The sequence below is a fragment of the Balaenoptera borealis genome (genome assembly GCF_965194805.1).
Source record: "Balaenoptera borealis genome assembly, chromosome: 15".
Taxonomy (NCBI): domain Eukaryota; kingdom Metazoa; phylum Chordata; class Mammalia; order Artiodactyla; family Balaenopteridae; genus Balaenoptera; species Balaenoptera borealis.
In genome coordinates, this window is record NC_138871.1 from 64,093,808 (window position 1) to 64,165,896 (window position 72,089).

The 72,089-nt window shown below is 36.7% G+C and overlaps 1 long non-coding RNA gene across 1 annotated transcript; it reads right to left on the minus strand.

Annotated features, from left to right (window-relative positions):
- Window positions 1–14,789: 14,789 nt before the first annotated feature.
- Window positions 14,790–26,496, minus strand: LOC309611883. The gene is made up of 2 exons (XR_014234812.1): window positions 17,015–26,496; window positions 14,790–16,631 (listed from the first exon to the last, which is right to left on the minus strand). It is a non-coding gene; the product is annotated as an uncharacterized lncRNA (long non-coding RNA).
- Between the last annotated feature and the right edge of the window lie 45,593 nt (window positions 26,497–72,089).

The window sequence follows — 72,089 nt, forward strand, 5'->3', positions numbered from 1 at the left end:
ATCTCAAAGGGAAACTATACTCATCCAATCACTCTGGTACTGCATGACAAGGCACTGAATAGAAAAGTCAGTAAAAGTATCCGAGCACAGAGAGGCAAGCTGTAGTCAATATCAGACTTGCAAGGGAGATGTCAGATAAAATATCATTTAGATTTACCAAAATTTACTTCCTAATATTTGGTGTTTAGACTGCATGGAATTCAGAGCATACAGCCAATCTTATTTTTACCCCTTTTTCCTTCATCCTCTCCTTAACTTTCTATATTCAGTATAATAAGCTATTTATATATATTCATTTCAAGAAAAGTTTGCCAGTCTGAGTTTTCATTGGCCATTTCATAACATTTAACCAAATTTTTATTTGTTAAAAAAATAATTATCCCTAAATTCATACATTAATATCTAGTCAGCTTAAACAAAGCAATTTTATAGGGAAAGAAAGAACAACCAGAAATTATTTATTGATTTTGCTGTTGACTATTTCTAGCTACAGTTCTTACCTCAAAATTATAATGTTTCCCAATATCTATCCATAAAAGATAGACTAGTAGAGCCCTACTGTATGTAGAAGGCAATGCTACCTGAACCAGAGAGCACAGTCTTTCAGTCATGATAAGATGGTGAAAGGCCATGGCCTTTGGAATCAGATGGGACTTTACACTGAGGCTCTGCTGAGTTCACATAAGCAAGCCCCTTTATCACTCAGAAAATAGGCGTGGTGTTGCCTCTGATTGACATGAAGCATGGCTCTGGAGACATGGTTAATACAAATAACTTAGAATAATTCTTTTTATCAACACATGTGCATTCTTTTCTCTCACTCATTTCCCTCTCAATATAGGAAGTCACTTGTGTAGAGGTTAGATTTTCCTGCCCCCCAAATTTCAATGTTACCTCATATCTTCAATGTGTAAGTCCTAGATTGAATTCAAGTAAAGATATAGGTCTTTTAATTCCTTTAGATAGTCCCACATTCATGCAAAAATAATTTTTGAAAGCATAATATTGTGGATATACAAACATGAAAAAATATTTACAGTAGCTCCTCCTAGGGAGTTTAAAATCTTATGAGGCCACAAGCCAAAAACATACAGAACAGTTAAGAAAGTAAGATAAAATGAATCCATTTTGAAGGAACAATTAAGGAGGAATCAGAATGAGCTGAAGTCAGGTGCTAAGAGAAGCTTCCTATGGAAGGTGAATCTTGAGCATAAAAGAGAAAATGTGTCTCCCTCACTAGAGCAATTCTTTGCATAGCTATTTTGCATTTCCTGTTTCTATAAATTGTGGAGTAGAAATGGTGAATTTTACCCATCCCTGTGACTTCTGGATACAAAGGAAAATTTTTGTGTCATACTACATGAGCTAACCCAATACCTCCAATTGCTCCTCACGAAACAATAAACATCAAAGCAGAAATTAAATGTGGATGTTATAAAGCATACTTTAAGAAAGAAGAAATATCAGGAATATTTAATGGGAATAATTAGAAAGGAAATGTTAGATATGGCTTAACAACAACAACAAAGCTGAGGAAAACATAAGAAAGGGACAATAGCCAGAAAAGCATACCAAATGTGTTCTTAAAAATTGAGCCAGGGCTTCCCTGGTGGCGCAGTGGTTGAGAGTCTGCCTGCCAATGCAGGGGACACGGGTTCGAGCCCTGGTCTGGGAAGATCCCACATGCCGCGGAGCAACTAGGCCCGTGAGCCACAGCTACTGAGCCTGTGCGTCTGGAGCCTGTGCTCCACAACAAGAGAGGCCGAGACAGTGAGAGGCCCGCGCACCGCGATGAAGAGTGGCCCCCGCTTGCCGCAACTAGAGAAAGCCCTCGCACAGAAACGAAGACCCAACACAGCCATAAATAATAAATAAATAAATTTTTAAAAAAATTGAGCCATAAGTAATGAGATGACATATAACAGATGTCAAAGGAAAAAGTGCAAAAACAATATAGCATGACTATTTTAAACAAACTTTGAAGTCTCTGGAGAATTTAACAAGTAAGAAAGCATTTCTTGAAATTCTCATTTGTGAATCTACATTCTGAAAACCTAGAGGTGTTCCATGGAAAAAAGTTACAGTGGTCCTGTAGGTTTGAGGATGTGTGCTTTCTTTACTGTAGCCCTTCTCAAAACAAAACCTTTAGTTAGTTAATATGCACTGTTGTAAATATTCAAAGGTAAGGGGGAGTATAAAAAATTTCCAAGGTTATTTGGCCACGGAATTCTCCCTTACACTCAAAGAAAAGATTAAGAAATATCTTGAGAAACAGCAGTATTCTTCGGAACATAGTTTGGGAAATACACCACTTCACACATGAGTAGTCAAAGCCTATCAATACAGCAAATTTATATTGACTGTCTAAACTAGTGGAAAAGGGTTCTTCATTTGCTAATTGTCAATTACATAACTGAATATTTCTATGTCCAGATAAATGTGGACAGATAAGTGCTTTAAATATGCTTTCTTTGCAAAAAGAATGTAGTTGAACTTCTCCTTAGCCCCTGTCCAGTTTTCCAGGTTCCAGGTAACCTGGTGTATTCAGTAACACTGCAACAGGCACACTTTGCATAAGTACCCCAACGATGTGATTGTAGTCACTATATTAAACTGACATATTGGCAGGGCTTAGGGGATGAACAGCAAAGGCAGAATTATAGAATTTGAGAGATAGAAATCACTTTGGAGATCTTCTAGTCGAACTCTTTTACAAGTGAATGGATGGAGTACAAGTGGTAAAAAGATTTTTCCAGGGTCTCATAGTCAATTGGTAGAAATCATTTCTCCCAGGCCTGTCTAGTCCATGCCTTGAGCAACAGAAAATTAAAACAATTCTTTATGGGAAAAAAGAAGGAAAAAATACTATATCTGTTTGAATTTGTTTTTAAACTGGTCTTTAATAGCCTTAAAGAGGAAAAATGACTGATTGTAATTAATTCTATTTTTTCTCACTTGCTTCCCTCAAAACCATCCCAACATCTAGCAAGTGTCTTTATACCCAATGGGTTCTTATTAAATGTCTCAATTAAATGGCTGTGAACATCTGAATTCAGAGACTACCAAAGAAATGAAGTGGTTGTTTCCTTTATAAAGTGATTCTTCCCGTAACAAAAGGCTCACACTCAAGCCCTTTTGTCTTTACCTGGTGTGCTGCAAAAAAGCAGAAGCCCTGTGCTGAGAGCTAATCCTTGGAGCCACCACCGACCGGGCTAGCATTTCTTCTCGCAAATGCATTGTTAGGGAGGGGGAAAGTTTCCTCTCTGCCCCTCTTGAGATTTTGTGAGTTGACACAAGAGAGATTAAGAGCAGAAAAAGACACAAATTTAATTTGTGCACAGGGTGGTCTCATAAAAAAGGACCTAAGAAGTGGCCAAAGCAGGGGGCTTTTATACTTTTTAGACAAACAATAAATTTGAGAGGAATTGACAGGACAAAGAAACTATGTTTGGGTGCTTAATTAGTAAGGAATTTAAGTAAAGTTTGAGTTTGAGTAGTAAATTAGTAAAGGAGTAACAAGGTTTACGCAGAGGCTTCTCAGCCCTGAACTCCCTGCCTCTGGTGAGAACGACGTCTTTTTACCTCCTGGTACAAGGAGGGCATCTTTCACATGGGAGATTTATTTCCTGTTTTCAGGGAGACACAGAGGAGGGTCAAACTGCCCTCCTTGCGTTGGCCATTTCTTAAGTAAGCTTAATTCAAAATAATCAAAGTGAGAAAATGTTTACTGATCCTAAGTAATCTCTGGATTTCCAGGAGCTCTCTTAAAAAATAAGTTAGAAGGGGAGCAGATTTTCAGCATATACAATGAGTACATGAGCTTGACAGATAAGTTTTGGTATTTGTTTTTTTTCTTAAGCTGCTAAATTTAGTGTTATAAAACTAACTTCAACGTTTGAAAGTTGAAGATTGGATATATGTCATGTCAACATTGTTCAACACAACTTTTTGAGTTAAAACTGAAAATGCCTTTTTCCACTTGGATACATTTTTTAAAATGGATTTTCTGTTCAAATGTTCTGGAAATAGTCATCCGTATATTGAAATATCTGCCATAACCTTACATCAAGAAGACAAAAAGCCCAAGTAAATTACAAGACAATGAAAATGGAAATCTGGTTATTAAAATTTAGCATGTTTTGAGTATAATGTGATTACATCAACTCTTTCAATGCCATAGTTAATAGAAAATTGGCCTCAACAAAACTGGAAACTCCTTGCAATTTAGCAAACATTTATTGAACAACTTTTCTGTGTATATTCTGTGTGTATTATTCTGCTGAAACTATGGTGTAATATTGCATGGGATATTTCCTGTCCCCAAGAAGCATTTTTATATAGCACATATACATGTAACATGAAGTGATATAAAAGTGATACACACATGAATGAATAAAACGAAATACAAATCATGAAAGAATCACATGGATAATACAAATTGTTACGGGGTAAAGATTCTTAAAAGAGGTTTAATTAGAGATGTGCCTGGAAAAGTGGATAGAATTTCAATTGATGGAGTGAATGAAGCAGCAAGAACTAGAGTCAAGAATATTCCAGTAAGAAAAGGAGAACAATAAAAATTGTATTTACATGCAAAAATCAATTAATATAATGCACTATAGTAATAAAGGACAAAATTACATTATCATTTGAAGAGATGTAGAGAAAGCATTTGAAAAAACCTAAAACCTTTATGATAAAAGCACTCAACAAAATAGGAATGAAGGGAACTTCCTCAATCTCATAAAAGGCATCTACAAAAACCTACAGCCAACATTGTACTTAATGGTGAAAGATTGAATACTTTCCCCCTAAGATCAGACATAAGAAAATGAGGTCTACTCTTGCCACTTCTATTCAATATTGCACTTGAGGTTCCAGCTATGGCAATTAGGTTCCAGCTAGGGCAATTAGATACGAGGTATCTAGATTGGAAAGGAAAAGGTAAAACTATTTCTATTTGTAAATGACATGATCTTGTATATAGGAAATCCCAAGAAATCTTCCAAAAAAACATTAGAACTAATAAACAAATTAAGCATGGTTGCAAGAGACAAGATCAATATACAAAAATCAGTTATATTTCTATACACCAGCAATGAAAATAATTCCATTCACAATAGCATCAAAAAGAATAAAGTACTTAGGAATAGATTTTTAAAAAGAAGGGCAAGAGTTGTACATTGAAAATTATAAAAACATCATTGAAAGAAATTTAAGAAGATAAAAATAAATAGAAAGATACCTTATGATCATGAGTATTATAGTCATGTTATTAAATTGAGTTGTTGTTATTAAAACTCCCCATATCAATCAATCCACAGACTCAACACAACTCCTATCAAAACCCCAGCTGTTTTTTTTTGGTTTTTGTTTTTGCAGAAATTGTCAAACTAATCCTAAAATTCATAAGAAAATGCAAAGGACTCAGAATAGCCAAAATAAAACAATCTCAAAAAAGAACTGAGTGAGTGCACTCAACATCGCCTGATTTCAAAACTTATTGCTAGGCACAGTAACCAACGCAGTATATTACTGACATAAGGATAGGTTAGAATCCATGGAATAGAACTGAGAGTCCAGAAATAAACTCTAAATTTATGATCAATTGATTTTCAACAAAGGGACCAAGATAATTCAATGGGGGAAAGAACAGTCTTCTCAAAAAATGGTTCTGGGACAACTGAGTATCCACATGCAATAAAATAATAATAATAATAATAATAATAATAATAATAATTTGGACCCCTTCTTTGAATGATATACAGAAATTAAATCAAAATATATCAGATTTAAGTGTAAGAACTAAAACTATAAAATTCTTACCAAAAAAGCACAGGAGTAAATGAGTTAGGCAATGATTTCTTTGCACAAGCAATCAAAGAGCAGATTGATATACTGTACTTCATCAGAAATAAAAACATTTGTGGTTCACACAGACCGGGAGAAAATATTTTCAGATCATATATATGACAAATGATTTGTATCTAGAATTTACAAAGAACTCTTAAAACTCAACAATAAAAGGATAAATAACCCAATTAAAAAATGACCAAAGGATTTGAATGGACATGTCTTGAAAGAAGATATATGAATGTCTAATAAGCAGATTAAAAGATGCTGAACATTATTAGTCACTAGGGAATGTGATTGAAGCCCTCAATGTGATACCACTTCATATTTGCAAGAATGTCTATAGTGAAAAAGAAAAGCAATAACAAGTACTAGTAAACAAGAATTGAAACTGCAATCCTTATACATCACTAGTGGAAATGAAAAGATGTCACAGCCACTTTAGAGAATAGTTTGGCTGTTCCTCAAAATGTTAAATACAGAATTACTATATGACCTAGCAGTCCACTCCTAGGTAGATACCCAAGAGAACTGAAAATATATATACATACAAAAACTTGTAAATGAATGTTCACAGGAGTGTTATTCATAATAGCCAAAAGTGGAAACAATCCAAATGCTGATAAATTGATGAATGGATAAACAGAATATAGTAAATCTATACAAGGGAATATAATTGGGCCACAGAAAAGAATCAAATGCTGATACATGGCACAACATGGATAAACCTTAATCATTATAATAGTAATGAAATTAGTAAAAGAAACTAGTCCCAAAGATCACATACTGTATGATATGACCTATATGAAATGTCCAGGATAGGCAAATCCATAGAAACAGAATGTAAATTAGTGTTGGCCTACGACTGGGGAGTAGGGAAGGAAGAGATGGAGAGTGATTACTAAAAGGTGCAAAGCTTCTTTTATGAGTGTGAGAAAATGTTCTAAAATTAGAATATAGTGATGGTTGCACAATTCTGTAAATATATAATATTAAAATCTTTTAAATTATACACTTTAAATGGGTGAACTTTATAGTATGTAACTTATATCTCAAGTAGGGTTAAAGAAAAGTAGAGGTTAAATTTATACCTCATTTTCACCAGTTACTAGTGTGTGACTTTGAGCCACTATCTCCCTGATCTACAAGTTCCTCATGTGACAAATTGGGATAGAAATACCTACATTACAGAACTATTAAGAACATTTAAATAAAAACATAAAATGTTTGTAAAAACTTTAAAAAAACAAAGGTAGTAAAGCAGGGCACTTTCCTCTCTGTAATTCACTATAATTCACTGGAAGATAGATGACATTAAAGACACAATTCTACAACAATTTATTGATACCCTGTTATGTGCTAGACACTCGGACAATGCTGTAAAAGCAGACGGTAAGCAAAAAAGACATAGTTCCTTCCCTCATAGGGTTTACAAGTTAATGGAATATACAGAGATTTTTCAAATAATGGTAAAAATATAAAATCTCATATTATTAATGCTTCAAAGGAGAAGAACAAGAACATATGGAAAGGGGGCTTCCCTGGTGGCACAGTGGTTAAGAATCTACCTGCCAATGCAGGGGACATGGGTTCGATCCCTGGTCTGGGAAGATCTCACATGCCGCAGAGCAACTAGCCTATGTGCCACAACTACTGAGCCTGCACTCTACAGCCCGCAAGCCACAACTACTGAGCCCACATGCCACAACTACTGAAGCCCACACACCACAACTACTGAAGCCTGCTCACCTAGAGCCTGTGCTCTGCAACAAGAGAAGCCACCACAATGAGAAGCCCACGCACCGCAACGAAGAGTAGCCCCTGCTCGCCGCAACTAGAGAATGCCCGTGCACAGCAACAAAGACCCAATGCAGCCAAAAATTAAAAATAAATAAATAAAATAAATTTATATAAAAAAAAGAACATATGGAAGTATTTGCTGACTGAAATAAAAATGCACAATGTGAGAGCTGTGAGTTTCAGCTTTATTTGGGGACTTATTGAGGACTATAGCCAGGGATACAGCCTCTCAGATAGCTCTGAGGAACTGCTCCAAAGAGGAAGTGGGGAAAAGCCAATATGTGATTTTGGTTAGGAGACACCGGCAGTCAAGGATACATCTCAGTAAAAGGTTACTGCTAGGCATGAGGATCAGGTATCTCAGTTAATAATTTTAGTGCTTCTTTATGTATGGGAAGAATCAAGAATCTGGGTTTATTAAAATTTTTCCTGAAATATAACTCTCAAACTATCTAAGGGCCTGTTATGCCTGTTTTCCCAGAGCACAGAGAGTCTCAATCCTCATCTTCACCCTGAACTCCTTTCAGGGTGCACTGTAGGTCAGCAACTGTAGTAGTTAATGACTCAGTCCAGATGGGCTGATATAACTTCATTTGTGTCCTTAGCTTGCAGTAAGTGCTGCAAATTAATTGCATGGGTCTTAAAGTCTGAGTCTTAGCAGGCTGAGTCTAGTTTCATGAATTCATCTAGTTTAATATAATATTTCTAAAAGGTAAATGTTATCCTTCCTATTTCATACTAAGGAAGCCAAGGACCAGAAAAGTTAAACTCTTTGTCTAGGTTACTCAACTACTGGCAAAACAAGTTTTAACTGCAGTTCTCTAGAATTCCAGAGGCTGTCTTCTTTTCATTATGTCAAACTGTTAGTCACACAGAAAACTGTGAAACTTAGACACCTGCATACCTGCATGTGTATGTATGTTTGTGTGACTCCCCTAAAGAATAAACCTAAGAGATAAGAAAACTAGTTAATTGTTTATTTTTTGATGTATGAAGAGACGAGGTACAAAGAGGTTGAAGCAACATTGATTGATATTTTATTATAACACTCCCAACAGAAGAAAGAGTTGGATTTAAAAATTTTATCACATATATTGAAAGACTTAATTCTAAATTTGTGTAAGTAAAATCTCTGTACAGTAATATACCATTACAGATGTAAGAAAAGTAAACTGAATAAAAAGATTTGGCTGGAGATGTGCAGTCCAAGAATACAAAACATCACTGCAAAACCCAATGAATAAATTTCACTTGTAAGAAAATGAGTGTACGAATAGTCTTTGTTCTAAATTTGTAATTATGCCAAGCCATACATTTTTCTTAAATGCTCTTCAGATTTGTTTAAATTTTAAAATGTGCTCTTCTAAGAATTGCTTCAGGGAGAAATAGCTAATAAAGGCATTAAAAAGAGATTCCTCATGACATTGCAATTTATATTGCATGTGTAACAAAGTCAGCTATAAAATTTTAAGATGCCACCTGAAAATCTCAAAACTGTATGCCTCATACCAGCTACTGAGAGACCAAATATTTGTTTTCCAGGCAAAGACAGACAAAATCGTCCTTAGATGATATCATGCCAATAAATGACTAAGCCCTGACTCCCCAAAGGTAGATTTCAGGCAATAACAGTAGGAGTATATTGGCTTATCTCCCTTATTTTGAAATTTCAGTTGGGAACAATAATTTATAATGTAGTGAGAACTGCAAACACTTAGAGGTTTTTAAAGTAATGTCAACACCTTAAATTACATTCAGGAACAAGGTAGTGGCCAATGCAATCTGTCCTGCTATGTACTGCGTGATGCAATTATTCATGTAAACTGAAGAACAGGAAACAACATGGACAACTCTTCTAAAGAAGTGTAAGGTAAGTGCAGTGAGACAACTGAGTTCAATCATCCTCAAACACCTAGAGAAATGTAACTTTTCAAAATTAGTAGTCAGTAAGGCATTAATTGAAAAATAGTGCAATTATTTAATTAATCAACATTTTAGGCTATAATATGCCTACATATTTGTTTCTGTAGCAAATTTAAATATTTTTGGAAGACTGTAGGACATACATTATAAATGAACTAGCTATAGAACGTTTCTATTCCTCCATTTACCTGGTAATCTCTTCCTTATATAAGATAAAGATATAGTCCTGATAAAGCAAATACTGATCTGAAGTCTTTATAAATTTTTTCCCCAGTGGCTATTCAATTGGCAGATATCATCCAATAAATTTCATAAAGAGGCTGTTATATATGGTTCCACTAGTTTAGAGTTCAAAGCAATGTCACTCAATATTGACACCTTAAAAGACTACAATTCTGACCTTGTACTACACAGTTTTTCAATAAACTCAGCTATTTCCCTCCACTCCCAATATGCCCTCTTTCCTGAGTATATAGTTCTGACTTGAATTATTCTTATCAGTGCAAGAGGAAATCAAGAATGCCGTTTCATTACAGAAATGCTCAGGAAACTAGCAATAGTGGGAAACTTCCTGTATCTAATAAAGTATTTCAAAAAAACACACTTTTAACCCACATACTTAATAGTAAAAGACTGATTATATTTATTTTAAAATTGGGAACAAAAGGAAATCCATTCTCACCACTCTGATTCAATATTGTGCTAGAAGAATTAGCCAGTGAAATAAGAGAATAAAAAGAAATAAAAGACATACAGATTGGAAAACGTGAGATGAAAACTGTCCTTATTCAGAGATGTCATGCTTGCCTATGTAAAAAATTCCAAGGAATTTTGAAAAACTATCCTAGAACTAATAACTGAGTTTACCATGTTTGCATATATATACATATATATATACACACACACACACACACACACATACACATATTTATGCACCAAAATAGAGTGAAACAGGTATAATTCTAACAAAACATGTGCAGGATCTATTTGGTAAAAACTATAAAACACTAATAGAAGAAATTGGAGACCTAAATAAGGGAAAAGACATACGTGTGCCCTGAATTGGAAGACACAATATAGTTAACATGTTAATTCTCCCCAAGTTGATCTATAGAGTTAATGTAATTCTAAAAAAGAAATCTCTGGAGTTATTTTTATACATTTAGTCAATCTGATTCTAAAGTTTATATGAACAAGCAATGGAAGTAAAACAAAAATAATACTGAAAAAATAAAATTGAGAGACCCATACTACCTGTTCTTAACATTCATTATAAAGCTTCAGTAGTCAAGATAGTGGCACTGGAGAAGAAAGAGGAACATAGATCAATGGAACAGAATAGAGAGTTCAGAAACTGACCCACACAAATATGATTCATTGATATTTGATGAAGATTCCAAGGTAATTCAATACAGAAAGGGTGGTTTTTTCAATAAATGATGTTGGAATAACTGGACATCCATATACCAAAAAAGAAAACCCTCAACCTAAACTTCACACTTCATAGGAAAATTAACTCAAAATAGGTCATTGCACTACAAATAAAGGTAAAACTTTAGAAAAAAAATCATAGGAGAAAAATCTGACCTAAGCTTTGGCAAAAAGTTCTTACATATAACAAAAACCAAAACCAAAACCATTATCTATAAAAGAAAAAGTTGTAAAATTAGACTTCATCAAAATAAAGAGAAATGAATGTTTGCTGTGTGAAAGTTTCTGAGAATTAAAAGACAAGCTACAGAGTGGGAAAAATATTTGCAAATCACATATTCATAAAGGACTTTTTATAGAATTTATAAAAAATTCTCATAACTCAACAGTAACGAAGAAAAAACAATTAAAATAAACAAAAGATTTCAACAGATACTTTACCAAAAAAAGATACACAGATGGCAAATAAGCATATTAAAAGATGCTCAGTACTGTTAGCCATTAGAAGCATGCATATTAAAACTACAATGAGACTACCCTTCATACCTATTTAGAATGGGAGAAAAAAAAATTTGACAATTTCAAGTGCTGACACCAATGCAAGACAACTGGAACTCACACACTTCCGATAGAAATGCAAAATGGTGCATTTCTTATAAGGATATATATCTTAATATATAAATTTTATAATAAATTTATACCTATTATATGATATATAATTATATGTATAAAATATATGTTATGATATAATCATATAATATATAATTAATATATATTTTGTTTAAAGTTAAAGACACTTACTTATATGACCCAGCAATTTTACTCCTAAATATTTGCCCTAGAAAATGGAAACTTATGTTTACATAAAACCTCTGTACAAATGTGTTTATAGCAGCATTATTCATAACAACCCCCAACCAGAAAATAACATAAATGACCTTTAACAGATGACTGAATAAACAAAATGCAGCATATCCATACAATGGAATAATACCCAGAAATAAAAAGGAAAGGAATATTGACACACAATAACGTTGATGAATCTCACAAGCATTAAGCTGAGTGAAAGAAGCCAGTCTCAAAAGATTACAAACTGTGATTCTATTTACTCAACTTTCTAGAAAGGCAAAACTATAGGAATGGAGAAAAGATCAGTGAAAATCACAGGTTAGGGATGGGGAAATATTTGACCACAGGGGGAAGCTTGAATAAGTTTTTGGCAAGACGGAACTCTTCAGGATTCTGACTGTAGAGTTGGGGCTCAGGGCAGACAACCCCAAAATATGTCACAATGGCATATTGATTATTTTGAATTGAAGTTACTTGAGAAGCAGCCAATGTAAGAAGGAAACCCTGACCCTTCTCTGTCCCCCTGAAAGCAGGAAATAAACCGACCATATGAAATGTGCATCTGGAGGTAGAAGGATATCCTTACCACCAGAGATAGAGAATTCAGGGCCAAGAAGTCTTATAAACAAAACACTGTTACTTCTTTAATTTAGTACCCCAAGCCCAAACTCTGTCTAGAGTCTTGATTAATTAAGAACCCCAAATCTAAGTTTCTTTGTCAATTCCTCACAAATTTGTTTCTTTGTCTAAAGTATAAAAGCTGCCTGTTTTGGCCACTTTTTAGGTCCCACTTCTGTGAGACCTCCACGTGCTTGAATGAAAATTTGTTTCTTTTCTCCAGTTAATATGTGTTGGGTCAATTTTTTTATTAGTCTAGCCGCAAGAACTCAAGTAGCGTAGAGGGGAAAATTTCTCCATCCCCAACAGTGGTAAAAATTTACCTGAGTCTATTCTTAATCTTATAGTTTGTTTTTTATTTAATCTTTACTGGAATATAACTGCTTTACAATGCTGTGTTAGTTTCTGTTGTACATCAAAGTGAATCAGCCATATGCATACATATATCCCCATATCCCCTCCCTCTTGAGCCTCTGGCACATATATATAGTTCTTTATAGCAATAAAAATAATTATGAAGAATATTGATGAAAATAATAAAGAACTTGTTAAAAAAAACACAGAGAAATATTGTATCAACATACACTTGCATTTTAAAAAGCCAAGAAAAGATTTCTTTGTTTCAGCCTTTTGTGTTCACCAAATGTTTTCTTTAAGACCACTTTTTAATGGTTTCAAGAAAAAGAAAAAAAAGAAAAATGCTCATTCAGTGCTTCATGGCAGATGCTCAGGATTCTGGTGGTCAAGGAAAGAAGAAATTTAGCCTCAAAGTTGTGTTGCCCTATAGTGAAAAAATCCTTGCTCTGGCCATCATAGCTTAATGCCCTCTAAGTCCTCTGATAACTTACTTAGACAACATTGCCATTGTTGAATGCAGAGCTGAGATTTTATGTGCTGGAGTCCTAGCATCCCTGGGTCCAAGGCATTATCAGCATCCCTTGGTTGAGACACCCCCTCTAGTCACTGACACTCCTGACACTGTTACTATTGCAATCACTGCTCAGAACAAAGTGGTTCCTCAAGGTCAAGTATAGAGGCTCCTACCCTCAGAGACAAGTTAACTCAAGGCAGGTACACATTAATCAGCCATACTTTCAATGGCTGAACTCCTGGATTCACTTAGACAAGCTAATTCTACCATGAAGGCTAGGGAAGGATGGCAACTAACCTCAGACACATCAGCGAATTAAAACAAATGGTTTCTTTCCTCTGCCAGCCTTCATGCAGAGTTCAAGCTCTATGATAAGTTCTGTCTCCAGGTCTCCCTCCTTTTTTGGACGTCTGGTCATGGCCAAAGTTATGTGAACATGTATGTAAGTAGGTTAAAAAGCTTTGCCCAAACCCTCCCAACAACAACCAAAAAATATGTACAGGTAAATATGTCAGTTGCAGGCTGGCTGACTAAATGCCACATTACTAAAACTTGAATGCAAGCTTTGGATCTGTCAAACCACAGTTATATCAGTAGTATGGATCTAGTAATTGGAAAGAAACTTCAATATCGTTATATTTAACTGTCATATAGAATATTCCAGAAAGAGGGTCTTCAATGTTCTGCTTAAATAGTTACTTTATTGGAGGGTTCATTGTGAGTCAGCTTTAGTTGTTAGCAAGCATTTAACATAATTTATTTTTTAGGCCTAAACACCAGAATTTGTATTTATCTGTATATATTTGTGTTGGTTTTGCCATATCCTTCTAGCTTACTGACATATGAAATCTTGATTCCATCATAGATAATATTAATAAACCATTGAATTTTGTTACATTGCATTAGAATAACCTTTTAATTAAAATCAGTTAGAGCAATCACTGGGATAGGAGTCTAGACTGGGATGTTCTCTCTCCAAAATCCATATTCCCATTATGCTTCAGTCTCAGGTCCAGGTGTCCTCCTATCCAACAGGAAGCAAAGGATAGTAAGAAGGAGAGATCTGGGTCAAAAATTAGTTCACTGTGTCATTGTGGATAAGTCTTAGCTTAGAGGTTCAATGCCCTCATCTCTAAAATAATACGATGAGCTAAGCATTCTTAGCTGAAGAGTGGAAACCTTCTTGTTGAGTGAGAAAGATGTGGAGTCACAGCTTGTGGGTAGGTGGGGTGGGGAGATTTACACACAGCCTGAACTAACTCTGCTTCATCCATGCATCAGCCTGTGCCAACCTGCTCCAGGTGCTAGAGGGAGCCCAGTGAGTGTGTGCTAGCTCTCTGAGATTTAGCAGCCCCGAATGTTGTCAACATTGGGCTGGTTAGTCTCTAAGCCTTAAATACCTACAATATCATAAATGGAGAGGTTTTATAAATAAAAACTGATGTTCTTTTTTTTTTCAAATGACAATTCAAGAGGGCACCAAAATATGTATTTGTTTCCTAAGGTTTAAAACAACAGAAATTTATTTTCTCACAGTTCTGAAGTTCAGAAGTTCAAAATCAAGGTGTCAAGGTGTAATCAGGGTCAAGTTACCACTGAAGGCTCTAGATGAGAATACTTCCTGGTCTCTTCCAGCTTCTGGTGGCCCCAGTTGTTAACTGGTTTTTAAAATTATTTCTGAGCTTCAGGCTCAGACATGGTAACTCATAGCTACACCATCATTTTGGCTAAATCTGAGTAATTTATATAAAGAGTGGTGTCTGGTACCTATGAAGATTCAACGTGTCTTTAACAAGTGAGAAAAAAATTTTATTTTTCCCATTATATTCTTGCATTCAAAGGAATAAAATAAGTAATAATTAGGAATAAAACATCTAGAATTTAACTTTCAAGATGCAAGTTAAACAAAGAAATGCCAGGCAATGTTCAAGATGAAATTTTAATGTTGACATCAACTGACTCATGATGAACAGTATAAACAGTAAATGAGTAATTGCATGCTATGCTAAATATATTGTTATGAAAGCTCTCTCTATTACATTTTCTGAATAGTTTCATTCATAATGATGAACCAATTATATTTTAGCATCTAATGATCAGAACTAAATGAGCTACCTTCAAAGGCCACAGCTTTCTTATTTCAATATGTATCTTTGATCTTGTAATAATGTTTTCTTCTACAAGTAAGAAGGAATCTAAGTATGTTGCCAGGCACTAAAGGAATATTAAACTTGTTCTCTTTGCAAATGAGCATTGGTAAGTTTTTTGGATAATTTTCATGTAATATTATTTTCCATTCATTTTGTCCAGATATTTGTATGCCAAGGTTTCTCTTTCTCATAAGTACACAGTATCAATAGCACAATATGCTATTGATGTTACAGAAAAGCTAAGTCCTTTATTAATGAGAAGAATAAATATTGCCTGTTAAAAGTTTGTGGAATTTCAATTATTAAAAATAGATGCCAATCTCATTTAAAATTAAGAACTGAGTATGCAGATCAATGCTATTTTCTTTAGCTCCATTTTTATCTTGAATAAAGGAAGGGCTAGTACAAACTATTTTTGCTACATGGGGCTGTTATCCCACCTGGTTTAGTGAGCAAAAGATGTAAACAAATAATGTGCAAAATGCCAGCTTCTAGAATAAAGGTAGGAGCAGAGGCATGGATACTCTGGTGTAGTGGGTGCCGTGTAGTCCCGCATCCGTATCTCCCCAGCCGCTCTTTAAAGATGTCAGTACTCATCCCCCAGCTGATGAAGTACGAGTTATCCACAGCTCTTAGCACAGTCCCTCTCTAGGACTGACCCTGGGCTTCACCTCATGTCACACCTCTTCCTGGGGCAATCTGCATACAGTGACTTTCCAACATTGAGATATAAAGGCCAAGTCCCCTTGCCTGAATTCAGGACAACTCTGAAGAGTGATGCTAGCTATGGCCTCCCCATAAAATTTTGAGGCCTTTTTTGTGACTGCATGACTGTTCAGCTTCTCTCTCTGGGTATCCCTGCTTCCTTCCCACTCTCCTACTCACACAGATCACACAGATATTGATTCTAAGAACATTTAACCAATAAACTTTCTGCAGGTAAATCTCTGTCTTACAGTCTGCTTTCTGGGGAAACTGACCTGTTATACCTAGTCCAGAGAGGTCAAGGAAGACTTGTTATAATTCGAGATATCTCTCAATATTAACAGGAGTTTGTCTACTGGAAAGGAAGAAACAGAGTGCATTTCATGTAAAAGGAACAATGCAAGAAAAAGCAGAGATAAGAAAGAATATGCCTGGGCTTCCCTGGTGGCGCAGTGGTTAAGAATCCGCCTGCCAATGCAGGGGACACGGGTTCAAGCCCTGGTCCGGGAAGATCCCACATGCCGCGGAGCAACTAAGCCCATGCACCACAACTCCTGAGACTGCGCTCTAGAGCCCACGAGCCAAAACTACTGAGCCCGCGTGCCACAACTACTGAAGCTCGTGTGCCTAGAGCCCGTGCTCCACAACGAGAGAAGCCACCGCAATGAGAAGCCCGCACACCGCAATGAAGAGTAGCCCCCTCTCGCCACAACTAGAAAAAGCCCGCACGCAGCAACGGAGACCCAATACAGCCAAAAATATATAAATAAAAATAAATAAATTTATTAAAAAAAAAAAAAAAGAAAGAATATGCCTTATTCACCTAAGTCATGCAATTTTGTTAGAATACCAGAGAGGTGATTTACGGCACAGCTGGGGAAGGTAGGGCCCAAATTATAAGCGGTCTTGGTTGCCTATCTGAGGAATTTGGATTTTTCTCCATAGGTAATAGGCAATCATTTTGCAGACTGTATGTGCAAGATGACACATAAGACTTGTTTCACAAGGAAAACCGGCAGTACCATAGAAGGTAGATTAGAAGGGAGTCAAGAGACAAAAGCGGGAGAGAAACAAAATGGAAGGCAGTTATAATTTTGGAAGCAAAGATTTTCAAGGGTTAAACTGAAGCAGAGATGGTGAATAGAGAAGGAACATGGGCAATGCAATGGAGGTGGAAACAACTTTATCAGGTAATTGTATGTCAGAACGAAAGATGGAGGAGAGATAGAGATTCCTTGCTTGGGTCCATGAAGGCAGCTGTGGTTGTAAGTGGTAGGCAGAACAGGTGGACAGGGTATGGTTGAGATTGTGACACTGGGGGAGAAAGAAGATTAAGAGCCTGCTGAATGCCCTGCTGAAGCTATCTTCTTTGGTGGCTGACACTCTGTATTGCACAAAAACAAATGGTATTCCCCTCCAAACAGTGACTTGGAAGCTGTTAGCATATCACAAGTAGTATTAAGTTTTATAACAGGGAGAAAAAGGCTTACCTCGCAACAGTAACTTCATACAGGAATCAATACGACATGACCTGAGATAAGGTCAAAAGTTAGCCGGACCATTTACCAGAGAAAAACAACATGCAGTCCCCGAGTGAAGCAGCAATAGGCACCACTGAAAATGCTCTGTAGCAGGATGATGGAGAAGTTATGACTGGCTTATTTTCTCTGACAGCAGGGATCCTGGAAGCAGTTATCTGCTACAATAGTTTTCTTTTGTGGGACACCAGAGCAGACTACATGCTGTAATTGTGTAGGCGCACGTCTTGACAATGGAGCCGACAAGGCTGTCAGACTTGACTAGACAGTGTGGGTGTTAACCCTGGCTGGCTTCCCGCTAGTAACAAGAAGTCACGCTGGCTGTCCGTGAAGCTCATTTTAAGTACTCCATATCAATGAAGATCATACACACTGGTAGAAAATACTGAATGTTTTAATTGAATGTTCTGTATACCTAATAATCTTCTCATGTGATTGAATCACAGAGAAATAAAATAATTATTCAAAGGAAAAATTTGCATTTCGAAAGCCTGTGACTCATCTATATCAGATCATACAGAGTACATGTTAAAAATGCAAAATTCAAGGTTCCAATTTACTTACTGAATTAGAATCTAAAGTAGGGTTTATCAGGTTGGCCCTATTTACTTTCGGGGCTGGAAAATTCCTTGTTGTGGGGATTGCCCTGTGTTTTATAGGATGTTTAGCAGCATCCATAGTGTCCACCCACCGGATTCCAGGAGTGTGTCTACACACACACACACACACACACACACACACACACACACACTGTTAGAACAATCAAAAATGTCTCAAGACACTTCCAAATGTTCCCTTTGTGGCAAAATTACCCCTGGTGGAGAACCACTGACCTATAGGTATGGGCCTGAAAATCTGCTTTTCTCCTTCATATTTGAAGAAGTGTGGAATTGCATGACCTAGATCATTAGCAGAGTCACAATCCTAGCACCATGGAGGACTTTCTTTAGTCTTTTCCTATTTTCTGTCTAATAAATTAATGTGTGGGCGGAGAGACAAAGGGAGGAAAGTATGTGTGTGGTGGGGGGGGGGAGTGGGGAGAGTCTCTCCCCTCTTTCTTGTGTATATTTATCTGTTTGTTTAAGCAAAATTTTACCCAGTGGCAGCTGATGACTTGGCATACAAGTGATCCACTTATTGTTGGATAAAAAGAGGGCAAAACACTATCCTGTTGTGCACTAAGAAAAGGAAGGAATTAATAAATTTTGCAAACAAATTATGTACACAAAACTGATAGGCACTGAGGATTCAGAAATGAATAAAGCACATCTCTCAGTTTCCAGGGTTTACACGCTACTGGGGAAAAACAATTGTTAACACGCAATGTAGAACCTGCCTATTAAAGCAACCTGACTAAAAGGTATTGGATCCAGTAAATACATAACGTAACTGCCCCACCACCACCACTGGGCCACTGCTGCTCAACTCGCATATTAAATGGGTTTTTCAACTTGTCATTTTTTGTGCCTCAGTAAGTAAGTTTACCTTCTCTGGGCACAATCAAGTAGGAAAAGCTTTGATAATTGTCCCATTTAGAAGAAAGAAAGGGATGGATACAGCCTAGAAAAGGTTATGCCTGGGATTAAAGGACCAGACACTGGAACGATATTTGTTTATGTTTGTCCATCATCTGTTTTGGACTTTGGTCAATTGCCAAAGGAACTGAAACTGATTAATGAATTTTTATTTGTTTTTAGTTTTTTGAGTGCCTAAAACAGTTATGAACAACTGATGAAGAATTATCACCAAATTCTTTTTTAAATTTTTATTTATTTATTTATTTATTTTTATACAGCAGGTTCCTATTAGTCATCCATTTTATACATATTAGTGTATACATGTCAATCCCAATCTCCCAGTTCATCCCACCACCACCACCCCCCACCCTGCTTTCCCACCTTGGTGTCCATACGTTTGTTCTCTACATCTGTGTCTCAATTTCTGCCTTGCAAACCGGTTCATCTGTAACTTTTTTCTAGATTCCACATATATGCATTAATATACGATATTTGTTTTTCTCTTTCTGACTTACTTCATTCTGTATGACAGTCTCTACGTCCATCCGTGTCTCTGCAAATTACCCAGTTTCATTCCTTTTTATGGCTGAGTAATATTCCATTGTATATATGTCCCATATCTTCAATATCCATTTGTCTGTCGATGGGCATTTAGGTTGCTTCCATGACCTGGCTATTGTAAATAGTGCTGCAATGAACATTCGGGTGCATGTGTCTTTTTGAATTACGGTTTTCTCTGGGTATATGCCCAGTAGTGGGATTGCTGGGTCATATGGTAATTCTATTTTTAGTTTTTTAAGGAACCTCCATGCTGTTCTCCATAGTGGCTGTATCAATTTACATTCCCACCAACAGTGCAAGAGGGTTCCCTTTTCTCCACACCCTCTCCAGCATTTGTTGTTTGTAGATTTTCTGGTGATGCCCATTCTAACTGGTATGAAGTGATACCTCATTGTAGATTTGATTTGCATTTCTCTAATAATTAGTGATGTTGAGCATCTTTTCATGTGCCTCTTGGCCATCTGTATGTCTTCCTTGGAGAGATGTCTATTTAGGTCTTCTGCCAATATTTTGATTGGGTTGTTTGTTTTTTTAATATTGAGCTGCATGAGCTGTTTATATATTTTGGAGATTAATCCTTTGTCCGTTGATTCATTTGCAAATATTTTCTCCCATTCTGAGGGTTGTCTTTTAGTCTTGTTTATAGTTTCCTTTGCTGTGCAAAAGTTTTTAAGTTTCATTAGGTAACATTTGTTTATTTTTGCTTTTACTCCCATTACTCTAGGAGGTGAGTCAAGAAAAAATCTTGCTGTGATTTATGTCAAAGAGTGTTCTTCCTATGTTTTCCTCTAAGAGTTTTATAGTGTCCAGTCTTACGTTTAGGTCTTGAAGCATTTTGAGTTTATTTTTGTGTATGGCATTAGGAAGTGTTCTAATTTCATTCATTTACATGGAGCTTTCCAGTTTTCCCAGCACCATTTATTGAAGAGGCTGTCTTTTCTCTATTGTATATCCTTGCTTCCTTTGTCACAGATTAGTTGACCATAGGTGCATGGATTTATCAGTGGGCTTTCTATGCTGTTCCACTGATCTATATTTCTGTTTTTGTGCCAGTACCATATTGTCTTGATTACTATAGCTTTGAAGTCAGGGAGCCTGATTCCTCCAGTTCCATTCTTCTTACTTAAGATTGTTTTGGCTATTTGGGGTCTTTTGTGTCTCCATACAAATTTTAAGATTTTTTTTGTCCTACTTCTGTAAAAAATGCCATTGGTAATTTGATAGGGATTGCACTGAATCTGTAGATTGATTGGGGTAGTATAGTCGTTTTCACAATATTGATTCTTCTAATCCAAAAACATGGTATATCTCTCCATCTGTTTGTATCATCTTTGATTTCTTTCATCCATGTCTTATATTTTTCTGACTACAGGTCTTTTACCTCCTTAGGTCGGTTTATTCCTAGGTATTTTACTCATTTTGTTGCAATGGTGAATGGGATTGTTTCCTTAATTTCTCTTTCTGATCGTTCACTGTTAATGTATAGGAATGCAAGAGATTTCTGTGCATTAATTTTGTATCCTGCAACATTACCAAATTCATTGATTACCTCTAGTAGTTTACTGGTTGCATCCTTAGGATTATCTATGAATAGTATCATGTCATCTGTAAACAGTGACAGTTTTACTTCTTCTTTTCCAATTTGTATTCTTTTTATTTCTTTTTCTTCTCTGACTGCCATGGCTAGGACTTCCAAAACTGTGTTGAATAATAGTCGTGAGACTGGCCACCCTTGCCTTCTTCCTGATCTTAGAGGAAATGCTTTCAGTTTTTCAGCATTGAGATGGGTTTGTCGTATGTGGCATTTATCATGTTGAGGTAGGTTCCCTCTATGCCCACTTTCTGGAGAGTTTTTATCAAAACTGGTGTTGAATTTTGTCAAATGCTTTTTCCTGCATCTATTGAGATGATCATATGGTTTTTATTCTTCATTTGGTTTATATGGTGTATCACATTGATTGATTTGTGTATATTGAAGAATCCTTGCATCCGTGAGATAAATCCCACTTGACCATGGTGTATGATCCTTTTAACGTGTTGTTGGATTCTGTTTGCTAGTATTCTGCTGAGGATTTTTGCATCTGTATTCATGAGTGATATTTGTCTGTAATTTTCTTTTTTTTGTAGTACCTCTGTCTGGTTTTGTTATCAGGGTGATGGTGGCCTCGTAGAATGAGTTTGGGAGTGTTCCTTCCTCTGCAACTTTTTGGAAGAGTTTGAGAAGGATGGGTGTTAGCTCTTCTCTAAACGTTTGATAGAATTCACCTGTGAAGCCATCTGGTCCTGGACTTTTGTTTGATGGCAGATTTTTAATCACAGTTTCAATTTGTTTACTTGTGATTGGTCTGTTCATATTTTCTATTTTTTCCTGGTTCAGTCTTGGAAGTTTATACCTTTTTAAGAATTTGTCCATTTCTTCCAGGTTGTCCATTTTATTGGCATAGAGTTGCTTGTAGTAGTCTCTTAGGATGCTTTGTATTTCTGTGGTGTCCATTGTAACTTCTTCTTTTCATTTCTAATTTTATTGATTTGAGTCCTCTCCCTCTTTTTCTTGATGAGTCTGGCTAAATGTTTATCAATTATTTTTATCTTCTTAAAGAACCAGCTTTTAGTTTTATTTTTCTTTGCTATTTTTTCTTTGTTTCTATTTTATTTATTTACACTCTGATATTTATGATTTCTTTCCTTCTACTAACCTTGGGTTTTGTTTGTTTCTTTCCCTAATTCCTTTAGGTGTAAGGTTAAATTGTTTATTTGAGATTTTTCTTGTTTCTTGAGGTAGGATTGTATTGCTATAAACTTCCCTCTTAGAACTGCTTTTGCTACATCCCATAGGTTTTGGATCATTGTGTTTTCATTGTCATTTGTCTCTAGGTATTTTTTGATTTCCTCTTTGATTTCTTCAGTGATCTCTTGCTTATTTACTAACGTATTGTTTAGCCTCCATGTGTTTGTGTTTTTTATATTTTTTTCCCCGTGATTTATTTCTAATCTCATAGCTTTCTGGCTGGAAAATATGCTTGATATGATTTCAATTTTCTTAAATTTACTGAGGCTTGATTTGTGACCCAAGATGTGATCTATCCTGGGAATGTTCCGTGCGCACTCGAGAAGAAAGTGTAATCTGCTGTTTTTGGATGGAATGTCCTAAAAATATCAATTCAATCTATCTGGTCTATTGTGTCACTTAAAGTTTGTGTTTCCTTATTAATATTCTGTCTGGATGATCTGTCCATTGGTGTAAGTGAGGTGTTAAAGTCTCCCACTATTATTGTGTTACTGTCGATTTCCTCTTTTATAGCTGTTAACATTTGCCTTATGTATTGAGGTGCTCCTATGTTGGGTGCATATATGTTTATAATTGTTATATCTTCTTCTTGGATTAATCCCTTGAACATTATGTAGTGTCCTTCCTTATCTGTTGTAACATTCTTTATTTTAAAGTCTATTTTATCTGATATGAGTATTGCTACTCTAGCTTTCTTTTGAGTTCCATTTGCATGGAATATCTTTTTCCATGCCGTCACTTTCAGACTGTATGTTTCCCTAGGTCTGAAGTGGGTCTCTTATAGACAGCATATATATGGCTCTTGTTTTTGTATCCATTCAGCAAGCTTGTGTCTTTTGGTTGAAGCATTTAATCCATTCTCATTTAAGGTAATTATCGATATGTATGTTCCTGTTACCATATTCTTAATTGTTTTGGGTTTGTTTTTGTAGTCCTTTTCTTCTCTTGTGTTTCCCACTTAGAGAAGTTCCTTTAGCATTTTTTTTTTTGAATTTTATTTTATTTATTTTTTATACAGCAGGTTCTTATTAGTTATCTATTTTATACATATTCGTGTATATATGTCAATCACAATCTCCCAATTCATCCCGCCATGACCACCACCACCCCCTGCCACTTTCTCCCCTTGGTGTTTCTTAACTGTATTTGGGTTTTTTTGGTGGCTCTTTTTCTTGTGTTTCCTGCCTAGAGAAGTTCCTTTAGCATTTGTTGTACAGCTGATTTGGTGGTGTGAATTCTCTTAGCTTTTGGTTGTCTGTAAAGCTTTTGATTTCTCCCTCGAATCTGAATGAGATTCTTGCAGGGTAGTGTAATCTTGATTGTAGGTTCTTCCCTTTCATCACTTTAAATATTTGTGCCACTCCCTTCTAGCTTGTATAGTTTCTGCTGAGAAATCAGCTGTTAACCTTATAGGATTTCCCTTGTATGTTATTTGTCATTTTTCCCTTGTTGCTTTTAATAAATTTTCTTTGTCTTTAATTTTTGTCAATTTGATTACTGTGTGTCTCAGCGTGTTTCTCCTTGGATTTTTCCTGCCTGGGACTCTCTGTGCTTCCTGGACTTGGGTGGCTATTTCTTTTTCCATGTTAGGGAAGTTTTTGACTATAATCTCTTCAAATATTTTCTCAAGTCCTTTCTCTCTCTCTTCTCCTTCTGGCACCCCTATACTGTGAATGGTGTTGTGTTTAATGCCCCAGAGGTCTCTTAGGCTGTCTTCATTTCTTTTCATTGTTTTTTCTTTATTCTGTTCCATGGTAGTGATTTCCACCATTCTGTCTTCCAGTTTACTTCTCCATTCTTCTGCCTCAGTTATTCTGCTATTGATTCCTTCTAGTATATTTTTCATTTCAGGTATTGTATTGTTCATCTCTGTTTGTTCTTTAATTCTTCTAGGTCTCTGTTAAACATTTCTTGCATCTTCTCGATCTTTGCCTCCATTCTTTTTCTGAGGTCCTGGATCATGTTCACTATCATTATTCTGAATTCTTTTTCTGGAAGGTTACCTATCTCCACTTAATTTAGTTGTTTTTCTGGGGTTTTATCTTGTTGCTTCATCTGATACATAGTCCTCTGCCTTTTCATTTTGTCTATCTTTCTGTGAATGTGGTTTTCATTCCACAGGCTGGAGGATTGTAGTTCTTCTTTCTTCTGCTGTCTGCCGTCTGATGGATGAAGCTATTTAAGAGGCTTGTGCAAGCTTCTTGACGGGAGGGACTGGTGGTGGGTAGAGCTGGGTATTGCTCTGGTGGGAAGAGCTCAGTGAAACTTTAATCTGCTTGTCTGCTGATGGGTGGGGCTGAGTTCCCTCCCTCTTGGTTGTTTGGTCTGAAGTGACCCAGCACTGGAGGCTACAGGCTCTTTGGTGGGGTAATGGCAGACTCCGGAAGGTCATGCCAAGGAGTAATTCCCAGAACTTCTACTGCCACTGTCCTTGTCCCCACAGTGAGCCACAGCGACTCCCTCCCTCTGCAGGAGACCCTCCAATACTAGAAGGTAGGTCTCGTTCAGTCTCTTATGGGGACACTGCTCCTTCCCCCTGGGTCCTGATGTGCACACTACTTTGTGTGTGCCCTCCAAGAGTGGAGTCTCTGTTTCCCCCAGTCCTGTCAAAGTCCTGCAATCAAATCCCACTAGTCTTCAAAGTCTGAGTCTCTGGGAATTCCTCCTCCCATTGCCAGACCCCCTGGTTGGGAAGCCTGACGTGGGCCTCAGAACCTTCACTCCAGTGGGTGGACTTCTGCGGTATAATTGTTCTCCAGTTTGTGAGTCACCCACCCAGCAGTTATGGGATTTGATTTTATTGTGATTGCACACCTCCTACAGTCTCATTGTGGCTTCTCCTTTGTCTTTGGATGTGGGGTATCTTTTTTGGTGAGTTCGAGTGTCTTCCTGTCGATAACTGTTCAGCAGTTAGTTGTGATTCCGGTGCTCTCGCAAAAGGGAATGAGCGCACCTCCTTCTACTCTGCCATCTTGAACCAATCTCCCACCAAGTGTATTCTTGTTAGTGATCTTTAAAAGCAGGCATATATAGCTTTTCAATATAAATAATTTTCATTAAGAATTTATCTTCTTTATATGCAACCAATCAACTGTTTATTAAGTGCCTAAAGTGGCTTGGTATAGTTATTGTGGCAGCTGCAAGAAGAGATAAGACATAATCCCTGGAATAAGCACTTTAGAAATTAGTTGGGAAGATAGGAAATACATGTGTATAAAGGACAATTAAATTTTTAAGGCATTATATGCAAAGGCCAAATGATCTATTATAGCATAACAGAGCCAAGACATATTTTCATTCTGGATGGTCAGTGATGACTTACACAGAATATGGGAAACAGAACAAACTGTAAATGATCCATGGAGTTCTTAGTATGTAGTAAGAAGGAGAGGAGAAATCATCCATTGGGGAAATAGCATGGATAAAGCCATAAAAACAAGTTCAGACAAAATATCTACCTAGGACAGAATATAATACTTGAGCTGAGATATACGTTGAAGTGAGTAAGTGTCAGAAGGTGTCATTGCAGGCTTGCACACTTGCCTGTCAGGCGTTTGACATTGGGAGATATTGAGAGGTTTTTTTTTTTTAATATTTTATTTTATTTTATTTTTTAACATCTTTATTGGAGTATAATTGCTTTACAATGGTGTGTTAGTTTCTGCTTTATAACAAAGTGAATCAGTTATACATATACATATGTTCCCATATCTCTTCCCTCTTGCATCTCCCTCCCTCCCACCCTCCCTATCCCACCCCTCTAGGTGGTCACAAAGCACAGAGCTGATCTCCCTGTGCTATGCGGTTGCTTCCCACTAGCTATCTATTTTACATTTGGTAGTGTATATATGTCCATGCCACTCTCTCACGCTGTCACATCTTACCCTTCCCCTTCCCCATATCCTCAAGTCCATTCTAGTAGGTCTGTGTCTTTATTCCCATCTTGCCACGAGGTTTTTCATGACCTTTTTTTTTTTCCCTTAGATTCCATATATATGTGTTAGCATACTGTATTTGTTTTTCTCTTTCTGACTTACTTCACTCTGTATGACAGACTCTAACTCCATCCACCTCACTACAAATACCTCCATTTCATTTCTTTTTATGGCTGAGTAATATTCCATTGTATATATGTGCCACATCTTCTTTATCCGTTCATCCAATGATGGACACTTAGGTTGCTTCCATGTCCTGGCTATTGTAAATAGAGCTGCAATGAACATTTTGGTACATGACTCTTTTTGAATTATGGTTTTCTCAGGGTATACGCCCAGTAGTGGGATTGCTGGGTCGTATGGTAGTTTTAGTTTTAGTTTTTTAAGGAACCTCCATAGTGTTCTCCATAGTGGCTGTATGAATTTACATTCCCACTAACAGTGCAAGAGGGTTCCCTTTTCTCCACACCCTCTCCAGCATTTATTGTTTCTAAATTTTTTGATGATGGCCATTCTGACCGGTGTGAGGTGATATCTCATTGTAGTTTTGATTAGCATTTCTCTAATGATTAATGATGTTGAGCATTCTTTCATGTGTTTGTTGGCAATCTGTAAATCTTCTTTGGAGAAATGTCTATTTCGGTCTTCTGCCCATTTTTGGATTGGGTTGTTTGGTTTTTGTTATTGAGCTGCATGAGCTGCTTGTATATTTTGGAGATTAATCCTTTGTCAGTTGCTCCATTTGCAAATATTTTCTCCCATTCTGAGGGTTGTCTTTTCATCTTGTTTATGGTTTCCTTTGCTGTGCAAAAGCTTTTAAGTTTCATTAGGTCCCATTTGTTTATTTGTGTTTTTATTTCCATTTCTCTAGGAGCTGGGTCAAAAAGGATCTTGCTGTGATGTATGTCATACAGTGTTCTGCCTATGTTTTCCTCTAAGAGTTTGATAGTGTCTGGCCTTACATTTAGGTCTTTAATCCATTTTGAGTTTATTTTTGTGTATGGTGTCAGGGAGTGTTCTAATTTCATTCTTTTACGTGTAGCTGTCCAGTTTTCCCAGCACCACTTATTGAAGAGGCTGGGGAGATACTGACAGTTTTTGATGGTGGTCACAGACTGATGATATCCATGTTTAAAAAATAAATTTGACAGCAGTGAAAATAGAGCACCTGATGGTAGCAGTATAAGTAAAAACAAACAAAAGTAATTGTAATTTTAAAAAAGGAAATTAACAGGTTTTAGAAACTCATTAAATAGGTTAATAAAAAGAGAGGATGATGAATACAGGTTTAAACTTCAGTTTCAACACTAGGAGATAAAGGGTATTACCAGCAGAAATAAAGGTAGACCATCATGCTGAGTGAAATAAATTTGAGGTTGAAATGAGATATTCGGTTTTTAAAATACTAAAATATTAGTTATAGTATGTAAGATGTATCCAGAGGATATTTTGGTGAATTGGCTTTAAGAGAGAATTCAAAACTAAATATATGACTTAGAAAGTCATTCATATTAGATGACTGATAAAATCATGAAAATAGATACACTATCAAACGATGAGATCTATCAGAAAAGGGATAACAAGGATAGAACTTCAAGGTATTACTGCAGTTGCAAGTATAAGAAAAGCATGAGAAAAAAATAAAGCAGTTAGATAACTGGAGATAGGAAGAGAATTAGACAATTCAGGGTTATAGAATTTAAGGGAAGAGAGAACGTCAAGATACAGGAAGTGGTTAAGGGTGTGCAATGCTGCATAGAGGTTAGGAAGATATTTGGAAAGCTCTTAGTGCTTCATTCTCCCATAAAGTGCTATGGAAATGTTTCATATATTTGCTGATATACTCTAAGACCAGAGTATATCAAGCTATGAATTGCATGTAAATAAATTTCTTAGTTAAAATAATCATGTGTAGAGTTTTAAAAAGAAGAAGAAAAATACTGGCTACTAATGATGAAGAGGTACTCTGTCTTTCCTCTGCCTTTGTACTAAGGATGAGAGAGCCAGGCAGAACTGTAGCAGGAACCAGAAGGAACAAAGAAAAAAGATTAGTTTCTTTTATGAAATGGCTTTTATTCTACTAGTATCTCTTTAAAAATAAAAATCAAGGAATAAATGTCCATTTAAATTGATCTTCTGTTGGACTATACTATTGGTCTGACATATAAATTAGTGTTTCTTAGATTTAACTATCCCCCTGGGATAACACTGAGAAACAACAATAATATTTTATGGAGAGTGTCAAATAGCTTGCCTTTACAGCAATTCTATTCTCCGTATCTTTTTTTTTTTATTTTTTGGAAGATGGATGATGGAGACCATTATAATCAGAAAGATACTAATCTGGAGCTGTAATGAAGCAAATATCTTTAGTCACATGTTATTGGCGTTTAAGGACTTCTATGTTTATAGAAGAATTTCAAATAAAAGTTTCTTCTACTCACTGCCCTAAACCTGCCCCTTACTAGCTGTGACCTTGAGAAACTCACTTTATCTTTTTAAGCCATTTCCCTCCTCTGTGAAATGGGAATGTTAACATCCACCTTTATTACTCCCAGAGTTCATGAAGATCAAATGAGATGGTAAAAGTGAAAGTGTTTGTTTAACTATGAAATGCCACATAAGTGTTGTTATTATGAATCCTTTCTAGACCACAAATAGCAAGGAGGTAAAGAGCAGACCTATGTTGTTCCTATGAAACTACAGTACTTACATAGTGCCTGACATGACCTAAGAAACGAATAAATATTTGTTGAATTTAATTACTGCTTGAGAAGTATAATCATGGAAATGGTTGTATATAAAAGTATCAATAAAATATACACTGAACCCCCAAATAGAAGATTATTATGAAAACAATGGCAGGCTCAGCTCTCACAAGAATGCTATTCCATTCTTGTGCCTATGACACTGTGTGAACCAGCTTACATCTGACCTGAATGCTGAAACCTTTCCAAGGAAAGAGCACGATTTCCACTGTGCTTTTTATTTCATGTCTAATAGCCTTTCTAGCCATAGCCAAAACTAGAGACTGTTTATTAGTAAACCTGGGATATATTGCTAGAGGAACTGATAACACCCACAGAATAGAGTTTATAAAAATTCAACAAAAGACAGGAAATGAGGGACAGAAAATAGACTAAATGTGAAAACAGGAAGGCAATACCAAACAATGTGGAAGCAAAGAATAGTAAAATAAAATGTTGCATGGAAATATCTATTTTCACTGGAGTTCATGGATGAAAGTTCATGGATACACTTTATTGAGATACCAGAAGCATGTCCAAATAAAGTTGACCTCAGAATAAAAGCAGTACTCACTACAGAGAAATTAACTATTTCACTAGGGCTCTTAACGTAGTAATATTTACAAATGGTGGGCATGGGGTTGGTAATAGCCAGCTGTTGAAAGGGAGAAGGGACAGTCTAGCTAGTAAAGCTAGCTAGTAAAGCGAACACACAAAACACTGGAGTATAATGGAAGATCTGCTTCCCCTCACCCCTCCCTACTCCCCAAATTCCTCAAACAAATCTTAGTGATGCCACTTTCAGTGGCTTATATCTGAATATTGTTCTTGGGCATCAAATAATGCCTGCTTTAACATTAATACTTTATTGCCTGATAATGATTTTATTTCACTCTCACTTCCCCCCAAATATTGGCATTTTAAGTGAACATGCAAATTAAAAACAGAAACGGTGGCATTATCAACAGTTGAACTAATGGGGAAGAGGACACAGCTAAAGACCTGGTCTGTAGGATGCTTCCTACTCAACGTAAATGTTAACCATGCTATATTTATTTATTTGCTCCTATCAGCCAGTATTCTCTTAGAAAGGTACCAAAGGATGCCTGGGTATCATTCACACCCTCTAGGTACAAGGGCCAGTGGTAGAATGAAGCCACAGATGGGGTATGGGTCAATAAGAGTGAGTCAGGTCACTAAAGCCAAGTCTAAAATATGCTGAGACAAGCACAAGTCAACAGAAGAGCCTTAATAAAAATAATCAGGGCATGTATGTGAGATACCCAGAAATGTTTACTTCAGAGAACCTTCTGAAGACCAGAAGACCTTCCCCCACGGCATCATTCCCATTTACAGCTTGGCATTTTATCTAAAACATAAAAGACATGGAGAGCTGTCCTCACGGTTGCTAAAGCTCTGCCAATTCCCTAGGCCAATGCTAGTCAGGCATTCCAGTTCTCATACTGAACAAGAGGGACCTGGAACACCTCTGTCTGCAGCAACTCTCAGCTGAGATGGAGGGGAACAGCAGACCTACAGAGAAGACTACCTCCTCTTTAAGTCCTAAAGAGGGCTGTTTATTTCCTTCTCCCAGATGACTGTGTGGATTGAATTGAGAAGCCTCTGGGATCACATCCATGCTGCTTTCCTGAGGCCAAGCAACTGATTGCTCTCTTGGAAAACAGGTGAACAAAAACCAAAGGTAAAGCACTGTCCACAACTGTATTACATGCATCATTAGTTTCCATCCTCTCAAACAAACGACAGAGATGATGAAATACAGGAGCTTTTTTTTTTTTTCTTTTCCCTTAACAGCATTCTGGATAATAAGTAATACAATAAACGATCATGTTTTATTACTCCCAATTTCATATGGATTTGAAGCATATGGTTTTTATTTTGGGGGGACGGCATGGAGGGAGCAGGTGAATAGTGAGTTGAATTGATGATTCTTGGGAGTGATATAAAATATTTTATTAAGTAATAGTACAGTGTTATTACATGCACCAGAGACCATTCCAACACTAAACACACATTTTAACTCAGGGTCAGGGTGAGGTAAGGGAGGCAGTGGTACACCTAAGTAAACTCACAGGTCAGAGATCACAAAACATGGTGTAAAAATCTCTGTCGCGTACATGCAGCGTTAGCATTCAGTCCTGGAACTCATGGAACAGATGCTTGTTCTAGTATATAAGAGATTCAAAAACCTCCAGTTTTCTACTCTTGGTTTCACTGTGAGCATTTTGGGTAACAAAACTGCACATTTATAATATATATTCTCTCTAGCAGGTCTTTTTCTCACAGATTTATCTCTGTTTTATTGATTTGTTGCATTTTGAATTATTTTTCAATCCCAGGAAAATTACTCCTTTTTTTTGTTTCTCACAAATTTCCCTTTCCTTCCTCTTTGTTATTCATGAGCATCCCCCTGCAGCCTGCTTCAAGAAATTGAGGTTTATAATAAGTGTTGCAAGACTGCCTTTCTTCCCATAATATAGGACCACTAAGAGAAAAACAATATTTTTGTCCACTTCTGAGATTGGGCAGGGGGAAAAAGGGAGAACAAGCAAGGGACAAAGGAGAATATTTCTGAGCAAGCAATCCTACCCACTTATTCTGTTGTCCTGTCGTGAGTTGCACATCCAACATAGTTAGGCCAAGTTAGACAGGCAACCTCTAAGGAAGATATGGATTCTTCTGGAAATGTGTACTAATGATTCATTGTCTGACACTTTCGACTTTTCTCACAGAATTGGATTTAAATCATTGACCGGGTATGGAGCTGCAGGGTAACATCTTGTCTTTTAGAAAGATAGTGAAATAATGATGCCCAATATGTGGCAGTTTAAAAAGTTTTAGTAAACTGAAAAGGCTGGAGGTGCTGCCCTTATCCAAATACCATGCCAAGATGGGGGGAAAAAAATGCGAATGCGCTTCAAATTATCCAGGCAAAGTGCTAACACATACCCTATTACAAAATCCCTAGACTTGCTCCATCTCTAAGACAGGATGGGTTATATTTGAATCAGTATTAGAAAACTATGGCCTTCTTTATGAACACAGGGGAGGGGGTACGTGGTGGTAGGAAAGAAGGAGAAGGAACAAGGGTGAGAGGAAATGTACTGACTGTAATCAGTAAGATTTGTTTATTTAATGTTAATTTCTCCCATCCATTCTTCTTAAGCAATTCAACCAGCCCTGTCTTCAGAAAAGACTAGCTAGAAAACTGCTTCTGGGTTTAGTAATTTTAAAATAATTAGAAATTTATGATAGGCTATGCTGAAGACTAAGGGACAGAATCTAATTCTTACGTTTAAGAACCTTACAATTTATCTTCTATAACAATGCTAATTGAATTCAAGTGCACTTTTTGAGTTTGTTCATGTACTTGATGTGATGAGTAGTATGAAGATGATTAAATCAGATTTCCTTCTCTCTGAAACTTGCCAACATGGGTAAAGTTCAAGTGGTATCAGGTAAAAGTCTTAAGTGAAGTCCAGTAAAGTGTTAGGTAAATCCAAGGAAGGAAGCATTACATCAAATCAATAAGTCAGTTTTCCCAGAGCAAATGGTAATTGACATAGATTTTGTAAATGGATAACATTTCTGTAAGTTCAGGGAGTGATGAGGACAGAATCTCTGGCACCATTTTGAGAGCAGAATAAAGGTTCATGCACAAAGTGCATGCCAAATGAATTTAGACAAATGCAAGTTATAGAGCTGGTAAGGGGTACAAACTTTCAGCTATAAGATGAATAAGGTCTGGGGATCTAATGAAAAACATGGTGACTATAGTTCAGCGGCCTCCAACATTTTTGGCACCAGGGACCAGTTTCATGGAAGACAATTTTTCCATGGACTGGGGTAATGTGAGCGATGTGGGGGATGGTTCAGGCAGTAATGAGAGCGATGGGGAGCGATGGGGAGCGGCAGATGAAGCTTCACTCGCCCGCCCGCCGCTCACCTCCTGCTGTGCGGCCCGGTTCCTAACAGGCCGCAGACTGATACCGGTCCATGGCCGGGGGTTGGGAACCGCCGCTATAGTTGATAACACTGTATCGCATAATTGAAATCTGCTCCGAGTAGAACTTAAATGTTTTCACACACACACAAAACAAACAAACAAAAAACTTAGGTAACATGGATAAAATCCTTGAAAGACACAAATTACCAAAACTGAAATAGAAAACCTGAATAATCCTATATCAAAAAAATTGGAATTGTGACTTAAAACCTTCCTACAAAGAAAATTCAGTCCCACATAGGTTCACTGGTGAATTCAATTCAAAATTTAAGGGAACAATTAATATTAATCCTATGGAAACTCACTCAAAAAATAGAGAATGAAGCAATGAGGTCAGCACTGGTGGCTGGTTTGAGTGATTCACAAGGAAACAGAATATTGAGGAAAATAAAGCACTAGAAATGGTTAAGTACAAATAGTTAAGTAGAATGGCTGATTGTGGAGTTAGGGGGGAAACAAATTGACTCTAAGAATATGGAGGGATAGAAGGTATGAAGGTCCTGGTGAGAATGAAGGAGAGGAAAGTGATGGAGTGTGATGTGAAATCATGGTGGTCAGAAAGAGCAATTTCAAATTTTAAGATCTTAGAACTGTTCTCAGTGATAATATAGTCCAAATTCTGATCACTGATGTGATGCGTATGAATGTCAGGTAATTTTGAAGTTATCTAAAATAATGATGGAACAGAGTGAAAAGGAAAATTAGGGGGCCAGTGCTAAAACTGTTATGGAATAGAGAAGGCTGTCCTCAGGTGTGTCTAGGGACAAGAACAAAGATGGGAAGAATATTCTGTTTCCAGGCCTTGTCTATCATTTGTGAAGCAAGTATTTACACCAGCCAGTGTTTTAGTCAGAAACCTTGATTATGACATTTTATCCTCACTATAGAGTTGTTAAGTAGGTATTCATAAGTAGGTATTCATGATCATACTGAGATGTCAAGATATTAATATATTATCCAAGATCTTCCATCTACACAGTGGTGGATGCACAACATAAACATCTTTAAAGTGCCTTAAATGTCCACATTCTTTCTACTAAATCATCGGCCTCATCACACAAAAAATATCTGAAAATATGGTAGGATGATTAGAGAAGTATGGTAACATTTACTGAGTTTTTACTACGTGTCATGGGAAGTGCTAAATACTTTATGTGTATCAATTTATGTGATATAAGTTGTGTATATCAATTTACTCACAAGAACCCAAAGCCAATATTATGTATTTCCATTTTAGAGAAGGGAGGAATTTATAATTAACGAAGCTTTTGAAACTTTTAGGTAGCAAAGTTAGTGAACTAGGATTGCTAGTAAGTTCTGTCTGACTCCAAAAGCTACTATGCTACACTCCTTCTTCGACTGTGCCTGAGTTTCAATAAACAATGTGTCATTGGGCAAAGGGATAACCTGCTCATCTGGAGATAGAAGCAGAGATTAAGAGTAATGCTTACCCTTTGAAATGATGTTATGAAGAGAATTCAGGTTTTAATTAAAGCAAAAACAAGGAGGTAGAGACAAAAAAAAAAGGTTCTTGAGGGAAATACGGGAACAAGGTTGGACACAGAAATACTGTCTCAGAGTTGTGGAATGCACAAAGAAACATAGCATAGCAAAGCTGTTTGGAAAGTCATATCAGGGAATTGCATTCAGGTAGAGGCTGAGTACTTCCCAAGAGATTGATAATACTCTAGGGAGAAGAATGGCATATAAGTTTTGCCAGATGCCTTGAGTTCCATGAGACAATTGGGAATGCACCACTATTCCTAGGGTATAGCCTTCCCACAGAAAGTTGAGGAGTGTTCCAATGTTCAACCAAGCCATTTTTGCCATTGTCTTCTAACCATCACAAGCAGCAAGGCACATACTAACAGGGGCTGGGACAAGGTAATCAAGAGGTAATTGGTCCACTGGTTATGGTGATGTGACTGAATGGAAATATTCCTTATGAGGAAGAAAGGAATAAAAGGAGAAGGGAAGGAAGGGTAGCTCAGTGAAGCCATCACTTAGTTCTTGCAGCCATGGGAGGTATTAAGCTGAACTTCTATTTATTACAGAAGGAGATCTATTTGTTTTTACCCAGGATGGAGGTCGCAAAATAATCTGTTGGGATTAAACTGTATAATTATGACACAGAATATTTATTTCTACTGCTTTAGGTTAAGAGTGATTATCTATCAACCCATTAACAAAATATGTATAGCTCCTTAATCTATCTAATTTTACTTTTTGGTTGCAGCTACAGAAAATCAAATACTTTAAGGGACTGTAGAAATCATCACCATTGTTTACTCACACTAAACTGATAAAATGATCCAATGCATGAAAAAAATTAAATGATCTAATTTAGTTAGAAAAGTTAAGTTCTGTGTAACTTTTATAATATTCAAAATATGTACAAATAAAAAATTCCTGGGGTGATTAATAGCAATTGGAGACATGACGTTGACAAGTGTGATGATAATAACCTATTATTGAACATGAATCTTTAATAACTCCATAAATGAGTAGTCACCAAGTTACTAGATTATTTTACTCTAGTCACTATAAAATGGTGACTCGGGATGGGGCTCTGGATCCCTCTGGATGGGGCTCTGGCCTTTTGGCCAACATAAGTGTGTCACTTGGTTAAATATGTCCCTGTGAGCATGTAGCATAAATGGGCAGGAATATCATGCTTCATCCACAGCAGCAGGTGAATTCTCCTTGATGATGTAAATAATAGCACAGGCCTTAATCTGCTGACACTAGGTAGGCACAGAAGCTGTGTGCTGGCTTGGCAAAAATGACAGGAAAATGAGAGTTTTGATATATTCTGGTGGGAAAGCTACAATATGTTTCCCAATTGTAGAAACTTATTCCCTTCTTTATACATTCCCAAATGCCATCTTTTCTTTTTCAACCCTTTCAGTAATGGACAATTACAGAAGAGCCATGAAAGAAAAATTCTTTAAAAATATTTTCAAGGGATTGAGCATAAAGGTCAAAATATATTTTTACTACAAGGATGTTCTTTCCATGAAGCTATGTTGTTCTACAGAATGTACTTAGTCAAACTGTGATGCTCCTCAACAAAACTCTTATGTAGAAATTAATTGCTCAATACCTCATTTTTAACTGCAATAATACTTTTAAAGAGTTGTGATGTGCTAGAAGAGGGGACACGCACCTTTTTCCCTCCCATGGTCATGGGTAAAGCTGATAGTCACCAACTCTTTTGCGGGAACAAGCTATATGCTTATTGAGGCTTTGGAGCAGTAGAGAGATATATGAAAAGGAATGGAGGAACTTATGGGGAGAATGGAGATTTTTATGGGGAGACTGGAGAAAAGGAGCTTAAGACAACTAGGCAAATCCTTTGCCTCACTAGAAAAGCCATGAGCCAGGCTGTAATGATCAACTGATTTTGGTTCTCCGTTTATTAGTGTTTTATACCTTACTCTCAAGGATCTCCTGATGTGGGAGCTCTACAAAGAGATGAACAGAATATTTCCAGTGTGATTATTGCTATGATAAAGGTATGTGCAGACCACACAGGATGGGTGGGGCCCCTAACCCTGACTCAGCAGAGAAGCCCTTTGTGTTCTATGGGAATTCCTTTCCTACAGGGGCACATCAGCAGAAAATTCCCATTTCTTTGCCACTTTGTATTAGCTCTGAGCATTAAATGAAGTTACTGTTTAGACCTTGTATTTAAATTTTAACCTATATTTGAGAAGCAGCCTGAATGCAGGATGGGCAAAAAGAAGACTGCCAAGTTTTCACTTTTTCTGCATTTAGGGAAGATTCAGATGTGTTACCCACTTTCAGTTGCAGAATTAAAGATACAATGAAAGCACTTGCGTTAGAGACTACAGTGGAATCAGGTGTCGAAACATACGATATCCTCCTTTACAGGGGGACACCATCTGGCAGTGCCCTGAATAGCCCTCCACTGTCCTCTCCCTTGTTTTTTTAATTGCCTTTCCTTGGCATTTCTACAAGATATGGGATGGTACTCATCATGCCTAACTTACATAATACAAAACTAAATCCAGAGAAGGAAAATGACTTCTTTAAGGTCAATAACTAGTGTAAAATCAAGCCATTCCTTCCTTTCTCAGACTATTACCTGAATTTTGACAAAATACCACACTTCCCAGACATTTTAAAAATGAAATCAATAGTGCCGACTTGTGTATTAGAATGGAGTAGTCCCAGGGAAGGTCCGTAGTACCATGTTTTGTCCTGCCTCTGTGCTGTGGCTGCTAGGTAGGTCTGAGGCAGACCCATACTTTGGAATCACTTTTTAGTGCTCAGTGCCTTACTAATATCTGAAGATATCACATGGTTAAGTACAGACAAAAAGTTGAGCATTATAAGTAGTAATTAGGGAGGTGAAGACTGAAACCATTGATTGTGCATTCTGTTTCTAAAAGTCTTCTTCAAAATGTCATCAGCAAAGTGTAGTCAGATTGATTCAGAAACCACAGTTAATCACGGCATCGTTAGGTTAGCTTTAGCTAAAAGAAGAGACAATAAAAGCTATCGTTCTTTTATTAATAACAAGAAATACTGTACTTTCTTTCCTGTCAAGTTTCTTCTTTTGTAAATGATTGTTTATCACTTTTTCCTTTAATAGCCTACCTTGAACATTTTGTTGTTGTTGTTCCCTAATTTGACTAATTGCGTCTTCTTTGCCTCAGATGTTTTCAGTTCTCTAAAGGCATGACCAGCACTTTCAGGAAGGCCTTTTTAATCTATCTGGTCAATTAAATACATTCCCAGGAATAAAATAAATTTTATTCAATTCTCCAAACAGAGAAATATAAAAACTACAGTGGTTTAAAATTTTTTAAAAATCTTATTTTTATGTCCCTAAAGTCTCCTCAATCTATGTTCAAAACCAAACTAGACTATATAGGGAAATAAGAAAGGATTTTCTCAGAAGGCAATCTAAATTGTCCTTTGCTAATAGTAACACTAATTTCACTATAGCAATCTATTAGCATTTACAAGGGCTAAGGTTTGTTCTGATACTTTTTTCAATTCATCCTTTTCATTATACATTGTATAGAATGAAGCATAATTTAACTTGTATCATGTCAATAAAATAATGATTAATCTATAATTAAGTAGAGGTGGGCCAACAGAGATTTCTGTTCAGTAAAGGGAATAGAAATTATTTCAGAAATATTCACATTTTACTAAAAAAAAAAAAAACCCACTGATAAGCTTGCAAATACTTTACAGCTGGAGTGGGTGAGGAGCAAAGGATCCAAAGCTATGGCCCTCTCCTTTTGTATTTTAGTAATATATTCCATCATTTCATGGTGTGCACTACTAAGGTGCACAGAATCGTTTAAGCAAATTTTAGTAATGCTTTTAGTGTCATATGTATTTAGTCTCTGGATAACCTTCTGAGTTCTTTTTAAAAATATATTTATATATATATTTATATACATATTTACACACATTTTTGATTTTATGAGATGACTTAAATAACCTGGGTAAATGATACAAAAAGGAAAAATGATTATGCACTATCACAGTTCAGCAGTTCTTGGCCATAATCATGGACTTTTTTAAAAGATAATTTTAACTTTCTTTTGAGATTTTCAATAGGAGAGTTGTTTTCAAAATTTTAGAACGTCTTAATATATAGGTATCATTACTAATAAACATTGTTAATAAACATTTGTAATATAAAATATATTAACTTTGTTTCTATTAAGAAATCTTCTTTTTCTCTGTTATAGCCTTGACTTAACTTATATCAAATTAAGCAAAAGAATGTTGAAGAATTGGTGGGCAGAAGTGTTTCATAAGAAAGTGACTAATATAAGCTGAATGGAAAAGAACAACAAACATTTTCATCTTCATTGTTATTGAAATGTGTTATTCAAGGAATTGAAAAATGTTCAATTTATCCATGTAAAAATGCAATTATTGCTATATCTACCTCAGAAAGTGCCTAAAAGCAGGAACAGTGTTATTATATTAACAAAGCACGTTGAAATTCACAAAGTGTGTCCCTCTTGATCTCTTAACTCTGTAGGGACAAGTATCACTTCCTCCATTTTCGAGCAGGAAAACCTGAGCCCAGAGAGATTCTCTGTAATGAATTTCTGGTTTCCACACATAGCCAATGTGACCAGGTGTGGTCAGGCCTTCCGCTCCATAATCCAGTGATGTTTCTCCAGAAGAGAATGAACTGAGTTGAGAAGAAGATGTAGTTGGCATCTTTTATGGCCTTTTTAGAACCTTCAACTCCAACTGGCCCCCACACGTTAAAAATGCCTGTGAGCTGTGGTGTAGGCACGGTATAAGTATCAACACGTTTATCTTTTTCACCTATTACATGGCAGTAAATAAGAAGTTACACAAATATTTTACTTGTCACACTCCCACAGTGATTTTTATAGAAAAATAATAGGGGCAGGGGGTGTGAGATGATTCCTGAGGTCCCTTTCAGCTCTCATATTCTGTGACTTTACCATGCTGGAGCAGAATAATGCTCACAAAATGCACACCAAACGAATTAATCCACTTCAGACAAATGTGAGTTATAGAGCTGTCATTTCTGAAAGATAATAGTACTGACGGCATCATATTACTGACAGCATGCCTCACAATAATTCTTAGCTTGGTATAATGCTGGGAAAATAAAATATTTGGAATTTGTTTTTTCTCTATTAATAATTTTAGACTATGAGTCTGCAGACTTTACAAAGTATAACCATGGACATACATTTCAGCTATCAATCTGTTGGCTCAAAATCTCTTTCAAGTTCCTTCTCCTGCCATCCTGGAACAACTTCTTCAATACCTCCAGAGATTCACATAAATGACTCAATAAGGGCAAGAACTAACCTGATGACATTTACATTTTAAAGTGGTTAATTTGATGTGAAGTCTTAAGGAAGAGCTTTAAGAAGAGGCAGGGTCACCGATTATGAAAGAGGAGGTGAAGACATTTCAGAAAGGATGAGAAGGTGATTACAGGAGAGGAGGTGAGAACGCAGGCGTCTGAACACTAAGGTTTGCTGGCAAAACTTCAGTGGGGATTAAGGACAGCTGGCCTGAAGGCATCTGAAAGGAAAAAAATAAAGTGTGACTGCTATGAGGAGGCCAGTTAGGGAGAGATCTTTAAATCTGCAGATTTTTTTTCTGCAGCCTCTGGGCAGTTACCATCTCCAGGGGTTTCCTACACTGAAGGAGCCTTTTAGATGTGGAAGTGAAAATTATTTATCTTCCACTTAAAAGATTGCTCTCACTTTTGCTCTATAAAAATGGAGAAGAGCAGGACCTGAATCCCCCTCTGGGAGCTTAGACCCCACAATGTATCCAGGTATGCCCTGGCTGTAGCAGACCTCTCTGAAGGATGTTCATGTATCTGCTGACCCTGCCTGTCAATTCTAGCCTGAACTAAGTGACACTGGGTAGGTGATCCAGAGCCCCATTTTTAACGTGTGGGGGCCAGTTGGAGTTGAAGGTTCTAAAAAGGCCATAAAAGATGCCAACTACATCTTCTTCTCAACTCAGTTCATTCTCTTCTGGAGAAACATCACTGGATTATGGAGCGGAAGGCCTGACCACACCTGGTCACATTGGCTATGTGTGGAAACCAGAAATTCATTACAGAGAATCTCTCTGGGCTCAGGTTTTCCTGCTCGAAAATGGAGGAAGTGATACTTGTCCCTACAGAGTTAAGAGATCAAGAGGGACACACTTTGTGAATTTCAACGTGCTTTGTTAATATAATAACACTGTTCCTGCTTTTAGGCACTTTCTGAGGTAGATATAGCAATAATTGCATTTTTACATGGATAAATTGAACATTTTTCAATTCCTTGAATAACACATTTCAATAACAATGAAGATGAAAATGTTTGTTGTTCTTTTCCATTCAGCTTATATTAGTCACTTTCTTATGAAACACTTCTGCCCACCAATTCTTCAACATTCTTTTGCTTAATTTGATATAAGTTAAGTCAAGGCTATAACAGAGAAAAAGAAGATTTCTTAATAGAAACAAAGTTAATATATTTTATATTACAAATGTTTATTAACAATGTTTATTAGTAATGATACCTATATATTAAGACGTTCTAAAATTTTGAAAACAACTCTCCTATTGAAAATCTCAAAAGAAAGTTAAAATTATCTTTTAAAAAAGTCCATGATTATGGCCAAGAACTGCTGAACTGTGATAGTGCATAATCATTTTTCCTTTTTGTATCATTTACCCAGGTTATTTAAGTCATCTCATAAAATCAAAAATGTGTGTAAATATGTATATAAATATATATATAAATATATTTTTAAAAAGAACTCAGAAGGTTATCCAGAGACTAAATACATATGACACTAAAAGCATTACTAAAATTTGCTTAAACGATTCTGTGCACCTTAGTAGTGCACACCATGAAATGATGGAATATATTACTAAAATACAAAAGGAGAGGGCCATAGCTTTGGATCCTTTGCTCCTCACCCACTCCAGCTGTAAAGTATTTGCAAGCTTATCAGTGGGTTTTTTTTTTTTTTAGTAAAATGTGAATATTTCTGAAATAATTTCTATTCCCTTTACTGAACAGAAATCTCTGTTGGCCCACCTCTACTTAATTATAGATTAATCATTATTTTATTGACATGATACAAGTTAAATTATGCTTCATTCTATACAATGTATAATGAAAAGGATGAATTGAAAAAAGTATCAGAACAAACCTTAGCCCTTGTAAATGCTAATAGATTGCTATAGTGAAATTAGTGTTACTATTAGCAAAGGACAATTTAGATTGCCTTCTGAGAAAATCCTTTCTTATTTCCCTATATAGTCTAGTTTGGTTTTGAACATAGATTGAGGAGACTTTAGGGACATAAAAATAAGATTTTTAAAAAATTTTAAACCACTGTAGTTTTTATATTTCTCTGTTTGGAGAATTGAATAAAATTTATTTTATTCCTGGGAATGTATTTAATTGACCAGATAGATTAAAAAGGCCTTCCTGAAAGTGCTGGTCATGCCTTTAGAGAACTGAAAACATCTGAGGCAAAGAAGACGCAATTAGTCAAATTAGGGAACAACAACAACAAAATGTTCAAGGTAGGCTATTAAAGGAAAAAGTGATAAACAATCATTTACAAAAGAAGAAACTTGACAGGAAAGAAAGTACAGTATTTCTTGTTATTAATAAAAGAACGATAGCTTTTATTGTCTCTTCTTTTAGCTAAAGCTAACCTAACGATGCCGTGATTAACTGTGGTTTCTGAATCAATCTGACTACACTTTGCTGATGACATTTTGAAGAAGACTTTTAGAAACAGAATGCACAATCAATGGTTTCAGTCTTCACCTCCCTAATTACTACTTATAATGCTCAACTTTTTGTCTGTACTTAACCATGTGATATCTTCAGATATTAGTAAGGCACTGAGCACTAAAAAGTGATTCCAAAGTATGGGTCTGCCTCAGACCTACCTAGCAGCCACAGCACAGAGGCAGGACAAAACATGGTACTACGGACCTTCCCTGGGACTACTCCATTCTAATACACAAGTCGGCACTATTGATTTCATTTTTAAAATGTCTGGGAAGTGTGGTATTTTGTCAAAATTCAGGTAATAGTCTGAGAAAGGAAGGAATGGCTTGATTTTACACTAGTTATTGACCTTAAAGAAGTCATTTTCCTTCTCTGGATTTAGTTTTGTATTATGTAAGTTAGGCATGATGAGTACCATCCCATATCTTGTAGAAATGCCAAGGAAAGGCAATTAAAAAAACAAGGGAGAGGACAGTGGAGGGCTATTCAGGGCACTGCCAGATGGTGTCCCCCTGTAAAGGAGGATATCGTATGTTTCGACACCTGATTCCACTGTAGTCTCTAACGCAAGTGCTTTCATTGTATCTTTAATTCTGTAACTGAAAGTGGGTAACACATCTGAATCTTCCCTAAATGCAGAAAAAGTGAAAACTTGGCAGTCTTCTTTTTGCCCATCCTGCATTCAGGCTGCTTCTCAAATATAGGTTAAAATTTAAATACAAGGTCTAAACAGTAACTTCATTTAATGCTCAGAGCTAATACAAAGTGGCAAAGAAATGGGAATTTTCTGCTGATGTGCCCCTGTAGGAAAGGAATTCCCATAGAACACAAAGGGCTTCTCTGCTGAGTCAGGGTTAGGGGCCCCACCCATCCTGTGTGGTCTGCACATACCTTTATCATAGCAATAATCACACTGGAAATATTCTGTTCATCTCTTTGTAGAGCTCCCACATCAGGAGATCCTTGAGAGTAAGGTATAAAACACTAATAAACGGAGAACCAAAATCAGTTGATCATTACAGCCTGGCTCATGGCTTTTCTAGTGAGGCAAAGGATTTGCCTAGTTGTCTTAAGCTCCTTTTCTCCAGTCTCCCCATAAAAATCTCCATTCTCCCCATAAGTTCCTCCATTCCTTTTCATATATCTCTCTACTGCTTCAAAGCCTCAGTAAGCATATAGCTTGTTCCCGCAAAAGAGTTGGTGACTATCAGCTTTACCCATGACCATGGGAGGGAAAAAGGTGCGTGTCCCCTCTTCTAGCACATCACAACTCTTTAAAGGTATTATTGCAGTTAAAAATGATGTATTGAGCAATTAATTTCTACATAAGAGTTTTGTTGAGGAGCATCACAGTTTGACTAAGTATATTCTGTAGAACAACACGCATCATGGAAAGAACAATCCTTGTAGTAAAAATATATTTTGACCTTTATGCTCAATCCCTTGAAAATATTTTTAAAGAATTTTTCTTTCATGGCTCTTTTGTAATTGTCCATTACTGAAAGGGTTGAAAAAGAAAAGATGGCAGTCTTGGGAATGTATAAAGAAGGGAATAAGTTTCTACAATTGGGAAACATATTGTAGCTTTCCCACCAGAATATATCAAAACTCTCATTTTCCTGTCATTTTTGCCAAGCCAGCACACAGCTTCTATGCCTACCTACTGTCAGCAGATTAAGGCTTGTGCTATTACTTACATCATCAAGGAGAATTCACCTGCTGCTGTGGATGAAGCATGATATTCCTGCCCATTTATGCTACATGCTCACAGGGACATATTTAACCAGGTGACACACTTATGTTGGCCAAAAAGCCCTCTAGCAATGATAATTTTAGGTTAGAAGGGATGAATGGAAAGACCAGGAACAGTCAGTCACTGAGTGAACTCTTGACTTGAGTATATTTATCTAAAAGGAAAGTCATCCAAAAAGTAGATATAATTAATAAAGTACAGTCACACACATGATAGAATAAATAATAGATATGAACGTTTGGTAACAACATAAGATCAGTATTAAGAAGCTTCAGCGTTCTATCAAACATATCAGCACGTTAAAGTCTATGTTGCAGTTTTTCCCTCGTGAAGAAATGATAAGTGCCAGATATTAGAAAACATTTGTTTTTCATGTAACCATTGTATTACACAATGCACGGCACCTCAAAATGGTTCTAACTTGGACGTAAGTTCTGCAAAGGCAGGTTAGCTGTAAAACTGTCTTCATTTTCCTGAAAATTTGGAATATATAGCAAGCATTTCAAGAAAACCAACCAAAATATAAGTGAAAACTCACCAGTGAGGGGGAAAAAAAGGAGGTGGGAAGGGAGGTGGTTGAGAAAAGCAACTGAGATTGGATGGAAAGTGACATGAAAGTGTAAAAGAATGCACTTCCTCTGCCTTTTGTCCACAAACGTAGCCCTTTCCGTAACACCTTATGTACATTCCATCCAACATCAATACCTCCAATCTTCATGCCCTTCTAGTTTACAGACTCTTTGTTGTCTACTTTTCCTCCTTGAGACATTCAACCTTGTGCAGCAGGTACCAGGCCCTATTTCCTTTCAGTCAAACAAAACCTTACTAAATTGTTAAACTTCTCTGTGCCTACATTAAAATGTTCCTGAGCTAGGTGATCTCCCTCATCTCTATAGATGCCAGTATGAAAGCACCTTTGAACTTCATCTGAATTGCTAATGACAGGGAAAGTGCTACTGACAATAAAACAATAGCTTTTAAAACTTTCTCTTCCCTGTTGTTTAAGGCATATGCATTTCAAGTTATGTACTTTAGAAAGTAAACTACTTCCTTTGATGTCTAATTCACAAGAAAATCCATGTGCCTCTATATGTATTGCATACATGAGAGGTTTTCTCTAGAATTTATCAGTGTAGAACCAACTGGCTGTGGCTAGCTCACTCATCTCTCTTTATATAAACATGCGTTCAGGAATCATAATAGGAATTAGCACGGTTATGATTGACCAAACACCCCCATGTTTCAGGTCTTGTACTCTATAATCACTTTCACCTGAATGGGATTTTTCTACTCTACTTCCCATTTAAGTCAATTATTAATTATACTCAATTTCCACTGATCCATCCCTTACAGGTTTTGGCTTTTGATTCTCATACAAATGGGCTTCTTTCTCTCCCTATTTCTCATAACTTACGAGTAAATGGCAAGGGTAAGTCTATTCCAGGGAAAGATTTTACTGATGGTTGATGGTTCTTTTTTTCCCTCTGCACAGCCCTCACACCCCTTCTCTTTAACTCTCTAGCAGGTGTTTTCTGACTAACAGAAATGATTATATCTAGGGTCAGATGGCTATCAGGCAGTTATTGTTTGTAATGGTTTGGAGACCTTCAGCCGGTGTCACAGAGTGGGTGTTTATCCTTATTTAAGAAGAAATGGGAGGGAGGTAATGTGTTTCACTGAGTCTGTTTGTAGCGGATATTGTGTTTCAAACTTCAGACAGAAAATTACTGAGGAATAGAAGCAGACCAATTTCTCTAAACATCTTCTGCTGAAAAAAGAGAAAGTTTGGGAGCACATTCTTCCATCCCTTGTTTTCTAAATTTTTCACTCCTCCCAGCTGTCCCCAGAAATGTTGCTTGGGGCTACGCAAATGTTTTATTAATTCCAGGAGGCAAAACGGCAAGTGAAAAGCTGGATTTATAAGACACAGACTCAAGTTTAAATCCTGGGTCAATCCCTACCAGTTCTGTGACATTGACAATTTATTAACATCTCTAAGTGCCTGATTTCTCATTTATAAAATGGAGGTTTTAATATGTACCTTGCAAGGTGATTATGAAAATACAATGAAATGGCATAAGTGAAGTATATAATACAGTTCTTGGAATATGAAAGATGCTCAAAATATGTTTAATACCCTATTCCCACTCAATCATTTTATATATGATGCTTACGTTTTTTGTGCTTCCTTGTCACGCAACACAAGAGTATCACAGAACACCTTCAATACTCTCACTGGGCTAGGTTAGATTAATTTTGTTGATAATACACCTGGAATTCTTTTCATGCACGTACAGATTTTAGTGTGTTGCTGACATATTGTTAATGCTAGGTCATAACTTTACTCAAAGAGAGAGTTCATGGATATGAAACGTAAGCTCAGGGCAGGGCAGTGGCAAGAAGCTATTTGGGGGCTCAAAGACTCTGTGGCAGCCCCCCACCACGTTGGCAGGTGAAGCCCTACTTCATCTATGCTTAAGGTCAGCTCCTGCAACGAAGATCAGTGGAAAGAGATGGATACCACGGAACAAAACTATGCCCTGAATGTTCTGCCTTGTGCTGCAGAATATGAAATGTTTGATAGGCAGAGGTATGGGGAGGTGTGTCCTTAGGTTTATGAGATGGTATGTGAATCTGCTGCTTCTTAGCTTAGTAAGAATGTCTAAGACTTCTCTCCCTTGAACAACTCCAGAGAATTTTCTGTTCTACCCTGTAAGTCTGAGAATTAGTGGCAAGCTGAGTGGTTTAAATTCTAATGTAGAAAATTCTAGATTCAATTATCAATCTGAGTATTTGTTTAAATACCAACTGTTGCTAAATGTAACTGTTTAGTACTCTGTCTCTGGGATGGAGAATGTACATTCTAGTGTGACCTGTGCTTCTTCTATCCTCCCTCTCTCTTCAACCCTCCTCAGCCCCTCCTCTCTTCCCCTTTCCCTGCAACATGAGGGAAAACTATTGAGTAGACCCTGGAACTAGGCATAGTTCACCCCCAACCCCGTCCACCACTGCAGCAGCATTGTTAGGGTCTCGGTTCTCTCCATTTCCCTTCCTGTGCCTCATTTTCCTCTGAAATAGGGGAAGCATCAATGAGGCAAGACTCTTCTAGACCTGAGAGACAAAGGTTTTGATTCCTACACTCCAGAGAGATTCCTAGAGAGACAGTAAGATGCCAGGAATAAAATTGCTGTTTGATGCATCTAGACAGACAGGGCCATAGATAATCTTGCAGTTTCCATAGTGTGGTGAAAAGACTTTAGGGAGGTCCCAGTGATTCCCATCTCCTGTGATTCAAACCTTCATATCCTCTCCCTCTGAGTGAGGGCAGGAACTGAGACTTGCTTCTGACATATTGAATATGGCAAAGGTGATGGAATGTCAGTTTCATGATAACCTAAGATTGAAACCTAACTTGCTAGGGGACTCTTTTCCTTGCTGGCTTTGAGGAAACAAGAAGCCACACTGGGAAGACCTTCTTGGTAAGGAACTGAGAGTGGCCTCCAGATGACAGTCAGCAAAACTGTCTAACAGCCACAAGAAAATAAATGCTGTCAATAACCACATGATCTTGGAAGTGGTTCCTTCTCCAACTGAGCCTCAGATAAAGTTGCAGCCCTGGCTGACACCTTGATTGCAACCTTGTGGGTTTTCCAATCACAGAGTCCAACTAACCTGCATGATATTCCTGATCCACAGAAAATGAAACATAATAAACACATGTTGTTTCAAGCTACTGAGTTTGTGGCAACATTGTTATGCATCAATAGATGACTAATAGAGCACAGATGGAAGGAGGGAAGCAAACCTGAGAGAGTCAGGAGATAGGAAGAAGGGATATTTCAGCTACAACTGGTTATTGAGAAGTAGGTAGCATCAAAGATATTTTTACAGATTGTGATCCTTCAAAAGTAAGCTCTGAAATGCAGTTTATGGTGCACAAAGTTTATTAGGAGGTGCCCTTGGGATCAAAACCTGTGGAAGGGAGGTAGAAGAAATGGTCAGGAAAGAAGGAGGAGGGGTTCTGTGCCACGGGACCAACAAAGGCATCAGCCAACGTCACAGACAATGGAACTAGAAAGGCCTTTCAAAGCTGCCACACACAGGACCAAAATGGCTAAGGCTCTACATCATCACGGTGGACTGCTACTAAGTTTACACAGCCTCAGGAAGGTTAAAACACTGTGTAATGTGGCATCAGCTGAAGGTTGTCTCTTGACAGTAATCTCAGCAACTGGGGCTACATGCCCTTCATTGAAGAGGGATCTGGACCTGGCATCACCATATCCATTACAGATATATACCTGAATGAACTGATGACTGAAGTTCAGGTTGCTCTGCCACCTTACCTGGGCTACACAGCCTCCCTCCAAATCTGACACTACTTTGAAGGTAGGGTGATCTCAAATTGATAATTAAATTTCTGCCATCAAGTTGGAACAGAAAAATCAAAATAAAAACTAAGCTGAGATATAGCAAAATTATTATATTTTTGTATACCAGAGCATATGACCTGGGATTCCACAGCTGTTGCAGTGACTATTATAATTACACCAGGAGCACAGAAAATGGAGGTATCAATCCCAAATAGAGGAACTGAGAAAGATTTTGTGTATGAGGAAGGAATTGATGGTACTCTCAAAAAGACTGAAGAAAATCCAATGAAGAGACTAGTACAAATGTGCAGTCAGGGTTAAGGGAACAAACAAGGGATAGTACAACATCTTCAGGTGAACAAGAGCATGATGTCATTACCATCCTTAGGCTGGAAGGGTCAGGGTAAGAAAACCAAAACTGTAACTCAAAGTAAGGATTATGTGTTATAGTAGGGGAGTTGTGGCTTTGGACAGGATTATAGACACTGTAAAAAAAAAAACACTAAATCTTTCACCCCACCCCTACTCTTCCATCTCCTGCCAATACCTCCCATTGGCCAAACCCAATGAGAAGCTGGGAGGCAAAAGTCCAGGTAATGCAGCCCAAAGTGGTCAGCCTCCCAGGTCAATGAGCAGCACAGATAGTGGATCTGGAGGGATAAACTGAAGAATAACTAGCATAGGGTTGATAATTGAAGGAGAGTATCTTAAGCTAAGGAAATAGGATGAATAAAGACAGAGAAATAGGAAATTCCAGAATCTGTTTAAACAATGGTCAGTAGTCTGATGTGTTTGGAGTATGAGCTACCTTGGGGTGGTAGTTTGAGATAAAGCAGACTTGGTTCAGGAAGCAAGAAGGGGGAAGGGATTGAAAAAACTCTGTCAAGAGGCTCCCATCAGGAAATCCAGCAGATCCCAGCAAAATAGGACATGACTGATTTCTATGTGATAATCTTACAGTCTTATCCCCAGTCTTTACTTCAGAGAGTGAGGATTGGAGAATGTGACTAGCCTCATAATTTCCTAATTATGTAATAATGGATCATGTTATAATACATTTGTATTGATATGCATGTGGCTATCCCCATCAAATTCTGAACCCTCTGTTACTTAAGTTTTTCATCAGAGAACAGCCTACAAAAAGCCTTAATCATTGGCCTTGATCATTCCCATTTTCCTTCAATGTTGAGAGACTAGAGAGGCCCTGTTAAATGTGATGTGGCAGGTGCATTCACATCACTGTCATGTGGGAAAATTCCTCTGTGTGGTATAAAATCACACAAGCATGTGTTGCAGCTAATTAATTGGATGACAACCACTCCCTCAAGTCTTTTCCAACATTATTGCTTTCCCAGCTTTCCACACCCATCATGTCAACACACGTTACCTCAGCCTGTTAGCTCATCCTTTTGCTAGCAATCTAACATTAATTTACTAACAGATTGTTTAACCTTTCTCCATTCTTTTTGGTTGTTTTGCCTTCTTTAATATTTGTAACATTTCCTGAGATAATATCTAATTAGAATTCTATTGACACACAACTTCCTCCATCTTCTGAAGGAATTTACCAGAGCACAGCAAGTCATGCTTTAAAATGGTTATACTTTTCTCCAGAAACATGCCATTCCATTTTTTTATACTTGCCCCTCTCTCCAAGACAGGAAATTACCTATATTGGGGAACTATTTGGTGCCAAGCACTCTATTAGGTATAATGCTATGTACACTGCATGTTAACTTGCTCCTCATAAAAACCTCACAAAGAAAGTATTTTGTCACTCTTTTCATACAACCTTAAGGTTCAGAGTGATCATATAGTCTGTTCAACAGCAAATTACCAAAATGTTTCAGAGCCAGAATTTAAACTCAGATCTCCCTGACACCAAAAACCACAGTCTTTCCCCCTATACCACACTTTGTGGAGCCCTCCACCATTCTCTTTTGCACTCCACAGGGGGCAAATGTGGCCATCTTAAAATATAAAATCATATGAGCCATTAACTTTTTTGTGTGAATGAGTTATTGTTGATTCTTCCAAGAGTATTTACATTTTATAAGAGGTATTAAGAAAGAAAAAAAAAAAAAAAACTCCAAGAAGTGACTCTAAGAGTGGTTTTCAGGCTTGCCAATTGGCTGTGGCAGTTACTTTTGGATAAAGAAGTATTTTGGGGGCACTCAAAATTTAATAGACAGCTTTCTCAATCTTTCCTATAGAATGGATTTAATTGTTGCACCATTAAGAGTTGTCAGAGACTGAACATTTTGTTTTGTACAGCAAGGTAACATTTTTACTTTGCTGAACAGGATATCACTCAACTCTCAATTTTCACCATGGTATTGATTTAATGCTGAAATGTGCGTGCTGTGAACTACCACCCCCAGAAGCAGCCATGGTCCCAATCCCTTATATACACAGTGACACACATGACTTGAGATGGTCTGTGCTACCAAAATACTAGGGTTCTCTTCCTGGAACCATAAGAGATTGAAGACTGAGGCTATGGCTCTTAATAACTTTGGCCTGAAAGGAACTCTCATTAACTACAGAGATTTTTTTTCCATTTTGGGTCTCCAACTAGGAATATTTCTAAATTAGATAATGGTGCCTTAGACCCTCTAGGTAATGCTGTCTATTTCAAAATGGCCTTGGAGGGGAGGTGTTTACTGGAAATCCCTTGGGAACTTCTTACTTTTTCTTTTGAGCTTCAGGATTTCAGCAATGCACCATGGGAAAAAAATGGCCTCTCTATAGTGGGTTCAGGGAAAAATAGCTACCTACAACCAATCCATCAGAATGGTAGCCTGTTCTATCCTGATCATTGCTCTCAACATCAAGAATAGTAGAATAGTGCACAGTCCCTAGAAGGTTCTCAATAATTATGTGTTAGAAGAATGAATGAGTTCTTAACATTTCTTGACTATATTAGGATATGTGAGACACTTTGCTAAAGGTTAAGAATGCCCATATTGGGACTTCTCTGGTGGTCCAGTGGTTACGACTTTGCCTTCCAATGCAAGGGGGTGCAGGTTTGATCCCTGGTCAGGGAGCTAAGATCCCACATGCCTCACAGGCAAAAAACCAAAACTTAAAAAGCAGAAGCAATATTGTAACAATTCAATAAAGACTTTTAAAATGGTCCACATCAAAAAATCTTAAAAAACAAATGCAAATATTAAATAAAACATCATAGCTGCTGAAAAGGAGCTCAGAGTTGAAAAGGGGAATACGTAATTGAGTTGAAGTACAAGGTTCACATCTGTAAAGCATTCTAAGAGACTCCATATTCTAAACACAACATACATATTATGAAACAGGCAAGGTCAAACTCTCCATTAACTGGCAAATGTTATGTGAAATTATAGGTTTCATTTTTTACAAAAAAAAAAAAAACTGCAAAGAGGAAAATTATGAGGAAGAGAGCCTGGGAAAATATCAGGTATACTCTTCTTATGGAGTATAACTCTGAAAAAAATCTATTCTTTTTTGGTCTGTTACTTTTTAAATAAAATTTTTGTGAGTACAACACAAATACATAGCAAGGCAAAATTTATAATTGTACAGCTCTATGAATTATCTTAAAAAGAACAAGCTCATGGGGCTTCCCTGGTGGCACAGTGGTTGAGAATCTGCCTGCTAATGCAGGGGACACGGGTTCGAGCCCTGGTCTGGGAAGATCCCACATGCCACGGAGCAGCTGGGCCCGTGAGCCATAACTACTGAGCCTGCGCATCTGGAGCCTGTGCCCCGCAACGGGAGGGGCCGCGATAGTGAAAGGCCCGCGCACCGCGATGGAGAGCGGTCCCCGCACCGCGATGAAGAGTGGCCCCCGCTTGCCGCAACTAGAGAAAGTCCTCGCACAAACCAAAGACCCAACACAGCCAAAAATAAATAATAAATAAATAAATAAAGTAGCTATTAAAAAAAAATGTTAAAAAGAAAAAAAAGAACAAGCTCATTTAACTGTCACTTAGGTTAAGAATTAGAATATTACAAGTCCTCACCTTTATCCATTCCTTCATCACTATACACTCCTTCTTTCTCAAAGGTAACTATTACTCTCACTGCTAACACCATGGGTTAGTTTTTCCTCTTTCTGATCTTTATATAAAGGATTTATCATTATGCACCTTTTAAATCTGGCTTCTTTCCAACACTTTGTTTTGGATATTCATTCATGTTGTTGTGTTGGGCAATAATTCACTGCTTTTGTTGTTTTTGTTCTATGCTGTTCCAATGCATAAATATCTTGTAATTTAATTTTCTTATACAGTTGATAAAGAGTTTAGTTATTTCCACTCTTTTGGTCAATGCTGTTATGAACATTCTTATACATGTCTTTTGGTGAACAAATATGTGAAGCATGTGTGTGTGTTATGGAATATACTTAAGAGTAGAAATGCTAGTTAGCAAAATATCTACCTATCCATCTACCTTCCTACCTACTTACCTACCTATCTTTCCAAATTTAGTAGATAATGACAAAGTTTTCCAAAATGTTTGTGGTAATTGACACTTTAAACAGCAGTGTATCAGTCTTTCTAATTTTCACCTGTCTGTTGTGTATGTCATGGTATTACATCCATGATAGTTTTAATTTCCTGGTGACTAATGATGTTGAGTACCTATGTATGTTTTTTAGCTATTTGGATTTTTCTTTGTGTGTGTAAAATACCTGTTCAACTTTCTCACCATTTGTTCCATTGAGTAGAAATTCTCTTTTATATTGTAGGGTTATATACAGTTGCAAACTCTTTGTCAGTTATTTGTATGTCAAATATATTATCCACTTTGTGACTTACATTTATATTACCTTAATAATGTTCTTTGATGAACAAAAGCTCCCAATATCAGTATAGTTCAATTTATCAATCTTTCCTCTATTGTTAATGACATTGTTATTTATCATTTTACTTTCATCTTTGGGTGTTTTATTTTGAGGTGTGTCTTATAAGGAGCACATATCTGTTTGGGTTTTTTTTCACTAAATCTAATAATCCCTATCATCTTATCATTTAAGTGAAAAACTTAACCAATTTATATTTAATGCAATTACCAATATAGATACATAGATCTTTCATATTATTTGCTTCCTTTTTGTCTCATGTCTTTTGTTTGTTTTTGTCTATTTATTTACGCTTCTTTGCTTTTGAAAGTAATTTTGTTAAACTATTTTTTCCTTTCCTTAGCTCACTTGTTACATGTGTCATTTGGTGCTTACCCTAGAAATTACAACTTGTATCTAGGATGTATTAACCTCTAATGAAATAGAACTATTGATATTCCTTACAGTATTCAAGGATCTTTGACACTTAATCATCATTCTGAGTTATGTATTCTTGTTTTCAATAATCTGTGCCTCATATTTTAAATATCAAAGAATCTATTATTGTTTTATATAATCAATATTCTTTTAGATTTATTTACATTTTAACCATACTCTTAGATTTACGTATTTACCATTTCAATTGCTCTTCATTATCTTGTAAATCTGTAAGCCTCCACTTGAGACTGCATCATTCTGTCTGAAGAACACCTCTTTTGTTTAGTGCAGGTCTGCCTTTCAAAAAAATCTCTTTCTCTACTTTTTTTTTTTTTTTTAATTTAAAACTATCTTTATTCCAACCAGCATTTTGGGAAGGATAATTTTTCTTGATACAGAATTTTTCTTTTACAGTATTATCTTGCCATCCTTTCAAATTTCATTTTGTCTTTTTCTCTGGCATCCATTGTCTCTGTTGAGAAGTCAGTTGTTAGACTTATTTTTGCTCCTTTGAAGATAATGTCTTTTCTTCTGATTGCTTTTGAGATATTCTCTTTTATTTCAGCAGGTTTACTATGATTATATCTAGGATTGCTGTTGCTGTTTTACAATCTTGCTGTTTTGGAATACGTTGGTAACTCTTCAATTTTGCTTCAGGTCCACTCTCTTTCACTTTTTCATCATATGCTGGATATTTCCATTATATTCCAAATATCATTTTTTTTAAAAAACTTTTGTTCCTGTTTATTCTTTCTTTTTGTTTTTTTTCTAGTCATGTTTTTGACATTTACATTTCTAACACATCTTATGGTACACTAATTAGCACTTTGGATATGTGTAATATGATGTTAATCCTATCCATTAGTTGTTTCTTTCAGATATTATATTATTTGATTTTCATTTTTATGAAAATCATTTTCATAATGATTTTTTCATTTTTATTTTTATTTGATTTTCATTTTTATTTGATTGAGTTCTTCATTTTTATTTGATTTTCCCAAGCTTTATTGAGATAAAATTGACATATAATATGGTATAAATTTAAGGTGATTATTTGATTTTTAATAGTTCTTAGTTATGTGATGAAATTCTAATTCCCATTCTTATTTTTGCAATTATTTGAGTATATTAACCATGTAACATCTTAAAGATGATAATAATAACTCCATTATCTGGCTTCCTATGAGTCAGTTTCTATTGTCTTTTAAAAAACTTTTCAGTTTAGGTCCAGTCTGGTCTTCAATTGTATGCCTGATTCTTTTTTACTAAGTGCTTACTTAGTAAAAGTTATTGTTATAGTGGTAAGTTGGAGCTCTCAACATTATCTTCTATAGGAAGAATTTACTTTTATCTCTGATACACAGCTAGATTAGAGACAATCATCTCAATTCAGGTACTGATATGATTCAAAACTAAGTTTCAGTCCTTGTGAGGGATGACTTATATCTGCATTACCCTTAACAGTGCCCCTCTTCCTTAGGAGTCCTGAACTTTAATATTTATTGCCTTATTCCTGTAAATATACAGAAAGTTCTGTTTAGTTCTTCAGGTTTAACCACCCATAGTCAGCTCAAGAAAAAGAGTGGTACAAAATATTTGGTTTACTTCTCTGGGCATCTCTTCTCTTTCAGATATTATCCAGACACATTCTTGCTACCTTGGTAGCTCTATGATTCCCTCAAACAGCTTGTTTACATTAAATCCAGGTATTCTAGTTGTTATCAATGGAAGATTTGGTCCAAAACCTCCTACTCCACCATTGTCAGAAGCAGAGTTCCCTGTTTCCTCTTGTTTTAAATTAATGAGGGGCTTAGGTGAAATCATCTCTTTTAGTTGATTCATTGTGAATATATAACTCACCTGTGAATATGGACAGGGTGGCCAAATTACAAAATTTCAACTCTCAGGTATCAGAGACTAGATTTATGGAACACAATAGGCAGCGAGTAACTGCCATCAGAGAAGTTTTTAAGTAAGAGTGTGCTATTATAAAATATCTGAATAGCACACAGCCCAAAAGTCATTCTTCATTTTATCTATGCCAAAATAATTTATAAACTTTCTACAATTGCAGAAGTTATCTTGGGCAATCATAGGAATTTTTTAGCATCAAATACTTTCTAGAAGGTATTTTTAGAGTACATGTGCACTGGAGGAAAGCCATGCCTTTGGTATGCTGGTGCACTTGTAAAACAACAAACAGAAAGAGAAATATCTAAAGCATATCTAACTTTTTAAGAAAAGTTAAATGGATTAAATATTAAACAAATGGAAAGAGAAATATCTAAAGCAAGAAAAGTTAAATGGATTAAACATTTGCCAAGAAAACTCATCTTTGAGCAGCTAACAAAGAGAATGACACTTTCTGTCCTACTACAAATAAATAATAGTAACAACAAATAGTACCATGATAACACACATATATTGAGTGCTCCCTGTAAGCCAGAAAGTAAAAGCTTGTAAATAATACTTCACTTAATCCTCACAATAAGTTTACGAAATAGCTGTTACTTTTTTCATCTTACAAATAAGGGTGATGAAACAAAGATACCAAATCACTTGCCCAAAGTCATGTAGCTCACGAACTGCAGGTCCATAAGACCCTAGAAATATACTGCTAACTACTATGCTCTAGAGTCTATTTTAATGAAGCAACTGAGCCACCATGAAATCATGTGGCAAATCATGATACTTTAGAGAATAGAGACACAGAGCAGAAGAGTATTTGGATCAAATCCAGATTCTCACCATTCTAGTTCCTCCTAGTTAAGGGTCAGACTTACCACTAGATGCCTATTAGAGTGGTAAGTATATATTCCTCTCTCCATGACTGCATGTGTGTGTGTGTGTGTGTGTGTGTGTGTGTGTGTGTGTGTGTGTGTGTTTACCATTGATAAAATGTTCATAGTTCATTTACTTGTATAAATTCAGTCAATTTTCAGATAATCACTTTGAAGTTAAACATCATGGTGTTGGATGAGACAGACAATTTTTTCTGGCTCTACCATTTATAAGTAGGCAATCTCAGTTGAGTTATTTAACCTTTTTCACCTAAGAGTTGGTTTCCTCAGCTATAAATATGGACATGGTAATATCACTCTCCCATGAATGTGATTATATTAATTAAGATAAAGCTTTCTATATACCTGGCATATTGCAGGTACTTAATTAATATTCTGGGTGTTGTTTTACCTTTGAAAAGCATGGCTAAATTAATACTCCCATGTATAATTTAACAAAGACATTTAGACATTATGGACCCCACTTGTTTGGTTCCCATTCTTAGGGTCAAGGAAAATACCCAAGCTGGATATTTATGTAAACGGTGGTGAGAAGAGCAGGCTGGTTGTTCATCTGAAACAGCACAGCCATTGGAGGAACCACTTAAACTGTGGTCTGTGTAGGAAACCAAGGTTTTAGCTGAGAAAAGAATGTAAGGCACTGGACCAGAGACCCCAGTCTGAATTCTGAAATGAGAAAAAAAACAATGGACCAGAAGTGAAAGAATTCATATTAGAATACACTGTCAGTCATGTTAGCAGTAGAAGCTGTTCAGAACTATAAGCCTGATCAAAAAGAAAATGCATATGTTTCTGTTTCTTTGGCTCCAGGGAAGTGAAATGACAACAAGGGACAACATAGGGGTGGAAACCAATAAAATGCATAGTAAAGACCTTTGTGGCCAGATTGGTAAGCAGGGTAAACATCACCCCTTACTGAGTGCTGTAGAATACTGTCTCTTCTTTTGTAAATACATATATCATCACCATTATTCTGCCTTTATAAATTCAATGGTGCTTTCCCTGGTGAGATAACAACCCATATCCTTTCCTGAATATCAGAAATCATCCAAATAGTTCCCAGCATAGCCTGAGCAATCTGAATTTTTGATGTGTTATTTTTAAAATGAGTTAGAAACTTAAGATAAATTTTCTATTTATACAAACTTCTAGGATATAGGCTATAATGTTTTTGGCATATTCCCAGACCTTCTTGCTGTCATGCAGAACACACTAAACATCAGGACCAATCCCTATGACCTCTAAAACAGGGTTTCAGCACCAGGGAGAGTTGTGTATTTCAGTAACTGTGGTTCATACTACCTCGGCTTTTTTTTTTTTTCCAGAGCATATTTTGGCCATGAATGCAAACCCAACTGTTAGTGTCTTAACCCAATTACGTTTATTTATGACATGTGGCTTAATAACTAGTCGTTAGTAAAATGAATCTAAGATAAGCAATATTTCCAACAACTACAACAACAAAACTATTAAACAGTCTAAACATTCTATGTGAGGGTATTTTCTCAAGAATTCATTACTAAAAATAGCTTTCTACAGAACAGACCTTTTAATGCAACCTTTGTTTGGCATCGCTACCTCTACTCACTAATGCCATTGTGTGCTCCACAGTTGCCTTTAGGAGCCTTAGCTAACATTTTATTTTCAGCTACTCTTTATACTGGACTGTTCTCAGTCAATCTGAGACAGAGAGGCTAGGATATTCATGGCCTGAAAACTTCTTCTCCGTTCCCCTTAAAACACTTATTATCTGTAGAAGCAATTGCTATGCTTTTTATTTGTTGGTTTGACTTTTTGTTCCAATTAAGAGAATTTTGAAGTAGATCCAGTTACAGTTCTAACCCTAGTAAATATTCATGGTCTAGGCAAAGTGTAGGCGATTTTTGGTATTCCATTCATAATATAATGGGTCACTTCTTTGGATACCTTGGCTTTTCTGAAATCTGACATGAAAAAGTAATTGTTGTCAGGCAAGAATGATTTCTTATAACCAATACATAAAATAAAAAAGGACATAAATTAAATAGATATAATGTAATATAGCTCATATATATATTTTTAGCCATTGGTGTAAACACTCTATAATGAATGCCTGAACATGTAATATGTGTAATTTCTATTATAATGTATTGGCACAATATTATAGGTGACAGTTTTTTAAAAAATAGTTTATCTGCTTTTAGTTTGTGTTCAGTCGAAATAGTAAAGAGTTTTCCTTGATGTTTACAGCCATAGAGAGTTAAAGCAAGTGAAACATGTCATAAAAGATGTATACAATGTAGGCACAGCTGTATATCACTGTGTCATTTGGTTTTCATGTTTAAGGCATTTACATGCATTACTAGCAACACATTTTAAATTGATGGAAACATTGAGAATATGGTACATGACTCAAAATACATATTTTTGTGAACTAAACAAAAATTTCCTAATAGGAAAAAAGTTGACTTATGATATTAAGAAATAGTGTGTTTTTATTTCCAGAGAGTAAACTATTTTGTACTTTAAATCTAACATGTATTGATTTACTCTTGTGTAAACATCAAAGCTGGGATTCTATTTTTAATTTGCCAGGCTAATGTTTTGAGATGACATGTTTTACTATATTTCCATTCACGTAATTTCTCCTTTATTATTAATTAATAATCTTGGATAGCCCCAAGACTGTGGTTTCTATAAGGTATAATGTGCGACACTGTATAACGAGGAGATGTGATGCTCATTAGCTCTCATCTGGTCTTCAGTCCCTTTTCAATGCAAAACCAGCTGCCTTTAGCAAGGTCCATTTCTGGCAATTTCCTAAAAGATCTCTCCCCATACCTTTGACTTCCCATTATGGACTTGCTGTACTGAGCTGTCCTCTTAACTCGCACTTTCTCTGACTTCTGGTTCTGCTATTAGTTCCCTAATTTGAGTATTTATCCTCCTAACCTTTGATGCCATCATATTCTTGGCTCTGTATCCTCTCATATGGCATTTCCTTAATGTTTTATGAGGCTTCTAATGTCAGCCATGTGCCCCCAGGGTATTAGAGCTTGGATTAACCTCTGGCTAGAAAAAAATGATTTAGATATTTGACACTTAAAATCCATGCTGTACAAAATAAAATAAATGTGTAAGTTAACATCACCTAGCTATCCTTGAGCAATGTTTTCATACTCATTATATGGGGCAGACTGTTGTCCATGCCTAGTTGTAGTGTCAGAATGTACCCATATGGACTACCTCTGAGAGGAGAAAAAAGATAAGCGCAAGGGGGATGATTCCCGACAATTGATAAATGAAGGGATGGTTACAAGAAATTTACATCTGGAATCAGTGTTCCATATGGGAAGAACTAAGATTTAGAAATAAGGAGAGCTTAGCAGGACGTATTCAAATAGGCTTAAAAACTGAAAACCTAGAAGCTTAGAATCAGGAGCACAGCAAGTGGGTAAGTATCGGCCACTGAGTGGGTGAACTGTGTGTGAAATGAGGTAAGGGGATGAGGAAAGCAGATTCAGCAACACATCTACAAATGTGTTGGGAAAAGTATATGTAAGTCCCTGAAGGGTATGGGTAGGCTGTGTTTTTCCAGAAGCAAAGATAGTCCAGACCCTGATTGAGCGTTTTCACAGACTGTAAGTCAGAACACTTGGGTACACTGATAAAGGAAATCCTTATCTGTATGCACAAGCCAGTCACCTAACCCTTTTGAACATCAGTTTCCTCCTGGGTAAATGTGGACAATAAAATTGCCACTGTGCTCCTCACAGCACCATTGTGAGGATCAAATAAAACAATGGAAATGTAAATGCTTTGTGGGGGGATGCAGAGGTTTTATAAATGTAAGCCACTATCATTACTTAGACAAAATTATGTCATCAAGGATTCCTTTTTTGAGTTTATCCTCCTTTTGGAGGGTGTTGAGAGGCTGATAGCCAAGCCTTTGCAATATAGCAATATCTTCTGAGAAAGACAAGGACCAACATCAGAAAACACAGTGATTAACTGTCCATTTACGTATGGAGGTGTAGACAGAAAATCATTACTGCTATGCATGAAAAAGCCAAGTTTCCTGCTAAAACTCCAGAGCAATGAGGAAATTGTGTTGAACAAATGATTATGCGTACCACGTCTTTTTCTTGTTCATAGTCCAATAATTAAATTTTTCTTTGCTTTAGTATGATATGTACTATACATACATAATATATATAGTGTGTTATTCCATAAAACATACATATCTTTGAAAGATAATACTTTTCTCTAACATTTATATAGATCTTTAGGGTTTGTAAAATTCTTTCAAATCCCTTGTGACTATTTTAAAATGCATTTAAGATCCAGCTAACAGTTATGGAATGGATGCATAATATATGTTCATTGGACAACAGTATGTGGAGATACATATCTCTATAAAGAAGTTTTAAGAGTGCTTCAGTGCTTCATCTCTAGAGAGAAAGCAAGTTGGAATAGCTTTGACTGGAATACGAGATTGAGCCAAGTAAATGATATCATGAAATGGTCAAGACAAAGGACTCCAATTCCTCAGTGAATACCATAAACAAGGTACTTCAGCCCTTGTCTCATTAGCTTCCTTATCTAAAAAACAGAGATTATAATGGTACTTACTTTTAAAGAATTCCTGTGAAGTAAACATATTAACCCATGTAAGTAATTAGGAGTGTAGCAAACCCATTATTTGAGAATTTAAAACTTTCTGAAATCTTAACGCAAGATTGGGAGGACGGTAACTAGAGTACTGATCAAATGCAGGTTTTAAAAGATGTATTTTTTTTTAAATGCATGCTTTATGCATGTGAATGAGCGAGATGTAATAGTGGGTTTAGCAAATGTTGCAGCCTTAAGATAAAAGACCAGGCAGTTGATAAGGGTAGGGAAATAAAACTGTTCAAGGTCTAGGATTTAGGAGAAGCACCATGAAAATCTCAGTGAAACTGTGGGTTAGAATAAATAATATCTTGGAAGACCTAAAACCTCTGAGATCTTGCCTCACTAGATCTACCCCTGTAAAAGAAGTTCCTGATTGATATGAAGGAGGTTTCATTCTTCTCTGCCCAAGAGGCCTCAGTGTTGATGGGGAGGGATAGCACTTATGTTTTGGCCACATTTGAGATGTAGCTGGGGAAAGCGAGGCCCCGAAGACACTGTAGTAGAGTCAGTTTTCAACAGTAGGTGTGATTTGGAGCCTCGTCTGAGCAGGACAGCAGATGAACCGGACTGAAACAGACTGTGAGTCAGCAGGCATGGCCAAGTGACAGATATGCACAATATGATATAAGAACTAAGGAAGTGAATCAGATAAATGACATGATCTCATGCGAGTTTTAGAAAAATCTCTCTGGCAGCTGTGTGGAGGACAGAATGGTGAGAGGTCAACCAGAGACAGGGGGACTAGATAGGGACCTGTTGTAAGACACACTGATGGCCAGGACTAGGACAGCAGCCAAGGGTTCTCTAGATCAGGGGTCAGGAAACCACTGCTCACAGGCCCAATCCAGCCCACCATCTGTTTTTAAAAATAAAGCTTTATTGGAATACAGCCATATTTATTTATGCATTGTCTCTAAATGCTGTAATGCTGCAATGGCAGAGTTTCATAGTTAGGAACAAGATCACACGGCTTGCAATGCTTAAAATATTTACTCTCTGGCCTTTTAGAGAAGGAGTTTCCTGATCTCTGCTCTAGATGGATGCCCCCGAAGGTAGGTCTCTTGCTTCTGCTCAGGCCACTTTCTGGGCCAGTCTACATGACTTTATTCCTCAGTAAAACATTCTCAATTCCCTGAACTGCTCTGCTATTGTAGCTGGCAATCACCACATGGTTCTCGCCCTGAATGTGTAGACTACAGCATGAAATCTTTCATGTCAGAGAGAAAAAGAAAAAGGACACAGATACAGATCACCAAAAGAAACCAAAAGCAAAATAACAGAAGAAGAATGTGTCGTGTGCTTTTGCTGCTGTTCGGAGCCAAAGGGCTAAAAATGCAGTATTGTTTCTTGTCCAAGACTTGCTTCCACTTGACCTAAAGATTATTATCATATGTTTCATGTTATTGAAAGAAGTTTCTCTACAGTAAAAGTGCCCCCTCAGGCAGTCTAACATGTGACTAGACATGAACTAGTTCCACACTTTCCCCAAAATAACAGAGCAGAGGAAGCAAGATATAAAGTACTCTTTAGGTTAAAATACTCTCATCAAGGCTTTCTGGTGCTACAAAACAGTAATAGTCCTGTCCTCGTGGTGGGGTTGCAGCGGAAGGAAGACCTTCACGTTCTATTTCATCAACCGACTAAATATTTTCTATTCTAAATATTCTATATTTATATTTTACTTTTCTATTTTGTATGTATGTCTATACGTATGTACATATGTATGTGTGTGAAGGCATTTAGGCAAGGGCAAGGTTTAACACAGGGTTCACCCGGCCCCTCAACGTATCTTGAATCTGAGTTTGACAACCTCCATATCCAGCAAGTATAAGTGTCTTCTCTGAGTGCCTCTCTCTTTTCTCGCTGTCTGTCTTTATCTGTTTCTTTCTCGCTCCCTCTCTGTCTCTCTCTCATCAGACCACCATTCTTAAAATGGCAAATCTCACCTATACCAACCCCATTCTTGTCGGCACCCCCATTCTTCCTCACTGCTTTATTTTATTCTGAAGGATTTACCACAACTTAATGTATGGTATTTGTTTACTATCTGTGTTTCCTCAGTATGACACATATTCCATGAAGACAGAGGTTTTTCTCCACTGTGTCCCCTAGGTGCCTGCCTTATAAAAAGTGTGCAATAAATATCTGTTGAATGGCTGAATGAATGACCTACAAGAGCATGTGTCTGTTACTCACACATGATATCCATGGCTTTGACTTTGCTTTTCAATTATTTATGCACATGTCTTCTCTGCTCTCAGAAAATAAGTTCCTTGAGGACAGGAATCAGACGATTTCCATCTTTATGCCACCATTATCCAGGAAATTGCACGCAAATAGTAGTATGCTCAGTTAATGTTTTGCTAAATGAATCAAGATTTTCACACATATATGGTGTGAAAACTGGCCCGAGTGTGTTCTTACTTATTTCTTTGTAAAAATGGGTTGTAGAAGAATAAATTTAATTAGAAATGATAATCTGCAGCTTGAAAGCTCAAATATTTTAACCTTGATATATATTTTTTTCCACCCAGAATTTCGCATTTTGATTCTCTTAGGCTGCAAATTAAAAGGCCAGATTGATGCCTATCAAACTCCGTCTCTGGAAAGAAAAGCTGCTCTGAGCTGTTCACTCCTTGCCATGGTAGGTTACCCTAAGTATGAAGGATGAGATGGGACTCTCTTGTGTAAAAATAGGTCTGCTGTCTTCTCATCCTCCTCTGATGTTCAGTTACTCCTGTAGCTAAATATTTATTCTCAGCATTTCTTTAGCCTTTACGTGTGTCCCTCTGTGCAGTTTATACTCTTAGATCCTCTTTTTCTCACTTGCTAATTTTCCAGTTCTGTATTACCAAAACTTTAACATTAGTTATAAATTGTTGAAAGACTACTCTTTCAGTAAGCTCTGTGTTAGTCAAGAAACTATTGGGTTGGCCAAAAATTTCCTTTGGTTTTTAAGTCAAAATAAGACACATTTTTCATTTTCACCAAGAACTTTATACCCTTTTGTTCCACTACCTTCTGTCATTTTTCAGGCAACTTCATAATTCCACCTTCCCAAAGCTTTTTATCTTTTTGAGGAAAGAACTCTTCCAGGTGCCTTTTACAGTCTTCCAGGGAATTGAAATTTTTTCCATTAAGAGAATTCTATAAACACCGAAATAAATGGAAATCTGAAGGTACAATGTCTGATGAATAAGGCGGATGAATCATAACTTCCCAACCAAGCTGTAACAGTTTTTGCCTGGTCATCAAAGAAACATGTCGTCTTGCATTATCCTGATGGAAGATTATGCATTTTCTGTTGACTACTTCTGGATGCTTTTTGTCGAGTGCTACTTTCAGTTGGTCTAATTGGGCGCAGTACTTGTTGGAATTAATCGTTTGGTTTTCCAGAAGGAGCTCATAATAGAGGACTCCCTTCCAATCCCACAATATACACGACATCACCTTCTTTGGATGAAGACCAGCCTTTGGTGTGGTTGGTGGTGGTTCATTTCACTTGCCCCACAATCTCTTCCGTTCCACATTATTGTACAGTAGCCACTTTTCATTGCCTGTCACAATTTGTTTTAAAAATGGATGTTTTTGTTACATTTGAGTAGAGAATCACATGTGGAAATATGGTCAAGAAGGGTTTTTTTGCTTAACTTATGTGGAACCCAAACCTCAAAGCGTTTAACATAACCAAGCTGGGCAAATGATTTTCAACGCTTGATTTGGATATTTTGAGTATGTCGGCTATCTCCCAAGTGTTATAACGTTGATTGTTCTTCTCAGTTAATGTCTCTATTTGATCGTTATCAACTTCAACTGGTCTACCTGACCATGGAGCACCGTCCAGTGATAAATCTCCAGCACAAAAGTTCCCAAACCACTTTTGACACGTTCGATCAGTCACAGCACCTTCTCCATACACCACACAAATCTTTTTTACGTTTCAGTTGCATTTTTACTTTCTTGAAATAATAAAGCATAATATGCTGAAAATGTTCTTTTTTTTCTTCCATCTTCAATATTAGAATGGCTACACAAAATTCACCAATTTTGATTTTTTTTTAAAATGCATGCTGATATGACAGCTGTCACAATACAATCTAACAAAATTGTTTTGAATGAAGTTAAAGACAACTAAGCACTACTAAAGCCATCTTACAAAAAAAAAAAGGAATGAACTTTTTGGTCAACCCTATACATTCTGTGTGTCCAATTATATTTGCGAACACTGGGTGGTAAGTGGCACTTGGAATTGATGAACAAATTTATTGACTTTTCTTTAAACCACTATGATTTTAGCAGTATCTTTAAGGTTTTGTCATAAATGTCTTAAACCATTTTCACACTTTCTGGACAAAAAATTGTGCCTAATATTAACTATTTGATAGCTGACCCTTTGTATGAAAAACAGAAGTATTAGACCCCTAAGCGTGCCACAAGTTTCACTTCATTAATTTTTATTTTATTGATTTTTAATCTTTTTCAAAAATTTGGCACACAATAGCTAAAGTCAAAGAAAAGGAATTGGTAACAACAGCATTTCCCCCCAACGAGCCTAATAAACCATCACCTAATCTCTTTAGTTTCTATTTGTTTCTTCCTTGAAACTTTTATAGTTTTGCCAAAATTGGTTCCTTTTGCCACTTCCAAATTGTTTTATTTTAGGCATGTCATTTAACCTTTCTGGGTTACATTGTCCTCAAAATGAGACACTCAGAGGACTATATAATGTCTAATAAACACTACAGCTCTAGAATTTTACCATGATTCTGCTGTTTATTTATCACTCTTTTACTATGTTGTTTACATGTGCCATGGACACCCACATGTGCACACACACACAGGCCAGCACACACATGCACACACACACAGTAAGAAGGGGTGATGAACTTGCAAACTCAGTTCAATGAGGTAGGCATCAATGAGATTCACTTCCTGCTGAGATTCTATTAGCTTCCTTTAATTATTCTAATCTTTTGTTTACTTGAAATTGCTTTTCCCTTTATTCTTCTCCAGTGACTATATATACTTCTTGTACATAATAAGGTCTTCAGATTCAAATTTCTCATACTTCATTAAAACAAAAAAAATATGAATAGTGTACATTGTAAAAGACTCATTTAGGTCAGTATTGATTTTTTCTCAAATATTTGGCATATAAAATAGTAATAGAACCTGTTACTATTCAAATTAACTTATTCTAAATGGAGCATTCCCATAATTTTGTTTGGCAAGATAAAAAAAATTAATTATAATTTTGAACACTCTTATTTTAAATAGGATCTTGAGCCACAGTCTAGGTCAGAGACAAAAAAAAAAAAGGAATTTTATATCTACCTTTGCTATCAGCACTAGATTTTTAGAAACAAGTGAGAGATCACAGAGCAGGAAAGTGGGATCAGGAAGGTAATAATCTGCCATTTCCAGGCTGAAAGGTGACCCTTTTAATGATGTATTTGTTAACTTAAGTGACAGAGGCCATAGAGCTAAGAATGGTTCTAATGACATATTATGCTGATGAATGGTCCACCTGGTTCCTTGCCCCTTACTCCTTTTAAACCTGGCAGATGTGGCCACTAAACCAACTCCTTTTATATTCAACCCCTACCCTGTGTACTGAAAAATTCTAGTTGGGAAGCAGGGAATATTAAGAGCATTAGTGAAGTATTTATCCAGTTTAGTGTCAAGTTAGACTAGCTATGTTCTTGATCATCCAGTTGTTATGTTCCTACCTTCTTGGATTAGCATCCCATTCATCATCCGTTCTTGCATCTTACCTCCTGCTGGCCTACCATTTCTAAGGTTCTGACATATTTCCTTGATAAGACCTCTGATGCCCATTTTTTTTTCTGTATGTGCCTCTTTCCTATTTCAATCTGTGTTCATGTACCTCTACCAATTCTTTCTCTTTTGTACATATGTTAAACCAGCCAACTTAGCACTTATTAACTCCTCAGACCTTGCCCAGATTCACAAGCCTGCATTGGCTTTAGCTTATGGTACTACATTCATCCATTCCCACCCCCTCCCCACCCCACCAAGTCTTTAAAGGTCTTTGGCTGTATTTATACCCTAGAATTCCAAGTGACCCAACATCTCTGATAGGACCCCTGGTTCTTATTTTTTTTCTGATTTGGCTTATCTGCCAACATGAAAGGAAGTCAGTTATGTGACCAAAAATGTGCACAAATAGTTGGACACTTATGAGAGATCAAAGTAGAGTAAGGAAACAATGATCTTTCTTTCCCACCAGGAGTTTGCAAGGGCTGGTGTTTTCAGGATCTCCCTTTTGTTCTCTAATGTCTCTCTCTTCTTTTATGCTCTCTATGAACAGTCATATTCAACTGCTTTTCTCTCCCAATCTCTTAGATTCCAGCTCTTCCACTTACTTAATTGTGTGGATTTAGGTATGGTACTTAAGCTCTCTGTGCCTAAGTGTCATGATCTATAAAATGTGATAAAACTCATACCTGCTTCATAATGTTTCTGTGAGGGTTCAGTGAATGAATTCAAGTAATATACTTAGAAAGGTGCTTAGAACATAGTAAGTACTGGTGAGCGTTCACTGATGTTAATATAGGAAAAAGGCACACTTACTTTTGCCCCAGTAAAATATCTGGGTTTCAAACTCATGGAATCTCTTAGACATTTACACTATCACTAATCATTGTTTAACTAAGATAAGTCTTCTGTTTAAATCTATCATAATGTGTAGGCTCATAAAGACTAATTTCCACAGATCGGCCTCAGAGTTGTGTTACAATTAAAGAGAAAAATAAGATAGGTTAACCTCCCATAGAGGTGGAGAAGCCAATAGAGAGCACCTAAAATAATGTGTCAAATGCACATATAAAATATTTTATGTTACTGTCTGCACTGGAAGGAAATAGGTAAAACCTTTGGACTCAGAAATGATTAGAAAGCTTGAATCCAGAGAGGTAAGTTGGCCTTGAACCTGTATTTGCCCAGTTGCATATGCTGATTCCTAGGGCCTCAAAACTTGCGGTTTGACAGGCATCAAGGAGATGGGAGGTAAAGCCAGTGCCCTTGAAAGATGGAAGTCAGAAAAGGGAACATAAATGCATAAATTAGAAAAAAAAAATTTCTCATCAGCAGTCCACCCCGCTACCAATTTTCATGAAAAATGCAAATTATAAGATGTTTATTTAAAGTAACTAAACTTATATTTTTTGAGATTCATCAATATGTAGTAAAACAATAAAGAAACAAAGGGAATGATTAATTAAATGATTAAATGATTCAAGGAAGTGGTTTCCTGCAAGGTGTATGTGCGTGGAAGGTGACATAAGCAAGGCAGAGCATACAACGAGGCTCAAGTATATCAATCAAATGTTCTAGTTCTTAAGAAGAGTAGTGAGTTCACAGGTGTTTGTTTCAATAGCACTGTTTAAAATTTCTCTCTTGACATATGTTACATTTGTCTTTTATATAAAATAATAATAAAACAGAAAAATAAAGAGCTAATAGCATAAGTAATTTCAAAATAGTACAAATCTTTTCAATTTTTATGAAAAATCCTAAAGTAATATTCAGAGCCATACTAATCCCACCCGCCTGCTTCTATGAATCCCTATCAACAGTGGAGAGGAAACTGAAGGAGTGTCAGTCAAAGAAGATGCAGAGAGGCCAATTACAAGCTAAGTCAAAGCCCACAGCAGCTATTGTACTGTCCACTCTTCCATCTCCAATACCCCTCCAACACCCAGATTCTCTCTGAATTGCTCTCCCTTACCCATCCATCTCTTTTTAAAGTATGTATTTAAACTGATTTCAGTAAGAAAAAAAATCCTTCCTCTTTCCAAGGTGGAGGGTAGGGGAGAATTGTCTTTGTTAAAAACAGGATTCGCTTATGAACATTCCCAGGTGAATGATTATTTCTTTTATCCGAATTCATGTATTTAATAAATGAAATATTTACTAACAGCTACCACACATCAGATGCTGTTATATGTACTAGAGATAGACTGGTAAACAAAATAGAGTCCCTGTCTATATGGATTTTATAATCTAGTGGCTAAGATAAACAAGGTAAAACAAAACCCCACAAATACATACGTGTTTGGGGATTAAGAATAGCCAGAGTAAGGGGGTGCGGACCAACAAGGGCAGCTATTTTAGGTATACGTTGATAAGAAAATTATTTTCTTTTCTGAGGAAGAGATTTTTAGACTGAAATCTCAGTAAGTGAGGAAACAACTTCTAGATACTTCTAGATTGAGTGTTACAAGGTGCAAATGCCCTAGGATAGGAACTTCCTTAACCTATTCAAGAAGTAGTAAGAAAGCCCTTATTGCTGCAGACAGGTGTGTGAGCAAAGGACAGAGAGCCAGGGGATGAGGCCATCGTGGTCTTGCAGGGTATTTTAGCCCAAGGCAAGGACAGTGAAGTTTATTATAAGGGCCATGAAAAGCCACTGAATAATTTTGAGCAAGGAAGTTACAGATCAAGTTTTATATTCCAAAGGCTGACATGTGGGGAATAAACTGAAGAAGGCTTGGGGAAGCCACAGGGAGACTACTTTAGAAGCAATAGTAGAAGTCTAGGCAAGAAAGAACAACACTTTGGGCAATGGTGTAGCAGTAGAATTTGTCCAAATTGTTCTGATTCTGGATCTATTTTGAAGGTGGCATACATAATATTTTTGCTATGGGTTACAAGAAAAAGAGAGGAAGCAAGGATAAAGGCAAATTTTGTTATGAGTGTCAGGGTCAGAAGTGATGAAATTTGCTGAAATAAGGAACACTGAGAAAGAAGCACGCTGAGGACACAGGGGTCAAGAGATCGGTTGTGATACGTGAAGTCTGAGCCAAAAGGAGCTACCACTGCACAAATCTGAAGTTTGGGGTCAAACCTGGGCTGAAGAGAGAATCTGGGGAATCGTGAGAACTGAATTGTACTTTAGCTAGACACAGACCTGGATGAGATCATCTAATGAGGGATTACAGATAATTAAAGGTAAGGCAATATGTACATAGGTCAGAAAAATGAGGATGCTAGCACAAAAGAGACTGAGAACAAGTAGACAGTGAGATCAGAGGAAAATTAAGAGGGTGCAGGGTCCTGAAGCCAAGCGAAAAGTTTCACGATGGTTTCATTATGTCAAAAACATCTTAGAGGCTAAGGAAGATGAAGACTGATAATTGACCACCAATTTTAACAATGATAAAATCATTGGTGACCTTGACAAATGGGTTTCAGTGTTGTGCGTGGACAAGCACCTGAGTAGAGTGGTTTCATGAAAAATAAGTTGAGGAAGGGAAGACAGTGAGTGCAGACAACTCTCCCAGTAGGGTCTACAGATTGCTGTTGCTGGCGGCAGGAGGGAAGAGCGGATGCCGCAGCAGAGAAGAGAAATCGCAGGAGCAACAACTTTCAGTAAGAAAAATGGGATGCGTACCAGGTCACAAATGGAGAGACTGGCCTTAGACAGGAGTAGAAGTGCTCATTCATGGTGAAAGGGGGAAAACTGAATGCATGGATACAGACACAGAGGGATGGAGGGAGTGGGGAGAAATGAAGGAGCACTTGTCTGAATGCTGCCACATTCTTAATGAAAGAAAATTCAAGGTCATCAGCTGGAAGTGAGAATAGGTGAATGGGATGATGGAATTTGAAGAGAGAGAATAAGGTATGAAATAGATAGAGGGAGAAACATTAAATAGGGAAAGGTAGTAGAGTTGCTGGTCAGGGTAAGAGCCCACGTAAGGATCATGGCCATAAATTTAAGGTGAGACCAGTCAGCATGGCTTTGTGTTGCTCTCTGACAAGCAGTTAAGGGGTTAACTGGGGAAGAGCTGAAAACTGGACTTAACTACATCAATATTTGCCAGGCAAGGGAGCTGAGTGTGGACACACAGGAGTATGTGATGGAAAGTGGGGCTACATCTGGGAGAGGAAAGAAGTAGGGATGCTAAAGGAGCTACAGGTGCTGAGAACTAAAGAGATTCAATAAATTAGATAAAGTGCATACTTCTTGCAAAACTAATGCTGCAGTTTTGATTTTACATATGAATATTTTGTATATCTGGAAATGTTTCATTCACATAAGTATTTTTCTCTTCTATAAAAGAGAAATAAGGATTTAATTACTTCATGTTTCCATATTCATCACATCTGTCTACCCCAAACTGGAAAGTAGCATAACCTTAAGCCCAACAAGGATTCTGGTGAAATCAACCATGACATTTGGGATAATATAAAGGTTAAGACTGAATATTTGTGTGGGGTCTCTATGTGAAGCTAAGGGAGATTCTGACAGCCTTGACTATGCATGAAGAACTGATGGTTAAAGTCACCCAAAGTTAACTTGCATAAATGGGAAATTGTTTTTCCTCAGGGGATTAAGAAACCAGACAATAAAAACTTGACTTAATCCTTGGACTGGATAGAAAAATAAACTCTGAGTATATAATGGCATTTATATTCACTTACTTGGATTTGTCAATAAACCCATCTCTTCTGGACTCTTATCTGGGTCTGATGCTGAGCTTATATAGACACATATAAAACTAAGAAAGAAACAAAAGAAAAATAAACACATACATAAACCACTTTTCTTACTCAACGCTGGTGCTTCTGAAACAAAAAGGGAAAATATCTGATAGAGTAGAACT